At 38.6% G+C, this 72,089-nt stretch overlaps 1 protein-coding gene across 1 annotated transcript; it reads right to left on the bottom strand.

Moving 5' to 3' along the window:
- Positions 1–2,988: 2,988 nt before the first annotated feature.
- Positions 2,989–40,167, bottom strand: GUCA1C (guanylate cyclase activator 1C). Its single transcript, XM_058800167.1, has 4 exons — positions 39,964–40,167; positions 8,933–9,082; positions 6,177–6,264; positions 2,989–3,119 (listed from the first exon to the last, which is right to left on the bottom strand). Exons 1-4 carry the CDS (start codon positions 40,165–40,167, stop codon positions 2,989–2,991), a joined length of 573 nt encoding a protein of 190 aa, XP_058656150.1.
- Positions 40,168–72,089: the final 31,922 nt, after the last annotated feature.

Consider the following 72,089-nt stretch of genomic DNA (forward strand, 5'->3'; position numbering starts at 1 on the left):
CTGTATTCTCTTAAGTAGTGTGGTAAATATAGTTTTAGGTTATAACAAAATGTTAAAATAGAAATTATACTATGTAGGATACTTTTTTTGTAAAGAAAGGACTCACACTGAGACAGCAGTCACAGGACACCTAAATCTTTCAGAGAGAGAGAATTTGTTGCTCCATTATCAGGAGAAAATAACTTTCTCCAGCCTCGCACAGTCAGGACGACGCCATTAGGATTCAGAGGAAGAAGCTGATGATGACCAGACAGAATCCTGTGTTTGAATGGAATTTATGCATCATCTGTGAGATGTATGGATACGCAACAGGCTGTTGTTTTTAAGGGTTAATCCTTTGTTAACAGGTGTCCTTTTTTGGGCTTGTGCTGCCCAGAAAAAGGTACCCTGAGTCCATAATTCTTTGTTTTTATTGTCTCATATTGTCCTAATTCAAATTGCCCAAATTATTATTACTCTAATTGTATTACTATTTTGATAACCATTTTATTACTGTTAAAGTTTTAAAATTTTAAAACCAAGTGATTAGCGTTTTTCACAGTAGCTATTTTGGCAAGTCTATCACTTCATTAGTTTAAAACAAAAAAAATCTCAAATACAGCTGTTTCCATACGCCCAAGCTTCTTAGATCGTACCACTTATTTTAAATATTGTAAAGCCAATTCTGAAAGACCCTCATAGGTTTTAAATACAAAAGCATCAGACTAAAAACAGTGATTTTCTGAAGTCTGGATATGAGAAAGCTGACAGTGACACATGTATGTGTAAAAGACGAATAAATACAAAAACGTAAAATTCAAAACACCAGCAATCTCATAAATTTTTTTTTTTATTAAGGATGTAAAAGATTCAAATGTCAGATATATAATGTCGGAATTGTTTGTAATGTCAAGTGTTTCATGTTGCATATTCTTTCTATATTCCATTGATCAACCAGAACCTGGGATAATAACTGTAGATGATGGAGTAGTACATTTCATGTGCAACTGGACATGGATTTGAAGTGAATTTTGAAGAAAAACTCTTTCATATTGAAGTCTTAATAACTGTTTTGTTCAACTTGCACCAATCCTTCCACAAATTATTTTGCTTAATTCTGATGTTTTTAACAGTAATTAATATTAGTGTAATTCCTGCAGGGCATTGTCACTCAAGGAGAACTTAGTCCTATGATATAATATAGTAATTTGATAAAACTTGTTACAGACTTGAGAACCAGACAGAACCAGAAAGAGCTATAGTTTTCCCTTTGCACACATTTCATGCCATTCCATTACAGTTCATAGAATTAGTCTTGTTATTTACAAAGTAAGGTTGTGCTTTGAGCCTGCTTTCCGAAAAAAATGAAGAATATGTGATCATGCCACCTGCAGACGCCTTCCCTGCAATCCTGGCTACCACCTTCAGAGACAATTGCAAGCCAGTTTGACAGGAGGTAGAAATCTCAGAAAGACTCCATTGCTAAAAGCTTTCACCGAGGTATTTGGAAGGGCAAAGATACCTAAATTAGTCAGGGAAAGGCTGTCTGTTTTGCAGAAGTACAAGTGACCCTATATCTCTTACCTTTTGTTTCATACAGCCCTGGCAAAGAGCCCAGTAAAAACAATTTTTTTGCAAAGGGAGGACATAAAATCAAAGGACACAAATCTCTGGGAGTGCTTACAAAATGATTTGAGTTTTGCTACTCTTTGAACTTCTAATTTTGCTTTACAAAGACAACAAAATTTAATTCCAACATTTTTATAAAAGGTTAATTTAAAAGAACAGTGGCTGAGTCCTGGAAAAGACATCAAAATACCACATTATTTTAATTAACAAATGTAATAAAATCAAGAGTAGTAGAGAGCATGTTAAGGAGGATACACATCTTGGGAATATTAAGCTAGCTGAAGTGTTTACCAGAGAACTTAATCCAATTGTGAGTACTGATTAGAGCAAATGTTAGGTTAATACAAAGCAGGCTTTGTTCTTAATTAATCTGGATAGAACACAGTCCTACCTAAAAGTTTGTGCCCACACTTTAGATAGTAGGTTAAAGAACACATTATTAAAAGAAAAAAATTATTAACTTTGTGTCTCTTAGAAAAGATGCAGTTTACATAATTTCCATTATTTTATCGATTAGTCTGAACAGAAGAGATCGTGCTGTTTTCAGTTCGGATAGTGGTAATTTTCTTCATAGTTCCTGGTAGGAGACAGTGTTTTGGATTTGTGACCAAAACTATATTGATAACACAAAGATGTTTTCATTACTGCTGAGAAGCACTTGCAGAGTGACAAGTCCTTTTCTGCCTCTGAGTGGGCTGTGGGGGTGCCAAGGAGCTGCGAGGGGACACAGCCAGGACCCAAACGGCCACAGGGATGTCCCACACTGTGTGGAGTCATGTTCTGCATGTAAAGCTGGGTGAGAAGAAGGAAGGGAGAGGATGTTCAAAGTGACAGCATTTGTCTTCTCAAGTCACCCTTATGCTTGATGGATCCGTGCTTTCCATGGAGATGTTTGAACATCTTCCTGCCTGCGGGAAATGCTGAATGAATTCCTTGCTTTGCTTTGCCTGCTCGTATTTCCTTTCCATTTTAAACTGTCTTTATCTCAGCCCACAAGTTATCTCACTTCTGCTCTTCCATCCCACTAGAGTGGAGTGAGTGAGCAGCTAGCCAGCCAGGTTTTGACCACAACATGTTCATAGAGATCTATATCACAGAGAATTTTACTGCATCAAATATCTTTTCTATTATATTCAGGCATAAGTTGTTGGGGTTTTTTCAGTTTTTTTTTTTTTTTTTTTCCTGTGGCTGCCACAGTCATTAGCAAGGGAAAGAATAAAGAAAATAAAATGAGATATAGAAAGACTGAAAATTGTTGCTCCTGGAGAAGGCTGCTCAGTATTGCCTGGGCAGGCTTTGACAACATCAGCCTCTCTTAATATAGCAAATATCATCTTCCTTGAAATTATGAGACAGAGACCACCTCCATGACTGGATCCTTCAGACGCTGTTTCTCCTGCCGTTCTGTATGACTTTGAGTACGTTGGAAAGGTCAAAACTTTTCGTAATTAATTCCATTAGGTCCTCGTCTTTTTCCACACCATTGATAAACTCTTCTAAAGTCAGTTCCCCTAAAAGAAAGTCAGATAGTCTTTAGAAGCTGAGAAACCCAGCAATCTCTCTAGTGAACAAAAGACCATTCACGCCCGATTGAATCCCTTATGAAAGCTGCTGATAGGCAAATGCAGGTAGAGTATTTGCTAATGATTTCTCACTTTGCATCAGTCAGATCCTCACTGACTTGTTTTTCTGTTAAAACAGGTCAAACATAGCTTTCACTGAAGTCTGAAATAATTGTAAGTGCACATAAATGTGTGTAAAGGAGCTCTAATGAAGCCTGTATCAGGGCTGAATTTGGATGTACTGGCCACTTCTCACTGAGCTAACTGGAATTTATATTAGAGCTGATTTTAAAAGAGATTAGGGTGTGATTTGCTAAGGATTAGTGGTCATAGTCCCCGTGTTGACTACTAGGATTATTTAGAACCATTGTCAGATGTAGGGAAAAAAAATCAGCAAAGTTGTTTGATATATAAATTCTTTCAAGGAACTGAAATGGCCATTTAGAGTGTGATTTTTTTTGGGGTCATGTCAAAATCAGCTAATAACTTCGAAGCTTCAAGACAACAATAAAATCTCTTTTATTGAAGAGTAGGGATATTGTTTAATATTCCTCCTCTTTTCCTGCTCTTTTCCCTGTCAACAACAGTTCTAGGCATGTGTCTATTTGCATAGTACACAGACATGTCCATAGTTCTCTGTCTAGGGGTTATTCCAGTGATACTGTTTTACCTTAAGAGGAGAAATAAATCTTGGTTTAACAAGAAGAGCCAGATTGTTTCCTCTGAGAATGGTTTAAAGTTTCTTGTTAAATTCACAACAATGAATGATTTCTCTGTAAAATTAGAAATGACAAGGGCCAGGCGAAGAGGAAAATAGCTGGATGAGTTAAGGCCCCAGGGAGCAGCAGTTTCAGTCATGTGTATGTCTGGTGAATGCTTAGTGTGCTGACTTTTGGCTGTTTTCAGGTTTAAGAAGTCCCTGTAGGTTTGGGGGGTTTTTTTGTTTGTTTTTTTTGTTGTTTGTTTGGTTTGGTTTTTTGTTTGTTTTGTTTTGTTTTTTGTGGGTTTGGGTTTTGCTTGTTTGTTTGGTTTTTTATGTCTTTTTTTTTGTCCATGGCATCCTTGGAAACATCATCTGACATGAGAAAGAAAAACTATCAGCATTTAAAAAATGTGAAAAACACTTTCGAGCAATAGTGAGTAAAGTTTGCTTTCTGTTTAGTCACATATGTCCTTGCTACACTGGTGAAAGGCTCATATAAAGAGGAAAGTCCTCATTTGACAGAAGTCCTGGTTGTTAGGCTTCAATGAAAGTACTAAGACCCTCTCCAAGAGCTGGCATGCAGAGCCCTGAGGAAGTTTGTTCTTCTTTTTTCAACCACAGCCTATATAATCATTCCACAAGCAGACTCAGAACAAGCCATCTCTGTGCACTTGCATGCATCATCCTGCTTTGTCACTAATCCACTCGCTTCCTCTGAACTCTCCTCCTATCCCAGATGCTCCTCTTAGTTCCCCTCTCTTCACTCTGTATTGCCTTTGACTCAGGTCTTTGGGTGCATGGGGTTCCTGGACTCATCATGGGGACATGCTGCCCCATTTTTCTGCTTATTCAGGTCAGTTTGTCTTGGATTCCCTCCTCCTGATCCCAAGCTGTGCATTTTGATGTGCCAATAGCAGACATACAGACTGCACTGCAGTTGCCAGATGAGGTTACACTGGCAGGCCCAGACTCACTTCTGCTGTGATGGGCCTCAGATTTCTGTGAGATAATGAAAATAAATTGCAAAACCAACAGGAGATGGGTTTTAAGATTTGTTCCTTACAACCCATGGGATTATTTATTGTATATTAATGTAAGGAAGGACTTTGCAATTTATTTGTCTATTTGCACTTTTTTTAAATAAGCTACAGGAAGTAGCATAGTTGAAGCTAAATTTGGTAAAACTTGGCCTATTCTTCAGGTGGACCTAGTCCTGTTGCTTTCCAGCAATTTAAAAACTAAGAAACTATGGAAAACTGTTTGAAATGGAACCACTATGAAGATAATCCTCAGTATGTTATGGATTTTCCTTGCTAAAATGGATGACACTAATGATGGTCTAGCTCAGATACAACTACTACTTGCCAGTAAACTTATGATCGAAGCAGTGAATAATCATAGAATTTGGGTTAGATTTTGACTGTGTTATTTTCACTCCTTTCATAATTTGTCTTCACCAAAGAGTGGGCCAAGGAGGTGAGTCAAAAAAATCCTCCACTAAGGCATCCTCCACATGCATCACAAGACCACTGTTTATACTCTGATTATGTATTTCAAACAACTCTTTAAAAATTAGTAACTTCAATACACTAAGTAAGACCATAAAAATGCCCCTCTCTGCCAAACTGCCCAAAATTCCTGTCTGTGACCTGACTTTGCTCTTTTTAGCTTTCCTAATGTTCCAAATTTACCAATGATTGCACCAATTGCTGTAAAACATAGTTGCCAGTGGAAGGATTATCTTCATGATTAGAAGTATGAGGGAGGACATTCATTTGTAATAAATTTTCAATTAGAAACAACTCTGAAGAAGTGAAATGAAATCATAGTTTCCAAATGCAAGACCAATTGGCTTAATTTAGTATCTTGAGAAAAAACCAGGAGCATGTATCTTAGCATGCATTGACAGTCAGCCTTCAAGGAACATCCAATATGCTCACCAGTCTTTAGAACATGCTAGAACATGTAAAACTATTCATCCTATTTGTTTTTTTTTAAAGAATTTAAAATAGATTATGCCAACACAAATATATTACTCCCCCACTGCCAATCACATTTTCATTTTGCTATGCACCTGAGAACCGGCGTTTTGGATGAACAGTGCAGGAGCTGTTTTTACTACATGTAATTACTGCATGTAATTCCTTTCTCAGTTGACTTCACTGTGAAACTGAAGTAAAATAAGGGCAAAGAAGAGCAGATTCAGGCTTTCAGTTATCTAAACCAGTCATCCTTCAGCTGCATGTTCAAATCCCTTCTTGCAGAAGAGTCCCTGCCAATGCCAACAAAACCTAGATTCTTACCGTCATTGTTCACATCTATCTTCTGAAATATCATGTTTGTGAACTCTTCAGCACTCATGTTGGTGTAGCCATTAATAGCCTGGATTGCCTGAGGGCAGAAACACAGAAAGTTCTTTCAGAGTTTTTCCCATCAAGTTGTGAAACAATACACTGTCAGAAGCAGTACTTGAAGTGCAACTCTTTAGTTCACAAACCCTTTCAAAAATCACTAAATAAACAGTTACTTCAAGTGAATCGTCAGTAATAAGGACTGGAAATTTAATTAACATAACACAGCCTAGAGATTACACACTGATTTGCATATTTCTGAAGGTCTGAAGAACCCTGTGGCACCTCTGCTCGGTAATTCACTTTCAATTCTACATCAGCATTTTTATCTGGCCCTAGAGAGTTCCATGCCTTCAGAGAGTGCCCTTTGGTCTGTGTGATTTAAATGCAGTATTGTTTTCCCCATCTGAAAGCACATGCAGAGAAAGCCTAAGTAATTTTTCTATTAAGACGTGTTTAATTTAGTAATCACAAATAAAGTCAGACCGGCCATCCTGAAGTTGGCAGTTAACTTGTCCTCCAGAGAAATGAAGAAAACCAAAAGAAACCCCTCTACTTTTTTTACTTTAGTTTGTTTGTTTGGTGGGTTTTTTTGTTTTGTTTTGGTTTGGTTTTTTTGGGGTTTTTTTGTGGCAAAAAGACTCAATATTTGGAGTAAAGGTATAAATGTATGTTTTTGCAAAATTGTGTCCCATTGACTGGGAAAATATGTGCATATATATAAACATGCATATACATTATATAATGGGTACACTATAGAATTTTTTTTTCTGCACTTGAATTATCTTGAGGTGAACTGTGTTGTGTAAGATAAGTCACTGTATATGCCACTTGCTTCTTTTGGTGTCTCTTTCCAAGTATATTAGACCTCATATTTTAAAACAATCTATTAATCTATTCACTGATCTAGAATTCTTGACCAAATAAAATCATTAAAATGCCCCCTCCAAATGTCCCAACTTCCTGTTTGTTTCAAAAAGCAGCAATAATTTTACATACATAGTTACATAAACTTGTTTCTATTACTAATTCGTACTTTAGGTACTTTTGGTGTTTTGTATGTCTGACCCGCAGTCTTAAGTAGAAAGTTATATCCGTTTCACAGTTAAGTTTATTGCAGTGCCAAGAGTAAAGCAGTGGTTCCTGAAGTGTTTTTGTCACTGACTACCACAGAAGCCCCTTAAATAGTAAATACTGGGCACTGAAGGGGTGCATGGTTATCTGGAAGGAGTTTGGTAGTGGTATGTTGGTCCATAGTTTGCATAGCTGTAGAGAGAGATTTCATTTTAATAGCACTTCTGTATTTCTAAATTAATGTCTCAGATATTACACATCTCTTTGGACAAGCCCTTGTTTACTGATGCTTATTATAAGCTGGTCACCCCTTAATGGCTGTGAGCCTGTTTGTTCTTTTTTTCTTTTTGGGCCCTCCATTTTTAATCTAGTCTGGGTCAATGATTTAAGCAGGTTTAAGTTAAAGTTCTTATACTGCAAAAGAGATGGAAACACACAAAAGTATACACTGGTTTTAAAATCAGGTAAGTTAAAAAAAATATTCTTTACATTGGAAGGATTTTATTTTTAATTCTCACTTTGGATAAAGCCCCAGACAAAACACTGTTGGCACACTGGCTGTGGGTGAAAATTATTGGAGAATATTTGTGAAAGAAAGATTTCATTAGTCTCAAAGGAGAAATCTGGAAGATTCAGCCTCTACTTCTATCTTTAGAAAGCTGCCCTTTAGGTGATCAGCTTTATTTGTTTGACCTGGTAGCTCCATCTGGCTCCAGCTCCTTTCAGTTTTGGCAGCAGCTATTTAAAGTCTCTAACAGCGACTGGCTTGGCACCAGCAGTAATGCAGAATCCAGGAAAAGTACATTCCTTGTTTGTTATGGCATTAAAACTCTATTTAGCTTCGATGCTCCCTGCAGCAAAACTTTGATCTGTAGTGAGTCCTGTACATTTAGGGCACAGTATTGAGCCATATATATTTGTAAGGAGCCTTAACATACCTTTTGGATGACAGCAGCTAATGAAGAGGATAATGTTATTTCATCAGAGCAAGTTGAAAACTATGAAGATAATTTTAAAGAAAGAATTGTACTTCTTTGGTTTTATGGGTTTGAAGTGGACCCATTTTCTGGAAAATTTTGGAAGTATTTTTATCCAAATATCACTGCGCGATTTAATAGTAAAATTATATTTCCATTATTTAGTTTTGAAATGGAGGTAATGGTGTTTGTAGTAAACAAATCTAAAAGCCTTTCAAAAAATTAAAATATAGTAATGTTTTATTGACATCTTTTTTTTTCTTTTCTTGCTGCAAGATCAGTTTGAGAAGCCAGTTTTCCACAATAGACTGGCACATATACTTGTAACCATCTGTTTTCTTCATTATGCTGCTACTGTCTTGCCCTGCCTTATAGTACACTTTATCACAGTAATGTCTCTACTGTTTCTACAACATTTCACTTTCAGTAAGTACTTTATCTGTAGAACTATGGTTTAAAGTAAAAAGCTACTTAGATGTGTTCAATAAGGAAGAAACTAATGTTAGGAGTGTCACTAGTAGCCACTGTTAATTCTGGTTTTACAACCATAAAACATTAGATAAAGTACTGACAATCCATTTACAGCACATGATGAACCACTGTTTCAGGGCAACACACTGTATCAAATGCTCTTGCTATTGGTCATAACTCACTTACCCTGAATATGCTTAATAGCTCTTTTTTGTCAATGCATCCATTTCCATCAGCATCATATAGCTTGAAATACCATTTCAATTTTTGGTCAATTTTCCCTCGTATAACCAAATTTATTGCAGCTATGAACTCCAAGAAGTCTATAAATCCGTCCTAAGAGAGAGAGGGAGAGAAAAAACCACATCTATTTAATAACACTGGTTTTCTGTTCTTTCTGGCAATTGTACAGGAACAGATCATCAAAGTCCCTACATATTGATTTATGAAGCATCTTAATATAGAAATTTTCTGTGGTATCAGAAAAGGATAAAAGGATGCGCTCAACTGGAAGAGCTATAGGAAGAGGTATTATAGGAAGGACAGTTTTGTTCTCCCCTGAAATCCGGGTGTTGTGGAGGTGAGGGGCAAATCTCTTCTGAGCAATTGTTATTGACAGTTTGAGCAATTGTTATTGACAGTTTTTAAAAGGAAAAGAAACAGTTTTGTGACAATCTGACATGTGGAAAAGACGAGTTTGGGATATCTGGTTTGGTACTAATGAGATATCTGGAGTGGAGTTGTTTACATCTATACTGCAGAACTATGTATGATTTCCAGTGCTGTTCCAGGTGCTGTTCATCTCAGGGATCACGTAATAAGTGTTTTAAAATTGTAACCAATACTCTGGGATGAACCCTAAGTACTGTGGTTTATCCAAATAAAAATCAAGTCACTCTGATAAATATTTTACAAAGCCTTCAAGGCATAAACCAAACTCTAAATATTGAGGATTGGGGATATTCATAGGGAGACAGCATTTCAGATTGACTTCAGAATCATTTTCTAACTGCTTTGCTCAAGCTTCTGATAGAAGCCTGTCAAGGACAGGCCTCCATAGTCAGGTTCTTCTGTTTCTGTGGACACAGAATGTGTCTAGATGTGGTTAGGATGGAAGAAGCAGTCGCTGAATTTGGATCCTACTTGCTCCAACTGTTTCTCATGTGCATACAAAAAGAATTAACAACTGGTAAATTTAGTCTTGTGATCAAAATCCAATTGGTCAGAATCCAATTGCTCAGAAAACCTTGGAAAGACTTGTCAGTTTCAGATGGCCTTTGAGTGAAAAGAGAAGGTTGGATGAGTATTCAGTAGGTTTAGGATGTTACTTAGTTTTATTGCCATATATCAACAGACATCTTGCCAGTTGAGGTTTACAGGCATTAATCAGTCCAGCATTAATCAGTCCCTCAATATTGTACTGCAGGAAAAGAAAATTGGTAAGGATGCACTGCAACTCATTGCCAAAATCAGAACCCTAAAGTAATTTAGGTTGGAGAAGACCCTCAAGGTCACTAGGTCCAACAGTTAATGCACAGCTACCGAGTACATCACATACTGTGTCCCTAAGTGCCACACCTTACATGTCTTTTGAAGACCTCCTATCAGTATATTTTTGTGACAAAGAACTGAACATGTGAGCGTGCAAAGAATGACAGCAAACAGGAATTTATAAGGGCTAGAATATACTAAAATTGAGAGCTCTTCTGATCAACCTTCCATTGAAAACAAACCAAAATGCCTAAACCATTGAGAGGAATGGCAGATTTGTCTTTACAAACAAGCTGTGGGTCTGCTGGTAGGTAAAACTAGCACTCGGAGGTAAAAGAAACAGTGGGAAGGATTCCACTGATTGAAGAATGAAAAAAGATATTTTCTTTTACAAACAAACTTTAGGGTTGCTGATAAATTAAACTGGACATTGAAAGATGAAAGAAACAATGGGGAAGAAAAACCCCTAAATTCCATAAGAATTAAAAATTAAAAGGGAGGGTTATACATTAGAGAGAAATCTTTGGTATCAGGTGTTTTGGGAAATCTGAGCCTCTCAAGTACCTCAGCCAATGGGAAAGAGAAAAGAGAAATGTGGCTGGATATTAGGATAAAAAGCGAGGCTACATCCTTCAAAAATTTGAGAGACCCCAGGGGAATGCCCCATGGCCTCTCCCTTTATTTGAATAAAGTAAAAGGATTCCTCTGTCTCCTTTTTGGACATAAACCTCTGATGTTTGTGGATTAATTTTCCTAACAGCATCCCCACACATCTACACAATTGATTGTGGAAGTGAATGTAAGTTCTCAAAGATTGGATACATTTTTTGAAATAGGAGTCCATCCTCTTTTTTTTTTCTTTTCTTCATTCTCCTCTTAGATTCCTCACATTTGTGCCCTCATGAAACTGATAAGGGTCAGAGCTCCTGGGAGACCCTTGTAGTGTTTGTTTCGATTTCTGTGCAAGGCTGATCAGCAAAGTGGCACCTAAGAGATAAATTCAATGTATTCAAACACACTGGACTCAGCCTTCATGCAGAAATGGTGAGTGCATAAGCCGTGCAGACTGACCATTGCCTCACAGACCCTCTGCAGGATCTCTAGTAGTTGCTTGTTTTACTGTAATTCCAATCACAAGCAAATGCAGCAAAGACACCATTCAACCACTGTTTAAGATGAAATAAAATTTGACAGTAACTACATATAATTTTCAAACAAAATTAGGCCCAGTGTTAAAAGCAGATGCTTAACCAAGAATGTCACATCATGCACTACAAACTTAATCTTCTTTTTGGCACACTGGCTTTAATTTCTATTTTGCAAGTATTATTTCAAGAAGGATTTCATAAAGTATTTTACTGGAGGTCAAAATGTATTTTGCTGATTGCATTTCCATAATCTGATTTGATATATCTATAAGAATGTGGCTAAATGCATTTTACGTTGCTGCTTTTTTATTGCATTTCATACTGCTTATTGCAACTACAGATTCATTTAAGGATTGCTGGATATCCATGAGCCGATTAATTTTCTTCTTACTCCCTTACATTTCACTTGGGATTTTGGAAAATATAATTTTGTTTGCTTTCTTTCTGCATCTTGGTGTCACTATTGTTGCTCTGACAAAACATCAGGAATCTGGACAGTGTAATAACCAGTCTAATGTGTTTGGGTATGTAATTCTGATCTGGTAGATTATATGGCCTGTCCCAAATAGGAAGGGACTGGAGGCCAGGATGAAAAAACTCCCACCTCTGAAAAACACCTGGGAGAAACTGTAGTTGTCAGGAAAGCCCTTGCCACTTTCTGCAGTCATGGGAACACTACTGGTGACATGGTAGCGAGCAGCCCTTTTCTATTTCTCAGGAATAAAAATAATGAGAAGATTTAGACATGTTTGTCTACTTGATGTGGAACCAGAAGCATTTCATAAAAGCATTTATGAGAAATGTAATGTTTTCCTTTCTACACCAAAAAACATACATTGTAGGTAAAAAAGAAAACATTTATGGGATAAAGAAGGCTACAGTGATCTTGTTGCACATATATACAGAACTTTCTGAGATAAAGAGAAATATTGCACTTTTTACTGTAGCATCTCAAAATACTACATTAAACAGTGAAAAACATCATAACAGTAACCTAAGAAGATCATTCTGTGGTTCTGTGAATACAACAAATAATGCAATAAATGCGTTATGATGTTATTAAAAGAATACTGCTGCGCTGATTTACCCATCTGCTGTTCTATAATCAATCTCAATACAAGTATCTAGGTAGGTCCTTATGTGTCTCTGGGCTCTGTAAAATACCTCTCTGCAGCATGCACAGCAATGTATCTGTTGCCTGTTAGGAAGTCATTAATTTACAAACAAACAGCTACTGTAAGAATAATAAAATAAAATTTTAAATAATGCCCAACATCATAATAAGCAGAGCTGATTACCAGTGGTGGAAGTTACAAATTATTTACTTGTGGTGTTTAACTCTGTAATTGTCAAATATTTGTAATGTTTTTTATTAAATTGAATTAATGCTGGTGAAACCTGCTTATTCATCAGGTTAGGATACAAGACAAATTTGGGTGTGTGAAGGTTTCTTTTCCATGTCTGCATGGTGCTGGCTCTGCCTTCCTTGCCTGCAGCACATTGCCAGGGGCACCTGTAGGGATGGTGCAGTCCTGCACCCTCCCCTGCCCAAATGAACAAATGAACAGGAAGGGGCACGTGGAGTCATTTTACCCTTTTTACCCATTTTTTACCCATTTTACCCTTCTGCGTGTGGCGTGAAATAGAGGAACAGAACTCTCCTCATATAGTTCTGAGGAGTGGGATGGAGACATACTAAAAGAATGGGTTCAGAACTTCTTTTACATGCCTCAAAGTCTCCAGTATTTCTATACATAGTAGGCTTAATAAATATGTAGACCTATTTTTAGTCTTTTAGCAGTTTGACTGGCTGAACTAGAAGTTTAAGGACACTTTCGGGTCATGCATGTGTTTGTGCCCTTTGATACTGTGCTTTTGTAACTTGTTTTGCTTTTGCTGATGAGTGACTTTTTAAGCCTCTTGCAACAGATTGATTCACACAACAAAGAGAGAAAGAGGCTCCAAAAAAGCAAGTAGAATGTATGAAATTGGTCCTCAGGGCACTATCATTTGTGAGTGCCTAAGGCCCAGAGCCCATTTCAGTTTTTCATTAGCTACTGGATCTCCTGAGGAAAAAGGAATTTAATTTCGTCCTTTTATGAGAGATTTTTGCTTCAGGCTGTCAGTTGAACCTTTACTGGAGGCTGCTCACCATTATTTGGTGAGGACACAGATGTGTGTCCCCGGGGGCAAAGCTGGGCAGGGCGGGACTGCCACATTATACAAGGGACATTAATACTCCAGCCCTGGAGCTGTAGGAGGGCATTATTGGCTTCCAGAACAGCACTGCTAATCTTCACAGATCCCTAAAAAACTCTTAGGACTCCAAACTGTAGTAGAGATTAAAAATAATTGACTTGTCAGCTATGAATACACAGCTGACCTGAAACAGCACGGTTATCCAGGGCTGGGCCAGAGTGATCTGGACGTGGTGTTTTGGCTGCCTGGCTCTTCCCTGAGAGTGATTTTCTAGCGGTGACAGGGATCCCCTACAGGGATAGTCAGCCATCTCATACCTCATGCTGTGGCCAGGCTTGTGGAAAGGGACAATTTCTGTCCCTGAAAACCATATGGTGAGTGAGCTTATCATTTTACTTGAACCACCGTGGGCTCCACCAAGAGTTTATACACCATAAGCAGTAACTTGTTTCCAAAATTTGTTCCTTAAAAATCTCTAAACTCAATCTGACAGCAGGAGAATAGCTCAAATGGTTTATCAGGATTAATAAGTGTGCAAACATAAATGGTGCAGGTATTTCAAACCTAGGGCTTAGGTCATTAAGCCACCTTCTTTCCCAACCGCCTGTCTTTTAGAATAGTCCTTAAACCTCTTAAGGGAGAGGGAGGAGGCATGGGTCAAACAGCTCAGAATAACTGTGAAATTTATAGCTAATCCAATGTGCTTCTTTCTTTCTTTCTGGGTCCAATTACAAATGTAGCACTGCTTTCTCTGACCTCAGAAACCTAAAGGAGATTCATTTCACTCCATTTCTTCTTCCCCCGTTTCATGAAATCACAGAATTACAGAATCGTGTTGGTTGGAAAAGACCACAAAGACCATTGAGTCCAACCATCCTCAGTTTGTTTTTGCTTCTGAGTACTTTCATCAGTTCCTAAGAGGTTGCAGCTGCAATTATTGAAGAAATAAAAAGCTACTTGTAACTCTGTTACTTTGATACTTCCCTAGGATCTGATATTGCAGTTTGGGCTTGGCCAGACTCACAAGTTTTGTAAGTAAACAGAGCTGGCATTTGTCATGGGACGGGGGAGACCTCAGCAAGCAAACATTATTAAATAAGGATGAAGAACAAAGCAGGGAATTAGGAGCTGCAGATTGTTAAGCGGTTTTGTAATCAGTGCACTCTCATGATTATGTAAAGGGATGAAGCTGTATTGACCAGGCCATTACACAAGGTTCTGCTTTGCCCAGATGAAGAGCACCTCCAAGGTTTGGGGACTTAAAAATTACCAGGACATTTGCATTGGAGGAATTGGAAATACAGAGCCAGCTATATGTCCTGGCTCTCAGAATTGCAGGCTACCCTGGTAAAGCCTGGTGAAATCCAAAATGTTAAGATGACAAACAATTGCATTTCTTTAAAATTAACAACTACCCCCTAACTCCTTGCCATCACAAACAATTTTCTTTTAAGATTACTGGAGAAGACAAGGAAGTCACCAGGCTGGGGCCTCTGCCCAGGAAGGCTATACTGTAAAGACCTAGCCCTCTGCCATTCTCTCCTGGATGCTGGGGTTTAGCTCTCTGCACTCCTAATTTTGAGCCTTTGCCTGTGCTTTTAGGAACATCTTTTCCAAATTAAAGCAGTAGGCAAGACAGGAAAAAAACTGAAAAATGCAGCTGTGACATCTTAATACATTTTCCAGGAAATTCCTTGCTGATAATCCTAGCAGATCTTTCCTGTTTGACAAATTCAAAAACCTCCAGAAAAAGTTGTCTTGGTTTGAAAGAAAGATGTCTCCCAAGGAAAGTGGGAGGAAATATGATGCCCTTCCCTCCTAATTATTATAACTTTGAAATTAAGGAGCTTTCAGGCAGAGGTGTGGGAAAAGGAATAACAGTTCTTTACTAGTGTGTATAACAAGGCAAACAACAACAAACAGAGCCAGAATCGCAGGCGCAGCCATCTCTCGGCCCCAGGCACTTTCCCCTTCAGTGTAGTGATGCCCACAGCCGGCAGGGGCGCTGCTGGCTCCCAGCTGGGCAGGGCAGGTGCAATGATTCCCCCACAGTTGCAGGGGGCGCTGTGGCGCCAGCACAGTCACATCTTCCTCACGTGGTCTAAAATTAGACCATAACTCAAAACTCATAATGTTAAATCCTACAGTCAAGAATTCAACTGTACTTGCATTAAGCAAGTGATGATTTTATGATAATTAAGGCTTTTAGTTGGTAATGACAAATTATTACAGCAGAAGTTTGTATTATCACAGCAGTGCTGGCTTCAGACCCTCTGTACCTTCGACTCCAAAATCCCAGTGGGCTGAATCTCCCCAGGCACCTTCTGCCAAAGGCTCCAGGACAAGTCACTGTTCCCAGCTGCAGAGTAGAGCACGTTCTTCACCTCTGGTCTCATCCTGATTGGGCCAAGGGCTACCGCATGAGCGATCTCCTGCTTGATCTGGGCAAAAGCCTGTTGCTGCTTGGGGCCCCAGTGGAAAGTGTTCTTCTTGAGGGTGACCAGGTAGAGAGGGCCCACGATCTGACTGTACTCAGGAATGTGCATTCTTCAAAAGCCTATGGCGCCTAGGCAAGCTTGTATTTCCTTTTTGGTGGTCGGCAGAGACATTGGGGTGATCTTATTGATGATATTGGTGAGAATCTGATGCCATCCAGTTCGCCACTTCACTCCCAGAAACTGGATCTCTTGAGCAGGTCATTTAACTTTATTCTTTTTGGTGGCAAAGCTGGCTTCTAGCAGAATCTGGATGATCCTTTCTCCTTTCTCAAGTACGTCCACTGCCGTGTTCCCCCACACAATGATGTCATTGATGTATTGCAGATGTACAAGAGCCTAAGCCTTTTCCAGTGTGCTCTGGATCAGTCCATGGCAGAAGGTAGGACTGTGTTTCTACCCCTGGGGCAGTCGGTTCCAGGTGTACTGCACTCCCCTCCAGGTGAAAGCCAACTGAGGCCTGCATTCTGTTGTCAGAGGAATGGAGAAAAACGTGTCATCAATGTCTATAGTGGCGTACCACTTCGCTGCCTTGGACTCCAGCTCATACTGGAGTACCAGCATGCACAGCAGCACTCAGCGGTGGAGGCACTTCATTAAAGCCACGATAGTCCACAGTCAATCTCCATTCTCTGTCAGACTTGTGCACAGGCCAAGTGGGGCTGTTGAAGGGTGAGTGGGTTTTGCTGACCACCCCTTGGCTCTCCAGCTCACGGATCATTTTGGGGATGGGAATCACAGCATCTCAATTCATCTGGTACTGACAGCAGTGTGCACTGTCAAGGTGGCAGCTGGTACTAATTTTTCCTCCACCTTCAGAAGTCCATCTGCAGGAGGATTCTCTGATAGTCCAGGCAAAGTGTTCAACTGCTTAATGTTCTCTGCCTCTACAGCAGCTATGCCAAAAGCCCATCTGAGTCCCTTTGGGTCTCTGTAATAGCCATTCTGGAGGAAGTCTATGCCCAGAATACACGGGGCCTCTGGGCCAGTCACAATAGGATGTTTCTTCCACTCTTTCCCAGTCAGGTTCACCTTGGCTTCCAACAGGATCAATTGCTGTGATCCCCCCGTCACCCCGGCAATGGAAACAGGTTCTGCCCCCACATGTCCCGATGGTATCAGGGTACAGTGCACACCACTATCAACTAAGGCATTGTAGTTTTGTGGTTCTGATGTGCCAGACCATCAGATCCACACCATCCAGAGGATCCAGTTTTCCCATGCTGCTCCCTGGATAGAGGCAGGGCCCCTCTTACCCTGGTTATTATTTTCTTCCTGGGCATACATGATAGAGGTACTTCCAAGGGGATCCAACAGATCATCCTCCCTTCCCTTATACCTGGAAGCTTGGTCACGGGAGACTGAGGCTGCCTTCACTTTAGTAGAACTCTGTCAGTAAGTGTTTTTCCTCTTCGAATTCACGCACCCCTGCTGCCAGGACAGAAGTGGGTTTCCCATCCCACCTTCCCACGTCTTCCCCGTGGTCACACAGGAAGAACCACAGCTCAGCTCATTGGGAGTACTCCCTCTCGCTAGCTGGGGCACATCAGGCTCTGATATTGGGGACTGTGACTCGCACTGGTACCACGCTGTTCTTCCTCACCTCCCTAATGCCTTTAGGGTCCGAAATCAAAGCAGAGACATGAGCCTGCATTGGGCCATTGACCATACTCTCTAACACCTGAGCCTGTTGGCAGTGGAACCCACTGCCTCTTGGTTGTCCATGGCATTAATTGTTGCAATGAAGATGCTGTGTTGAGATGGGCCTAGCTCTTCCAGGGCCCACGACATTTGCCTTGTGCACCTGACCTTGCCATGCTGTCCATCCCTTCCATGAATTCCTCCACCTTGGCCATTTCTCCTGTCTCTCTGTTAACAGCAGACCTTTCATTAGGGGTAGAAATGAGCCAAGACACAGACTCTCATTTAACAGTGTGAAAAGGGTCCCAGTTTATTCTTCTTTACTGCTTAGCCATCCTGACTCTGACTACAGCAAGTTCCTGCTGTTGGCTTTTCTGGCTGACTGCGGGCTATATCCTGCTGGAACATGACTGCAAGTGTTTCCTTGCTACCTCTGACTACAGGCTTTTACCTAGCTCAGTTATGACTGCAGGCTGCAGCTCTATGAGACCCAGACTAAACTCATAGCAAATATTTTGCAGTAGCAACTCTCTTCCCTATTTCATTCTTCATTGTGTCTCTCTGGATCATTACTACTTCTTCAGAGCACCTCTACCTTCTCAAGGTCTTCTTCCTCTATACTTCGACCTAATCAGAGGAGCCCACCCCTTTTATCACACTTTATTAGTCACAGCTGTGACTGTTCTTCTTCTTTTGGTAATTAGTACAATTGTGAGTTATCAGGGGCAAGGTCACTTGTAATTCCTTCTTCTACACCTACAAGGTACCAGTCGTTAGTCTGTCTCTTACCAACAGATGGGACAAAATTCCATAAGAGAAAGAAACAAAAGGAAAAATCCTAACCCCCAACAAAAGTACATTGAAGACATACATGTTTTCTAGTGGCAAAGATGTTCTATTAGGCAGATTTGGGTGATTCTATATAATGCTCTGTGAATCTCAAGGGATGTATGAAAGCTCCTAAAAGTTACATGCATATACTATCATTGTCTAAACTATTTGTATTATAATAGTAGACTGTTACTATAATAACTGGTTTATTCTTAATTAATGTATAAATAAATAGAAAAAAAAGACAATTATGCCTTAAAAGAAATCTTAAAATTTCTCTGAATAATAGAAGCACTTTCCTGAACAGTTTCCCATTAAAATTAATTTCCCTTTTATCTTCATAATAATTTCTAAAGTAATGCTTAAAAATAATTATGATTAATTGTCCAAAATCAATCTCCATTGCCTATTCACATAACATGACAAAATTACAGTGTTACCTGATGATGGCATGCTCCAAATGCTTCTTAAACTCAATGACAGCTGCAGAATACATGCTAATTTGTTTTCACTTAAATGAATATTTCAAAAAAAACCCTAACCTAATCCAAACCAGTTACAAATCAAGGCTGTATGATGCAAGGAAAAGTCAATGGACTATTAATCTGTAACACTTACCTACTTGAATATTTTAAAATTTAGATTTTAAAGAGAAACATTTATTGGAAACTCAGATTACTCTTTTGGAAATGGAAAAAAACCCCAATAAACCAAGAACAGAACAAAGAAGGCCACTGAATTCTGCAGTGCTGTAGAGAGATCGGAGACAGGCATTTGTTTAATGTCCCATGTAAAGAATTGGTCTCCCATGCTGGATGGTGCTGTGTCACTACTGGGGAGTTACCTCTGGTCTAAAACTTTTAGCTCATAACTTAAAACTCATGATGTTAAATCCTTCAGTCAAGAACTCAACTGTACTTGCATTAAGTAAATGATGATTTAATGATGTAGACTTTTAGCTGGTAATGACAAATTATTCTAGCATAAGTTTGTACTATCACAGCAGTGTGCCCCGCGACAAACCAATAGAAAACAAACTTAAGATTATGAAATTGCACCAATAACTGTGTGAAGTATTTATAATATTACAGAATGCTTTTTTTGGGAACCAATATATAAAATTGAATGTAAAAATTTTGGGAGACAGTTTAGAAGGAGAATACAGGCATTCTTTAGTATAGTCTGTAAATAAATAAAGTAGTATTTGGAAATTGGTGAAATATTCATAGAACGTGGAATTTTTTTATCAGGGCACTGCACCTTTCAAAGGCACTTAAGCTTACTGAGAAAAAATTAGGTAACTATAATGCTTTGAACACAGCAAAGCATAATTTAACTTCCTAATTTTCAGTGATCAAGCTAGTTACTTTACATTTGAGATAATTTTATGCAACGTTACTCCAAATTAAGGAAAAGCAAATTATTTGGCTTAGTTGCTTTTGTTGGATTGTGTCTGAAACTAATGGGAAGAGGATTTTTACATGTCACCTTCAAGAAGTCCAAATATATGAGGAAGTAAAAGCTGTAGATTTTTGTTACTTCTGACAGAAGAATTCTTTCTGTCTAAGACATACCTAGAGTCTTATTTTCTTCTAGCCCTTGGTTTAGCAGCTGATTAAGTTTTTCACATACAGGCTTTTATTGCTGACTACAATGTGATAGCAATGACTGTCATAAAAGAAAAATATGCTTTCTAGGGTTTTCTTGTTGTGGAAACATTTATGACAGTGACATGATCTTCAAAATCAGAAAAAGCAAGAATTAGACTTCTCTGGGCAAAGTGGAAGTGCTGGGCCAATACAAGAACCATGGAAAAGGAATAACATAAAGCACCCTGCCTCAATATAATATCAGTTTATATGGTTATTGGCCCCATAGTGTCATGCAGGTGTTTCTGCTGCAACTTTGTTGATTTACCTAAGCTGGTTGGTTAGAGTAGGATAAGAAAAGGGTCCAAGGAGTAATTTCAGGCTGAAAACATCCCTAAAGATATGTGTGTTGCTGAACTTATGTTTGCTCAATTATTCAGAGACTCATGACACAAAAGAGGAAAGTAGTTCAGGAAAGTTTAGGAAAATGTTTCTTTGATTATCATCCTTACTTTCTGTTAACTATTGCGGCCAATTTTGTTGTGTCAGTTCTGGTAATGCCTGCGAACATGTAAGGATGTAGCAAAGGGGCTAAGATATGACAGTTCATATCACAGCTGCCATTCCACAACAGCCATTGCTGTTCTGAGCACACAGCAGAGCAAGACAGTCTGGGAAGGGAAGCCCAACTGAAAATTGTATTTTCCAGGAAAGGACAGTTAGCAAAGTTATCCTGAGCCATTGTAGTTAATCCCACAAGAAGTGGAAATGCTTAATATTTAGGTTCCTGGTAGTTTTTGAAGCACTGCTCTCTAGCACCCACATTTTTAATCCTTTAAGAGCTCTTCATACTTTCTGTGATCATGTGGAAAGCAGCTGACACATCATGCTCGGTAACAATTGCTCAGTTTGGCCCTGCAGTCTTAAACAAAATATTATCTTCACTAGAATCTCTAGACTAGAGGAAAATAACATTCTTCTCTCTCTCACAATTCTCAAGGTGGAAAAAGTGGAAGGAAAAAAACAGCTGGAAGTCAAATGAAGACTAAATTACAATAAGCAGCAAAAGACCCCTGAAAATTATGACACCTTTCTGTGGACATTTGTATGCTTTTCATGGAATATGAGGTGCAACCACTGCTTTAATAGAGAATTTCATGGCCAAATGACTCTCATTTCCTTCTATTACAATACTAAAGATGTTGTACTTCGCTAACCACATTCATGTCCCTATAACCAAAGGAAGATAACATCTATTTATATCCAGAACACAAAATCAGATGCTGAAAAGTCTACATGATAATTTGAATTATAAAGACACATCAGGACAGTGGGGAAGGAGCTAGGATGAGAAAAAAAGGAAAGGTGGTGTGCCTCCCAACACTTCTTAGCTTTGTTCAAAGTATAAGAAGTGAAGGGAAACAGGTATGATTCAGGAAAAAAAAAAGGAGAAAAGGAAAAAAAGGATTTAACTTGAGATTTAGTTTACATTGCTATGTAGTCATCCCTACACACAACCAAGTTCTATTGAAGTAAGATATTTTTGCATTTCTTATTATCTGTTCTACATCAAACATCCTTCTTCTCTATATTTTAAATGGATTCACTTTAAAATATTTTTTTATAATTCTAATCTGCATAATGATGTCAGATGAACTCTATCAGAGAACTACTTTACATTTTAAATGAAAAACACAAAGTAGAAAAATGATTAAGGATTGACATCAGCTGGTGGTTCCTTATCTAAAGATTTCTAAAACTGCTGTGGAGTGTCCGTTTTTGTCCATATACCAACTTTATCTCTGCATAAGAAGTAGCAGAAAATAGTGTTCTCTGACGTGGTCTGTCCAATGCTTTATAAAGTTTAACAGAAAGTCCTTGAACTTGTATAATTTTACCTTAGTGCCACATATCTATTAATCTTCTTTACTCATCACAGTAATTCTACCTTTTAAAATCCAATTTTCTTACAAAGCAACATACACTTATTCCTGTAGCTAGTTTCAATAATGCCAAAAGAAGCAGTAAGAGAACTACAACAGCAGCATCCCATTTTCAGTCCATTGCTTCACTTGTCAAATGGCTATGCAAATTTTGTCCTTCAGAGGTCATAAGAACTCAATCAATCAATCAATCAATCAATCACCAGTGTTCAATTTTTATTTTTAGCAGTGGCAAAACCTATCTGCAAGCTAATGGGAAATGAATGGCAGTGATCTGGGTTTCTGATTTAAAGAAAGAAGATATTTCAGAATAAGTGTTGCATAGTAGCAGTGCTGACTGTAGAATTTGTCCTTATTTCTGCCTAAGAGCAAATAACACTTGCAATGTATTATGGATACACCACACATTATTTTTCTATATGTTTTCTCCTTTAACATCAGTGAAACATCATTTTGATGGATATAATAGCACTGAAATATATTCTCACTGAAAACCAAATATACATCAGTATACTTGGCAACTACTGAGATATTTTAGGTGAACATTACTGTTTCCTCTCTAAAATTCATCATTATGATTCATGAACTAGGACTGCCAGTTATGAGTGGACAGACACACAAGGGAAGGAAAAAAAGTAGGAAGAATTAAATGTGTTTGTATGTGCTTGCAGATTTATCCTTTTTGTATTACAAATAGCTTAAGGGCAAAGAAGACTGAGATAATTTTTCTCTAAGAAGGGACTCTTCACATCTAAGAAAGGAAATACTTAAAAAAATTAATTTGGTTGCACTTGTATTTTAATAAACAAATTATTTTTTAAAGTTTTCATTGGAAAGCGGTGGCAAAAGATAAACCTAACGCTTATTATCCTGCCAATGTCATTATATAAATAATGCTTACAAGTATTAATGTATGAGTCATCAAACAAAATGTTTGCTGAAATGCTACCATCTGCACTCCTTGTGAGAATCTCAAGGAAAGTGAATTTTGCAATTACAGTTCTGGATGTTCAGCACCTTTATTTTTCAATGCTGTTAAGAATGATGAAGAACAGCTTTCAAACTTCATTAGCATATTTATTTGTTTGCTTGTTTGTATATGTAATTATAAGCAGAGCATTCCACAAAGGGTGATGAAGGCCAGAAAAAACTGTCACATGATATTCCCCGCCTAAAAATCTATAGATATATTTTTTAAAAAATTAAAAAGATACGTGTGTTCCTGGTGCATAGGGTCATTTATTTCTGAAACCACTGGTGGTCTGCACAAGAGACACACTAGTGCTTATTTAATATGTTCTTGAGAAGAAAGGTTTTCAGACACAGCCTTTGCCACTAACCTCGCACAGGGAGAGGCCCCGCCTGGAAATGGCCTTTATGCATTGAGCAGGGGCACTCTGGTGAGCCAGAGTCACAAAGACAGTGCTGATAGCTGTACCTGCACCTCACGCATGTACCTGCATCTCACAGGTGTACCTGCATCTCATGGGTGTGCCTGTACCTCACAGGTGTGCCTGTACCTCACAGATTTACCTGTACCTCATGGGTGTGCCTGCACCTCACAGGTGTGCCTGTACCTCACAGATTTACCTGTACCTCATGGGTGTACTTGCATCTCACAGGTGTACCTGAATCTCACAGGTGTGCCTGTACCTCATGGGTGTGCCTGTACCTCACAGGTGTGCCTGTACCTCACAGATTTACCTGTGCCTCATGGGTGTGCCTGTACCTCACAGGTGTGCCTGAATCTCACAGGTGTGCCTGTACCTCACAGGTGTGCCTGTACCTCACAGGTGTGCCTGTACCTCACAGGTGTGCCTGTAGCTCACAGGTGCACCTGTACACAAATTAGCAGGGGATATAACTGAGCCCAAGAAGCCAAACAGCCACAGCACCATTGCCTCATTGGCATGAAATGATTTGCCTGCTGCTGAGACCAGAGGAGACCACAATCTTCCACGTGGCATTAAATTACTCTGTGAAGATGTCCCCTTCCCTGTCATTTGTCCACTGGCCATTAATTTCTGTGAGTGAGGAGCTGAGCTACTTTTTTATCTCTAACCTAGAGAAAAGCAGAGAATTATAAGATTTGGCTTGCAACTATTCCTGTTGGTATTTATATGGATGACTTGAATGTAATGAGTTTTGAATGGGCTTTCAATCTATCATAAATTGTCAAAAAAATCTTACCATGCTGCTGTTATTCCTTTTAAACTATTTTGAGTTTACTGGAAATGTAGGGTTTTTGCTGGAAATCCTAAGAGAGTGAAGTGTGTCTGTAACAGGCTTCAGCTGGAAGCAGCAAAGCTGATGAGAAGGTGAAATTCACTACTGTAGCTACATCCTACAGTATGCCACACCTTACATGCTAGCAGTTTTAAACTGGCACACATGAAACACAGAGGAGAAAATCTATGCATCTTTCAAGAGTGTTTTTTACCACCTTGATCTATGTTAAATACCTTCAGACATGGATATCCTCAGATTAACTCGAGGCATTAGGCTGCTATAATTGGAATTGTAGATTAATCACAGGACTAACTCTTTAGCAGAGCTTTCTGAGCAGATTCCTATTTTGAGAAAACGGAAGCCTACATGTGAAAAATACATTTTATGCTGAGAAGACTGCAGTAAATGACTCAAGTTTTCCATATTGGGTTTCTCTATATTTAGATCAACTGTAAACTAGTCCCTAAACTATATGATTTTTATAATCTTCAGCAATAGAAGTCATAACAATTTTAAACTGTAAAAGTCCACTATTAAACCATGGTTAGAGCAGGAAAAAAATCAGGTCATATATCTATAAAAAGTCTATAAAAGCTGGGGGAAGCATGGGAGGAGGTTCAAGTTTGCCAACCACCTATTTATAACAGCCCTTTTGTATGAAGAATACTTTTAAGACAAAGGACATAATTTCTATCAAGAAGTTTTGTATACTCCGCCAGTCACTGGGAAAGTGACCCCTTGATTAGGAAGCAAAAACCAGAAAAGAATGTTATTGGGATGTTAGGAGACACAAGACAGATTATGGATTTTGGACCTGGTTAACACAAGAGATTTGATAACGGTGCTTTGGCAAAAGCAAAAAGAACTTTGAAAATTAGACCTAGATCGCAAGAAGATTCAATCTGACAGGTTTACCAGAGAAAGAAAATCTCATTAAACTCTGCAAGCAAGAGATGTTGTTATATGCATACATTTGTGTAATGTGATTTTAAATCAATCACTGTAGTACACATTTCTAGTCTCCCTGAAATGGTATATAAGCTTTTGTATCCCACAATAAAATCGAACTCTGATCACCGTCAGAATTCTGGTCACCAAGTCAGTCTCCCCGTCTCTCTCCATCGCTGACAGAATGTGGCAGAAAAGGAAGGAAAATTTTGATCTTAACACCACAGAAGCCGTTAAAGTACCGAAGGAACTGAATGCAGGCAGAAATGACCAAATTGTTTCTGAATTTGTGCATCATGCACTTACATCCAATAACTTCTGTGTCTTGAAGATGAATGATTCTCATCTGTTTAATATAGCACAGTGCCTAAATGTTCTGACATAATGTCACAGACCCCTTATTTTTGTACAATAATAGCTGCCATTTCAGAGCCCACATTGTGATACCCCCAGTCAGCCACCCATTGACCGCTCTTCACGCATCTATACTTAACTAAAAACTTTTCAGGATGAAATCCTACATTTTTGCCAAAAATCCTGGGGCAGAGAAAAATCTGTAGAAAGCTTATAGGACAAAAAGCAAGTATACGGAATAAAGAGATCCTCTTATTTTACCTCATCAACAACATACAACATTCCTTTCTTCCTGCCCTAAGAAGCTGGCTGTTGCCACATTTTTCTCAGCTTGATCACATAAAAAACCTCACGGCTGTGTATTTGAAAAGCATTTGATCGATGCTTCTTGTTTCTAAAAGTATTCCTTAAACCTAGTGGTGATTCATCACGGTAATAAATAACAAATTTATGAAAACAGAGTGCTTTTAATAATGCTAGAAAAAGAAAAGTAATACAATCATTATACTGAATAGAAATTAAAATACAGCAAATCTGTAAAGCTCTGTAAAAAATTGCCATGAGCACAGGATATAAATCTTGCATCTTAAATTGCTCCTTTTCATTTTTTTCTGAATAAAAATATCTGTTGATCTCAAATATGCCAGTTTTAGTTTCGTTTGCCTGACATCCTTCCCTAGCAAGGTGGATCCTCTCAATATCTAACATACCTTTACAAATACTCACGGGCTATAGATCAGCATAGATTTCTGAGCTTTGTTGCACTTTAGCTTGATTCCCAGCTGCTTTACTGTTTAATACCTATTTCTCTACTCTGTTTTCTGGGGGTTTATTTCCTCATTTTTCTTTTTGCTTGGAGACTGATCTACAGGTTGGGATGTCCTTGCTCTACAACTCCACATTATGTGGAAAGCTGAAATTTTTAGTAAAACTAGTTATGAAACACCTGAAAAGAAAGAATATCTGTAGGGACTGGTAGAGGTGCTACGCTAAGACACCATCTGGACACACATGACCTTCTCTGGTGAAGGGACTGCATTCCAACCTACCCCATTTGTGTAATCAAACAGGACACCCCTCAGTGGTCTGGTATATGTGACCCCAAGAATTACAAAATACAGACAAGGGAGAAGACAACAGGGGGGAATGCTTTCTCCTGTGATGACTATACAGCCATACCCCACAGTCCCCCAGGGATGTGCTCCTGAAGGGTGTGATGGTCAGCAACAGGATGGGTGATGAACTAGTTTTCCTGCGAGACTGAATTCCTGGTCATTACTCTGGTCATTACCCCATTCTTTAGCCCATATTGATCATGGCACATCTGAGGAAGACAAGGATGAAGACAAAAGTTCAGAAAGCTGTAGCAAGAAAGTTGGCAGTAAAAGAGGGAGTTCAGTGACACAGATGAGGCAGCTGAGATCTTTCAGGACAGTGATCCTGCCGTGCTCAAAATGCAGTGTGTTCTCCAGCTGTCAGTCCTGGTGCAGTTTTCATGCCTCTGTTTTTGACACCATACATACCTCCTGTCTACATTTAAAATGCGTGTTACGTCCCCCCAAGCATCTGTCCTCCCTCTACTTCTCATAAAAGCAGTTGTTTTAGTGTCTGGCAGTTTATTTAACAACTTTGTGTACAAAGGATGACAGCCTGTGCAAGAGTGACACAACTGTGTAACACCAAACAGAGTAGCAGCAATTAGCAGATTATTCCTATTTTAGGTGTCTTTGGCCACTGCGACAGCAAAGGGTGAGCAAGTGCTCTTTCTCTAACCTGCTTTGATTCCACTCTCCTCACTTTTACATTAATCTAGACATCTCAACAAATATGAAGGTTTCACAGTACTGCAGAGCATGTGCCCCAGGCCACTCAGCATCACAATGAGTGGAGGGCTCAAGGTGGCCAGCTCCAGGACCTTACAAACATGAGGCAATGCTCAAGACAGACCCAGAAAGGGGTGCTACACAGAAGTACCAGATGACCGTGTCTTCAGCCTTGTCCGTACTACTAAGGAAAATTTACCTTGTCTGTCTGGGAGCCAGCTACATTGCATAGAGCTGATTGCAATCATAAGAAGTTATTGCAGCAGAAAAGAGGGTAAATTAGCAGTATAGCCTGGAGAAACTTCTGAACCTCTTCAGAACCTCTTGTAGTCACAAGACCAAACATTGAGTGTGAACTCCTCATCTGAGTTGTTTTCACCTCTGCCACACATTCAATATAGTACTCTGAGAAAATCCATTTAAATCTATTTATATACACTGCACTTCAGTTATGTGCAGACCATATTTCTCCCTTGTCTAACATTGTTGTAAGAACTTATTAACTTTGAGCACATCAGTGTTTTCATATGCTTATATACAAGCACAGGATAAGCAATAAATACAAAAATAATTTGTATTTGTAATTTCCAGTGATCTGGAAATTACCTCTCTTTTTAAGAATGGTTTCCTGAAATTTTTTAAGCGTCCCCAGAAAGTACTAACGAAGTCCTAATCCAAACCCTCAAAGCACAGTCTCGCTTTTTCTCTTCTAGTGCACCTTAATGGCAAACCTGTCCACAAGAGCAGTTTTGGGAGGATAGCACAAAAAAGAGCCTGCAGACTACAACTCACAAACAAAGCAATAGTATGAGATTAAAAAAAAAAAAAAAAACCCAAAAAAACAAAAAGAAAAGAAGGTTTACCTGGTTCAGATCAAAGATATCAAACACTCGTTTAATGTATAGGTCTCCCTGTGGATCCAGCCCTTGAAGATCCAAAAGTTTCTTGAATTCATGCAGACTAAGCAGCCCAGATGGACATTCTCTCATAAATTTGCTGTAATAATGGTGCATCTGTGCAGGGGGATCTGGTACAGATTCTTGGGCGCCCATGTTGTTACACAGGGAGTATCCCTTTTTGTCTGTTCACATTTGTATCTCCCAGGTTCAAAGTCTTGCTCATGACCACAGCTCAGGTTAATATGGCTTTTAAATGGCTACGTTAAACATCTTACAGCATAAGTTTCTATTTTTATGTAGTGCCTATCTCCACTCATGAGATTACCTTTAATGCCCAAGTCTAAAATAGATGGGATTTCAAATTGTGGCAAAGAGTACCATGGTCAAATTATAGTTCACCATGCTTCCACTGACTACAAACATGCCTGTTATTAAAAAAATAAAGAGGATATTATAAAAGTGATTGATTTTGAATTATGTGCAAACCATTAACAACACAAGAGTCTAATTCTGGAATAGTTGTAAGGAATATCTGTAATTTTAGCTGCAAATAAGGATGGAAAAGTTGAGAGTGCAAACAGCAATACCTGTAATTACATCCTCTTTGCTGTAAGTGGATTAAGCCTTTCTAAAAATTGAGCCCTTTGGATTCCTCCTTGATGTACCTTTTATCATAAATATGCTGTGTGGGATCTTGTATTTGTGTGCAAATCATATCCTATTTCTTCCCTCTCAGCATGGGTTTCCAGACATGGTTTTGGTCAGCAGCCTTGTAACAGAATTTGAGTGGAAGAGGAATGTTTTTCAGTATCTTCCTTAACAGGAATCAACTTAGTCTGGTAAGAAAATTAATAATAGGTTTGCTCTTGCTCAGTGCTGTAGTCCTGCTTTTCATTTTACAGCTTTAAGGAGCTGAATTCCTTCTTCCTCCATAGGCTCAGGGAAGGGGTTAGGTATCAGTAATACTTCTGTACTGATTAGCTTTTACACAAGGAGATGAGCAGCTCAGGGGTGTTACTATAGGACAAAGAAATGAGGAGTATAAATAACGATGTAAATATATAGGATGTTAGTGATACAGAAACAAGACACTGCCACTCATCCTTTTCATTTATAATCAGGGGAGTTTAAGAGCACAGTCCACAGTGAGGTGGTGAATGCCCATGAAAAAGGGCAACCATCCTCCAGTCGGAATTCAGTCAGAGAACAATCAATATTACAGGATCAGGTCAGTTTTTGAGAAGGACTCCCACACTCCTAATGGTCTGTGCTTCAGCTCTCTCCACAAGGACATCAACAAGTTTATTATCATATACTTCAAAATATGGCATTTGAGTGAGAAACCTTGGACACTTCTCAGGCGCCAATGAACCTCTGAAGACCAAACAGAAAGACACAGACATTGCTATCACTTTAGCCCAAACTGGTTCAATAGGCAAAGAACATAGAGCAAAGTGGATAGTCAGTGTGTTGCCTTTCCTGCAGAGACCACATCCCAGCCCCGGACCTGCTGTGTGATCCCAGTGAGTAAGAGAGAATGGGAATACACATCCTGGGTAGGCATTTCATCTGCAGGTGTGTGCTGGATACAACACTGAGAGTGAATGAAGGGGATGCAAGGACAAGGGAGGTGAAAGGAAAGCAGACCAACCTCTTGGGGATGGACAGTCTGATGACAATTCTGAACTTTCTTCTTCAGCCATCCTGCCCTGCTCTTAAAGAAATGACCAGTGATTGTGTCAAACAGCAAAGACAGGTATTGTGTGTTAACCTCAAGTGGCAACTGAGTACTGTAGGAAGCTGTGCTCTCACTCTCACCCCACCCTGCCCCTGGTGGGATGGAGAGAAGAGTAGGAAAAAACCTGGTAGAACTAGTAAGTTTAGATAGGAATAGTTTATTAATTGAAATAAAATAATATAGTAACTAATAATAATAATAATAATGCAGGAGAGGAATAAAACCCAAGACAAACCAGTGGTGTACACTACATTACTCACCAACCTCTAAGAGATGCCCAGTCCATCCCTGAGCAGCAATTGGCCCTTCCCAGCTCCCCTTGGTTTATATATTTAGCATGACATTCCATGGTATGGAGTATCACCCAAACTTTGGCCAGTTTGGGTCAGCTGTCTTGGCTGTGATCCCTCCCAGCTTCTTATGCACCTCCTCAATGGCAGAGCATGAGACACTGAAAAGTCCTTGACTTAGGATAAACACTACACAACAACAACCAAAGCATCAGTGTGTTATCAATATTACTCCTACTAAATCAAAAATACAGTATTGTACCAGATACTAGGAAGAAAATTAACTCTATCCCAGATGAAACCAAGACAACAGAGTGTCAGGAACAAGACAAGCAGGCTGAAAATAAGAAGTATCCATCAATAAGTAACCCAGTGCTAGTCATCCTTCCTCTTTTTCCTCTTTCTCCTGGGCAATAACAGTTCCCTTCCATATCTTCACATGATCTTGTACAGACGCTGGTCACTGGATTTCATTCTAGGCACAGGAAACTTGGGAGTTGCTCACACATACTGATCCCTCTACCCTTCCTCCTCTCTTCTCCTCCTGAAAAAATCATACATTACTTCTGTTTGTTGCTTCCAAATAGCAAGTCTTGGGGAAGTGTGCCCACAGTGATTGAGGCACATGAGAAACTGCTGCACTGCCTTAAAGAAAGGCCTTAGAAGTCCAACTTTGTGTTAGTCTGGCAAAAGACTTACAAGAGAATGCTAAGTCAAGGTTGGAATGCTTTTAAAATAATACCTTTTTACAGAATCCCTTTAGCTTAATAGGAATAACTAAAACACATGTAAAGACAGCAAAAATGCCTGGGTAAAAAATAATCTGATTTACAGTTCAGTCTCACAGCATCCCTCACCTCTAGCAGGGGACTAGAACGGTATAATTTGGTAGATATAACATTTGACATAAAAAGAAAGGTGAGTTTTATGGGGCACAAAAAGATGAAAATTTATAACCCTCTGCATAGTCTGACGGCACTTAATGAGCTACAGACAAAGCATGTGCTGAGACAGTAGAAATTCTATAGAAATCATCTGTTCCAGAAGCCAAGGGCATTGGAGCATTTCTATTTATAAATAAAAATAGAAAACTGATAACAATGTGGAGCCAAACAGAATAAATTAATATAGCAAAGACATATCAAGGAATGCTGAAACAATGGGTGTAGAGACTACTTTGTGTATAGAAAACACAGTGAAACAATTCCTGATGAGCTGTCTGTACCAAACAAAGCTGATTCTTAAAGGTGAAGATCAAATTACAGAATCTATTGAGATGCCTAGAACCTTTCTGAAACCTGCACAATATCCTGGGAATAAAAAAAACATATAAACAGACAAAAGTGGGACTACACACTTACACTGAAAATGCTAGTTCCATAATAAAGATTTTTGGTTCAAGGACAATCAATGCAACAACATGGGCACACAGAAAATGCACAATGGAGGTAAAGCAAAACTGTCTCTGTAGGGAACCATGAGAAAAAAAGATCAGATTCCTTAGTTCTGCTCTGAAAATGGTTTACAAGTTCTTAGTTTTAGAAGGGATCATGTAATTTAGATTTCTTTACAAGTGAGAAAAGGCAGTTTTTTGACAAAGGTTGAAAATAAGAGGTTGAGCCTTTAAAAATAAAAACCCACATCACAATGAGAGAAATGGCAGATTTGTCTTTACAAATAAGCTGTGGGTCTGCTGGTAGGTAAAACTAGCACTGGGAGATAAAAGAAACAGTAGGAAGGATTCCACTGATTGATGAATGGAAAAAGATACTTGCTTTTACAAATAAACTTTAGGGTTGCTGATAAATTAAATTGGACATTGAAAGATGAAAGAAACAATGGGGAAACCCCCTAAATTCCATAAGAATTAAAAATTAAAAGGGAGGGTTATACGTTAGAGAGAAATCTTCGGTATCAGGTCTTTTGGGAAGTCTGAGCCTCTCAAGTACTTCAGCCAATGGGAAAGAGAAAAGGGAAATGTGGCTGAGAAATTAGCATAAAAAGTGAGGCTGCATCCTTCAAAAATTTGAGAGACCCCAGGGGAATGCCCCATGACTTCTGCCTTTATTTGAATAAAGTAAAAGGACTCCTCTGTCTCCTTTTTGGACACAAGCCTCTGATGTTTGTGGATTAATTTTTCCTACCAACAACAAAACAAGACTTCCCATCAGGGTGATCAAGAACTAACTTGAAATATAAAAAAAGCAGAAAACTAAAATAATAAAGATGACCTTCTCTTTCTCTTGGGTATTGTGAAAACAGCGATACCTTGGCAGTAGGCAGGTTTTCTTCCCCCTATCCTGCCATGTCCCTCTAGTACCTTCCAGCTCCCCATAGGCATGTGTCCACTCATCATCTGTAGCCAACTTCAGAGTCCCTTTATGTCTCTTAAGGTAGATGCAACCAACCTGCCAGCTCAAGCAGATCTTGTTGAGGTGTTTTCAGAGACTACCTAGACAGCCCAAATGGACAAGACATAAAATTTTGGAAGAGAAGGCTATCCTCCCAGAAGAGCTGAAATGACCTATCCTAGTCAGAAAATTTACCTCTGAAGGCTTTCACTGTCAAGGGTTTTTTCTTTTTTCATTGTTTGCTTTTTTTGATTTTTAAGACCCAAACTATTAGGACCCAGCCATCACCATCTTCTCCCTATGGAGAAGAAACTCTACAGTTTTCTTACAATTTGAATCAGTGTTTAGCTTCTAAAAGCTTCTTCTGTGTTTCTTCTATGCATGATACAAGGAGGATGACCAAGCTGACCTTTTTTATCTTCATCAGAATGTAGCTTGCTTTTAAGGGCTGTACTTCTCTCCTTTATAAACCAGAAAGATTTTGCCCCAATGAGACAAATTTCTAGTAGGACACAACCCCCTAGCCTGAGGTAAGAGGACTCACAAATTCTTACAGACTTGAGAGTGGGGATGGGGAAAAGAGAGGTCATTGCTGCTTTCTGTGGCGTTTAAACCCTGGCACCATTGTGGGACACACAATTGCTGAATTATTCTCTCATTGAGAACACTGGTCATGCACTGGCCCAACTTTGCTAGTTCATAGCCACATTACTTGTATGCTTCCTACCATAGTTGCACAAACAATTAACTCCTTGAGTTTTTGTATAGCTTTAAAACTGATAAAGAAGGCAGTGACCATTAAAGCAATACATCTGTAAGAGCCTATTAGATCTGATTTCTTTTTGTAGTACTGCTTCATTATTGCTGACATGGAGATTAGGATTATAGCTCAGTGAAACATATCTTGATGATGAGAAAGTCAACTGTGCTTATCTTAGTTGTGCAGAGCCCAGTCTAAGAGGGTTTTTTTGGTCATTAAACCAGTTACAGACATAATTTTGTGGGTGTTGTTAGCCACACATGCTACAGTGTGCCTGTACCTATAAATAACCAGCCAACCGAGTATAATGAAATAACAAGTCTTACTCTTTCCACAGAAGCATTTGTAGTGCCGTTGCTTTGGTTTCAATGATTATGGGAAGTGCTCTGAGATCCCAATTTTACATTTTCCATTTTTTAGTTCATAAGTTACAATGAAGACCCACTGCTGAAGCTGTTATTTTCATCAAAGTTTCTAGCTGCCGAAGAGGTGCATCCTCCTTTGTCAGGAGAATAAGTCAGGAACACTTTCTTTTAATAGCTATTGTGAATTCATTGGTTTTCCTAAACTCACTTGTAAAGAATTCTTTCCAGGGATCTGCAAGTGGGTCTAACAATGCCTGCTATTGCTAACCTGCTGCTTTTCATTGGTCTTATAAGAAATTAAGCGAAGAGTCCTCACATCCAGGGAAAATCTGAGAGGCCAATGAAATGTCCTGGCTCCAGCTGGGACAACTAAGAAGAAAAAAATCATGGAACTTTTCCATGCTGATGAAATAGACGGGAGATCTCCAGAAATCTTCATGTTAATGGTAATAGATTCAAACACACTCTCACCCTCAACAATGTTTTGATGCCACAGGCTGTTGTTGTGAAGGCTTTCAACTTAGACAAATTGGATTTTTCCAGTTAATAATGCTACATATAGATCCTTAAACAACTCTAAATCCTGGTTTCCTGTTTTCCTCTGCCTACACAGCATGGCTATATGCAAGAAATTTGAATTTTATATTTAAATTTTTTCTTTATAGCAATAGAATCCCCTGAGTTAAGCATTTTGGAAAAAGGAAAGCCAAGCCAACAGAGTCATCAGCAAACATCTAATTCAAAGACGAGGCTGTATTCCCTAATTAGGGGCCGTTGTTTTGACTGGGGACGTTTTCCTTCCTGCTGCCTGAAGCTTCTTCCCGCAGTGAGCAGATGCTGAGCCACTGGCATCTCCTAGTGGCCCGGGCTCGCAAGACAAGCGCTCGTGTTCTTGCTGAAGAGCGCCCTGGCATTTCTGGGCTCAGTAATCCCTGTTCCAGCGCTTTTCTGGGACACCGGAGAGGCTCTGTGGAGAGACACCTCCAGGGGCTGGAGCCTGAGGCTGCCACTGCCAGCCCTCTCTCACTGCAGGGAGCTAACAACCACATTTATTCCTGCGTGTTGTTTCCGTCCAGCTATCAGCCTCCTTCTGATGGAGAATGAATCTCTGGTTAAGATTTTAGCAATCTTTTCAACACTTTTTCTCCCTAGCTGGCATTTCAGTTCCACAAGGGTTTCAATTAATGTACAAAGAAGGGGTGAGGCACTATTTCCTCCTTCCACTCCCTGAACATTTATTCCCAATCTCTTTATACTTGCGCCTTGATTTTGTAAATTTTACTTTTTTTTACATTTCACTTGTTTCTTCCCTCCCCTCAAAAGCTGTTATCTACTTATTCCTGTTTATTCCTGGGTTTTTTTTGACTGCACTTATAAATTCTTTCCATTTATCTTCTTGAAGTAAAAAAATCTTTCTGATCTACGCAAAAATTGGAGTCTGCCTTCCTTCCACCACCTAGCTTTAAAAGCTGTTTTTTATAAGAGGTGAATAGGGAAGTAAAACAGCTGCATAAGTCTTTTACAAGCTTTCCAAATAAGAATAAAAATGTAATGATAAAATAAAGAAGAAAACCAGAAAAAGTTCATTGTAACTGTCTGAAAATGCAGCTCTGAACAGAATTTACTTTAGAAATAGTAGGAAAAATAATTTTGAAAAAGGAGCGTGAAGACAAAAATATTCACACAACCTACCAGTAGTGAAAGGGGAAAACCTGAGGGTTTTAAGGCTCTTATCCATCCCCACCTACAAGGAAACAAACTCGTTTAGGAGATTTTTTAAGAGCTTGTCAATAGGTGAGTCCTTATCTTTGTCTGGAGTGACCTTGGCATGTTCTCAGGTGCTTCTGCAGGGACTCTCTTGAAGACAAAACATTTATGCTTATGTTGTATAAGAGCTTGTGTCAGGTTTGCAGTCTTGGTACTCTTGCTAGATTTGAAATAGACAATACACCATCATTAGCATCGGGAAAAAATGTTCAGATCTCACAGAAATGTCTCACAGAAAACATCAGGTTATTTAAATACAAACATAGGTGAAGCTCACATGATAGTACCTGAAGAAAGGGTATAAATCAAAGCTAGTGAAATTTGGGAAGGGAACTTATTACAGAAAACAGATTCTTCATGGCTGTCCAATTAAAAGTACATGCTTTGATTTAACATCCCATCTAAACCAAGCATGGTATAAGTAGTTTTCCTAATATAATCCTAAGGTTAAAAACAACTAGCAACATGTCTTTATGTATATAATTCTGAAACAGCAAGGGCATGGAGAGACACTAAAAAGTAATCATATTACTTCATTTGTATAATCCACTTAACACACATGTTCTGTTCACAGGCTTAGTGATGGGTTTTCAGTTAATTAAGTGATAGAAATTTGAATATTTAAAGCATAGCACTTTTGTTATCATAGAAACTGGAAGCTGACAGAGTCATCTTCAGCAATTTCAGGTTCAGGGAGAAGCTTGCCTGCACATAAGTTTGTTGTTTGCTTGGAATCTCACTTCCTCAAATCTAAATGCATGCATGCTGCAAGAAATTTCATCTCAAATTCTTTTCCTCATCCACTAATGTCACAGATCTGACAGTGATTTTTACCACCATGGCAGCAGAGAAAAATTGATCCTTGATGAGAGAAAATTAATACGCAGAATTCAGGGCAGAGTGTGTTTGTTTGGAGGGGACAGGGTGAAGAAAGCAAAAGAAAACTAATGGTGCAATTTTCAATGTCAAAATAAAATGGCATTATGGCTTTTTACATCTGTACGTGTTATGCCACTTCGGAACCTTGATTTACATGTAGGATTTTTTAATAAAGTAATTAAAAAAATAATCTGTTAAGCAAGACTTAGTTCCCACTGACTCAGGTAAGTTGTTTTCCCCTTGATGTATGAGGCAGGGCAGAGAGACTTGGTTCATCTAACTTGGAAAGAGCTGAGTCATCTTGAAGATTCTTTGTCTGTGCTAAGCATGGAAAGGAGTCTTGAGCTGGACTTCTGCATTAAGACCAGAATCCAGAAGACAAATTCTTTCCATTGTACTCTGCCTGAGCCATGCTCTCTTTAGAAATGTTGATGCAGTCGGAATGACCAAAAATACTGAGGATACTGTTACTGAGAAAGCCATGCCAACCCTTGGAACTCACACATGCATTTCTCTGGGCAAGCTGGTATGAGCAGAGCTCATTCTGCTTGTTATGTGAAGCAGTCCCCTAAGGCAGCCTGAAGCCCCACAGAATGACTTCACAGAAAACATAAATTCCAGCAGATAAATATACACATCATGTCTAACTAAACAGATGCAGTGTAAATGCCAAAGAAGAAACTCATGAAATCCTGGCACGTTGTTTGAGAGATCCTGGTTCTCGTTTGCCACACGGTTTTCAATGAGGCTTTCACAAGACTGTATTCAAGGCAAGAGAAGAATAAAACTGAGCTACAGCTTTTCTAGATACTATGTGTTGTATCTGAATAATGTAGGTATACTCTTGCCATTTAATAAAAAATAGACCTTTTAATTAGTATTTAAAGGAAGAACATAAAACATTCTAATAAAATATTCTGGTTCACTTGATTCATTTTCCTAAGTGTTTAAGCCTTTCCAACTACTAAATTATACAAATAGATTGGGCAGGGATTAAAACTTGCCAGACGTTTTTCTGGGAATGGAAGCCCCATTCTTCATCTTATTTCCATCTCCAAATGGATATAGACTGTACAATCTTATTTAACTGACAATTCTAAATGTGCCATTCCTGTTCTGTCTTCTAAATAACTTTGTCTGGTCCTATTGCTGCAGCTGAGCAACAGCTCAATTAAGAAAGCACACAATAAAATCTATTCCTCAGATCAGTAGTAGCTAGTAGAGGACTGTTACAGCATCTTGCAGAACAGGAAATGAACATCAGATATTTAGTGGGAGCACATTATTAAATAATGAGGTTTTAAGCCTAGCAAAAGGAGTTTTACAGCGGATTTTATGAAGCCCTAAAGGCCAAATCATTGTTAAATTTCATTAAAATGGGGGGAAGAGTTCCAAACTGATAAAAAATGGAAGCATCTTTTTCTGTCTAACATGGTATATTAATTAAAAAAAACCCTTCTGGGAATAGCAAAACAAAAGACTTGACCCATACAAACTATGTTTTTTGTCTCCTAAAACACCAAACGCTGGTACCCCAGGTCCATCCTGTATTTTCTCTAGGCAAAAGAAAACAAGTGCCTGATCATTTTGTCAGCCAACTGTTGCCTTAAACAATGAATAAAAGCTTAATTCTGCACGAATGAGGCATTCATTCTGGGTGTGTCCCTGCTACCCAGCTGCCAAATTTTATGAAAACATTAGGAAATGATTAACTGAAATGCCTACTCTTTGAAATTTGCTGGAAATATACGATTGATTAAAAAATTCTGGGGATATCAGAGAAAGGGATGAGAGATTGATTGGTAGCAGGAGTCTAACTACTCTGTATATAACCTGAGAAGTTTAAGGCATACATCTTAATATTCCTCAGATGACTTGAGCAAACTGCTCCATGGGTAATAAGCTAGTTGTAGTGGGAGAAAGGCATGTGGGAACTTCTAAAATACCAACACCACCAAAAAGATGTTCCCCCATAAAATAAAATAAAACGCCAAATAAAATAAAATAAAACGCCAAAATCCCCAACACCCAAAGTTCCCCACACTTTTCAAGATCACTGAAGTGTCAAGGGGTTTTTGCAGTGCAAAAATGCTTAAACATTAATGCTTAAACAAACTGGAAATGCTCAAACAACCTAAACTGGAAAAGCTCTTAGGTGAGCTCAGACACCGTCCATGTGTGCTGTCCAGGAACGTTAGCATTCATAAAGCTTTTCTGGAAAACTTAATGCATCAAAATTTTATTTTTTTTAATTCAAAAGGGCACAGCAAATTAACAATTTCTGCCAGTCAGGAAAACTGGAAGTTTGCTCATCATCTGTAATTAGCACATTTATTGAGGTAGGTGATACTACTTAATCAAATTTCAGTATGTTTAACCATCTGGTAATTGGCAGTGGGAAGACCCTTCATTTTATAGGAAGAGTCCTTGAGGATTATGGAAGAAAGAATTACATAATTCCAAAAAAGCAAGCTGAATTGCGAGTGGAGATGTGTATGGACACACAAGAAAACCGTGTAATAGAGGCACTGTTGCATGTAAAAACACACGAGGTACCTTATACTCTCAGCATTTTCTGAAACAAGTATAATTAATGACGTAATTCTGTATCTCTGAACTCATTGAGATAAAAAATGTGGGTAGAGAACATTAATGCTTTATTTTTTTTTAATATTTTTTTTATACCAAGATGGGGCGGTATGTTCTATTAGCTGAAAGCTTAGTTTGTATTATTGACAATTCAGCCTAAACCTAATTTCTGTGACTCCTTCAGGGATTACAGATGACTCTTCACTCCTTTTGTCACATTTGGTAGAAAGTGTTACTGTGGCTTAAGGGGAAAATAACTCTGGGTGAGTCTCGTGGCCAGGAGGAACCTGTATGAAGGCTGCCATGGAATAACATAAGACAGCAATGCATCTGACAGCTGCTGGACAGATCCTTAGCAGGACCTACGATGTCAAGCATTAAAACTGGGATGATGGATCAAAACTAAACAGATGTGCCTTTGGAAAAGGGGGATTGACTGATACCGAATTAGGCCACAGAAGGTGTTCAGAATGAATCCCGCGACAGAAGGAATCTTGTTGTGTCTGTGTTGCATAAACTGAAAACATTAATACCTATGGATCCAGCTGAACACTCACTGCCTTAGAAAGATTTTTCAAGCAGCTATATAAATAAAAGATTCAATTATTAATGCACACCGAAAATAACGATAAAAATCTGGTTTTCAAAGATGAGAAACCATTAGCATGTATTAGAATGACTGTATGAAACTTTCAAATTAGCTAAATGTACTGGGAACAAAGCATTCAACATTGTCTGCCAGCCATTCTTGGTTGTCTGCTTGGAGTTTTCTATCGAATTGCTTCTATTACCTATGAGCAGGGAGTGTGCAGCTCCCTGAGACACGTCTCTGAGTGCATCAAATGATACAGCCACAATAAAGCCCAGAAGTCAAGAATGAATTCTTACCTTATTCATGTCAAATGTGTGAAATACTTGTTCAACATAGTTGTTAGCTTCAGGAGTAAGTCCATGTAGATCTAGGACATGTTTAAATTCATGCAGGCAAAGCTGTCCAGATGGGCATTCCTTCATAAACTTTGTGTACCAGTGATGAATTTCCATAGCATTAATGTCATCTGCTGATCCAGCAGCACCCATTGCATCAAACATACCAGGTAATCTTTTTCAGTATTAATTCATCCAAATGTTGATTCTTCCTTCCCAACAATGATCATTCAAACACCAACTCTGCCTTTGAGAGCTACTTTAAACCTCTTACAGATCACTACCAAGATAGACTAAGTAAATATAGCACCCTAGAAAGATTACTGGCACCCGGTTTTAGTACCCTGTGGTTTTAGCAGCTAATTAGAGTCTTTGTGCACAGTCAGTCTGCAGAGCCTCAGATGAACTGATTATACCAGTTCTCATCTTGTACTGGCATCTGTGGTGCTAAAGGTGTTTATACTGGATGAATATTGAAAAAGCAACATGCAGGAACTTTGAGGGTAGTTTCTAAACCTTCATTTTTACAATTTATAAAGTTTTAACAAAAACTTAGAACCATTTTAATACTTGTATGCATTTTGTGCAGCTGCCTTGGAGCTTGTATACATTTTGTGCAGCTGACTTTTCATTTTTATTATTTCTGTACATATGGTGATCCAAATCTTACCTTACAGGTCAAAACTGCAACACAATTTGACTTGGATAACCTGAAAAAACTGAAAGTAGCTGTACACTAAGCACAAAAAACTTGTTGTCTTTAGACAGGAGTTTTACTAGCAGCTGAGTCTCCTGTAAGCCAATGTTGTCTTGAAAATTGCTTCCCCACTGCCATTGGTCTTTCAGTCCCATCCTTTCCCTTCCCTTAGGCCAGCACAAGAGTTTGTGGTTGCACTTGGGGACAAGTCTTAGAACAGATCCATGGAAAAGCTTGCAATAAGATTGAATACCAATAAATATAGTTAGCTTTAGAAAACATTCCCTACATTTTTGCATTGCCTGGTGTCACAATAGTGGGTTTTACAAGAGAACAGAAAAAGTGAAGGTGGAAAAGGGTGGCCAGCAGTATGGGGGGTGCAGGACTGCTGCTTCTGCTGCTTCAAAATTGTTTGTGGAAACCTGTAGTGTCATAACGGCTGTGCTGTATTGCAGTACATAGCAATGTACAGGTTTACAGCATTTAAGCCCTACAGCAGATACTATGGCATACAGTAGTTTTAAACTAAACTGGTGGAATGTAAAAATACAGCTGTTACACCTAAGGCTGCTGCCCAGGTGGTGGTCTCACCAGTGGCCCTGCAGTGATGTCTCACCTGAGCACTGAGCACACTCGAGCAGCTTTGCTCTGGAGAGCAGGGCACAGTCCCATGGCCCTCAAGCGCTGTGCAGCTGCATGAGATCAATCTTCCTCTGGCCAAGGCTCCTGCCTGCTCAGCTGCAAAAGCAGCGTCACCAGTCAGGAGAGACAAATTTGGTCTCAAGACAGCGAAGGAGCAGAATGCTACTGCTGGACATATCCTGAGTGCTGGTTTTCAGGTGCCAGGAGTGATGAGCATTGTGGGGGTGCCTCCATGGGGTGTGCACTGGTGGCAGAGCCAGCTGGGCAGGCTGCCTCTGATACATAAGGAACTGGGCCACGGCATGCAGGTTCGTGTGGTCTTCCAGTATTTTTAGGCAAATAAAGAGCTGTGATGTTCTACTCATGTAAGACCAGAACTGCAAAATATTTTTCAGAAACAGGTACCAGCCTTCAGTGTAAAAGGGCAACAAGCTGGGCTGTTGCTGGAACAGACTTTCAGCACAAATTTGCTCCTACGTTGCATAAGCCAGAGTCTGCAGCTAGTCAGGGCAATGCTGCTGAGGAGGGAGAAAAAAGTGCACATGGATGCCTGGAAGACTTCAACAGAGACATATACTGTAGTTATTATTAAAATGTGATTTTTTTCCTAATCTCTGCTCATTCCTTGCATCACTTTTAATAGTCTCCCCAGAGCAAAAATAGCTGCCCACTAACATCCTGTCAGTTATAAGATCAAGACCTTCAATACTGAGAAGCAGCAGGGATTTTCTTTATGAAATACTGAATAAAACCGGAATCTGAAACACGTGAAGTGGTATTTAGAAATATGTCACTTCAAAATATCCCTAGCAGGCAAAGAATGCCGTATTATAACAATAATCTAAATTAATAATCTAAATATTAATACTTTATAATCTAAATAACAAAGAACAGCAAGTAAAACAAAGGTAGCTTAAAATAGCAATCTTCAGTCTTTTATTGTTTTTCATAAAATTTAAATTTTCAATAGTTAGGAACTGGAAATGCCAAAACAGAATTTTCCAAGTATATATCTACCAAATTTCTTGTTCAATGAAAAAGGAAGTTTTAAAACACTCAAATGTTACTCAATATTCTTTTGCCCTGCTCCCCTGCCCTCCTAAAATAACAGCAGTGTTCAAAGGAAAAAAAAAATCAAAGCTTTGAACCACAGGTTTCAGAAGCCATAGACAATTATTTTGTACATATTCATTTTCAAACTTTCTTCTGAAAAAAGCAACAGCATAAATGGGAATATTAAAAAATAAGCTACCTCAGTCCTTGAAAATGTGCAAAAAATATTTCCTTCAGATGGCATGGAAGACTCTCTGAACTCTGTTGTTATTAACCTTCTGGATGACAAGGTAAAAATGTCAGAAAAATCTACATTTTATTTAAAAAACTCTTTATGATAATCATCAAGATATATTAAATTATCTATTTGATGAATCTGAAAAAACCCATAAAATTTTAATGTGGAATGTTTGAAAAAATAAGCATATGAACAAGTGTTACATGCTTATCAGCAAAGCTCATTATTTAAAATAATTAAAAGAAAACATGAGAAGACTTCAAGAAGCAGTGCAATGAACCAGACTAAAATGGAAACATGGAAGCCAGAATTAAGTGCAAGTAGGAGAAGAAGCTGCTTTTCAAGGAGTTCTTGGCCACGTTCCTGCTAGAATAGCTTTACTGAGGGATTATAGTGATGAAGTGCACACAGATTAGAAGGGCTATGCTGGCAACACTGTTCTTTTTAGCCATTTAATATCCTCACTTTCACTCTGAGGAAAAGTTACTTCTCTATTTAAAGCCCAATTTTCTCAGACCTATTGCATGTCCACATCCATGTTAGCTGGGGAGTACATTTTTTCATGTGTACTATCCTCCAACAAAAGCCCAGAAGTGGAACGAGGGAGAATGTAGAGGTAGGGAATCTCTTTGTAGATCTGCAAGCAATGCAATACAAAAGGGAGGAAAAGCAGATGGAAAAGAAAAGCAACACCTATCAAAGGGCTGAATGCAAGGCACTTCAAGAAAGAATGAAAAAAAAAAAATATTAAATTCTGACAGAAATGTGAGGCCTGAAAAGAAAAAACTGAACTTATGATTACAGTAAAAAACAAAATTTAGTTCCAATTACTTAAATCCAGTATTAATGGTTACACACATGGAAAACCATTGCCTATTGAGCAGCGTCTCTTTCAAATAGGCATGTGCTCATTTGCCTCTGAATATGATTGTCAAGAACCACCTGGAAATGTCACCTGGAACCTCCTAGCCCTGTTCCAGACGGCACTTAGACCTTCATATGTGATGATGAGGACTCAAGGCTACTAACACAGGTTGTGAAGTAAAAAGCCTTAAGGGTGTGATAGGCTGTATCTAGGAAATTTCAAGTTTCTATGAACGATGCTATAAAATATAGGGGAAAGTTAAATGAAGCATTTGACACTTAAGAATTGCAGATGATGAGAACAACAATATCAGTACACAGAAATCCAGGTCTATTATAGGGAGAAGCTTCAAGAGACTAAACTCTGACCCCAGCTTTTCCCCAAAGCAAAATTCACACTAAGTCTCTCTCATTGCTATATATTAGCACCATCAGTCTCTGCAAGCCACAGGAATAAAACATTTGGACTTAAAGATATATAGGAAGGATACATATGTAGGAAGACAGCACCATTTAAAAGTTTTATCTGATCCCCTTACTACAGTGACAGGCAATGATCTCATCTGTAGACATAAAACCCACAGGTCCCTGAAATGAAAATCTTATTTTCCTTTAACCTCAAGGCAGCCTTTCTGGAATTCTTTCAAACATTCCTGCAAAACAATTTGAGAAAGAATTCTATTTCTTAAAAAAAAAAAAAAGAAAAAAAAAAGAAAGAAGAATGTTAGTGCAATTATAATTTAGAACTGATTAGCACAAGGTGGTATGGGGGCTAAAAGGAAATACAAGTTTAAAAAACCCAGCTAATTTCAGGCAGGAAAAGCCCATTTAACTCATTTGTTGAATCTCTTCATTGAATGAGTGGCCATAGGCTGCTGGAAGCAGAGAGGGTGACTGAGGGTGCCTTTCCCCTTGGCATGTCTCCGGGCTTTTGCCAGAGACAGGAGAGCAGACACAGGAGAGCTGACCTGAGTATCTTAGACCTGTCTAGGGAAGTGTGGCTATTTTTGTACCAGACATGACCCAGAGAGTGTTTAATTGGCTTACCTTTATCCAGCTGGTGGTCAGACTGACTGACTGACTAAAGATCAATCATTTTGGAAAAATTATGGTGTTCTGAAATATGTCTTAGATGGGTATCTGGGTACAATCCAGGCAAACCTGCATTGTACCCAGGTTTATTTGTAAATAAACAGGTTTATTTGCAAATTGCATATTTACCATAAAAGCATTAATGTAAATTATATTTTCTCTACAGCTTCTCTTTGCATCTTCCTATAATTTTTTCACACAGGTTTAATGCTTCTTTATTAGGACATTTTCTGATTTAATTTGCTTGTAAGCTTCATAGTGTGCTTGTATGTGAAAATACACAAGTCTGAATACACAATAATAAAGCTGTATGCCTTGTTACTGTTTCAGGTCCTGTATGTATTTTCTTACATGACAAAACTACTTATGCAGAAATCTGTCTGCTATCAAAGTCATGAAGCATAAAGGGACAGCAAGGTTCTACGGATATCAACTAGTAAGAGAACAAATTGTTGTGATAGCCTACTCTGAGATGACTAGATGGCAATTAAACTTTAATTCTTCCTCTTCTCTTTTTATAATTAATAATAATTTCTTGTGGTTCTCAAACTTCATCAGATGCCTTTTAAAATTGGTTTTGTAAGTTGGTTCTGAATTATTGTTAAGGTTACTTAAGTAATATTCTAATGCTACTAAAGCCCTTTACAAAGTATTAAGGTGACAGCATAATCTTTCTGAGACTCTTACACAACACACACCACTCTGTATTAAAAAAAAAAAGAAAAAAAAAAAGGCAACCATCCCCTTTCCTCTACCTAAGTAGAAAAAAAGAGATAGGATACAAAAACTTTTCTTCTTCAGAAGGAAATAAATATCTTAAAATTCACCAAAAGGAATTAATTAAACAATTTAACAAATAGTATTTGGTAAGTGATTATATAAACTCAATTTGAAGAACATATATAACATGCCTGTACCACCTTTAAATGAATTCTGACATTTAATACATTACAATTTGACTTAATAGCAATTTGCGTATAATCTGTCAGTCCCTCCCTGGGATAGAGTCTGGGATTATCTAAGTGGCAAAATTAGTGCAAGGTGAAGAGGCAGAGGAATTCATGGCACACAAAGCACCAGATTCTCTCATAAACCTCATGGACTCAGTGGGAAACACGAGCATGTTCAAATCCAGTGCAGCAGGAGATGCCTCCCTATGAAAAACCCAGAGATGGATATCTGTGTGCATCTGTGCTTATAATCAAACATGCTACTAACTCTGGAAGTCCAGAATCAGCCACATTTTGCTTCTTTTGTTAAATAACAAGAAATATTTGAAAATTAGATGTAATTTAATGTAATTTACCCTGTGAAGGGACCTCAGTAATTCTGCCATCTTTCCCCTCAGACTATTAAGTTTTCCTTGAAAAGCTATGTTGGCAGTTCACAGCTTTGCTGCAGTTTGCAAGCAGAGTCTGCTTTGTGGATGTGGTGATGGATAGAATTTTTCTCTTTCATTTTTAAACAGTATGAGATCTTTTAAATCTAAACAGAGCATTTTGTTTTATATCTGGAATATAGGCAACCCAAAAGTCCCTTTAAAATATATGTCTAGTGAGAACTACTGAGAACTCCTATAAATATTCTTCAGCATGTAGAGAATGACAAGCAGGTAACTCAGCATGGTTAACAATCCCCAACAGAGCACATGCAAGGAGTGGCCTGTAAGGTCCTTCCGTGGTTCATGCCTGCTCAGCAGCAACTGATGTAGAATGGACTTGTGTGATTCCAGTAACTTATTTTGCACCATACCCAAAACATTTTGCCAGTCATGATGCCAATTTTTTACATTAGTGAGTTCAGACTGAAAGAACCTGGTAACTTTTGTTAGTCCTGTATTTTTCTGTCAGAAGGACCCCGAAGAGTTGAGAGCGAAGTATAATAATGGGATAGGACAAAAAGAACAAAAAGGAAAATAATATATTTTTATCTTACTATTAGCATTTGATATTACATCCTGAGAGGAAATGCACAAAAAATAAAATCAGCATGGAATTGAATTTAAAAAAAGAGATGCATGAAGGTCTGTCAATCTTTTATAGCTTATGTTCCTCAAGAGGAATTTCACCACTACTGTGCTATGCAGCTCTGACTGTGCTCTAAAGTTGTCTCATGCTGCCACAGCAATCTCAAGGTAGTTCCTGGCTGCTGCAATTCTTGACAAGCTTTAAGATATGAAAAAATACCAGCAGGCAAAACATTTATTCGAGTGTTCTTTTAACTGAGTATTGACAAAGAGTATTGCTTTGTGTTTTAGTCTGAGAAACTGATAAAAACACACATTAGAGAATTTTCACTGAGAAGCTGGGCTCCATGAGTAAGAAGGCACAACTCCAGTGTATTCAGAGGAGGACTGCATGTGCCTAATGTGCTTAATCAGCACGTGCAATTAAAATAAAGGCAAGGAAATCTGTTAGCATTTAGAACACAAAGATCATTGTTTCCAGACATTTTTGCTGATCTATTACAGACTTATTTTTTTCATTTTTAAAGTGTTTTTATCATCATGGAACAGGTAATAATATCAGCATTCACTATTAAGAGCAAATCACTTGAACTCTAAGCTGTGAAAAATTTGGCTCAAACTTGCAATCACAATTTGAAAAGAAACTAAGGGGCGGGGAGAAAACCAGATTGGGGTTCTGAAGCTGTCTGAAAGTTTAATTTCATGGAAAGAAATGTACTTTTTAACTTAAGAAGTGGGCATTTCATATTCTGTTTATGAAACTAGGTAGGTTCCCCTCAACTGTTAAACTAAGACCCTTTAACAGACCCTTTAATAGACCCTTTAATAGACCCTTTAGTTTTTCTTCTATCACAGTTCTTAAAAACCACCATGTTGATATGATTTGTCTAAAACAGAAGATACACCTCTTAGAGCAATTCCTCTCAGTGTGAAGAGTTACTGAAAATTAGTCCTTGCTTTGCATTAATGAGTTTGAAACCAATTTTCCAGGCTGTTAGCAAAGAAATTAATGTATTCACCCTCCCCCCAAATAAGAAAAAAAGAATCACAAAAACCAGTTAAGTGAAATAAATTCTGTCTTCATTACTCTTTTGCTAGTTTTGACTGCCAAAGTATTTTGCAACAATAACTGAAAGCTAAAGCCATGCTCAGGTTTTCTGAATTAGGCTTGACCTGTTTGTCTACTTCACATAATTCAAGAAACCTCCCTGAAGTATTAAACATAGTTTTGTTAATAAATTCAAGACTACAAATAAAATCATGCTCTTTTTCTTGGAAAGAGCATCCACAAAGCATTGTAACATCCATTCAGTAGCATGTCTCTAAAGAATTTTTTTTTACCTGGACATAGCATGATTTTAATTGTTTGGGAGGAACCTTATTTAGAAAGAAAAATAATTAGAATTTACATTCACAAGGTATTATGTATGTATAAAAGGAATAAAAAAAATTTGTAAAGAAGAAACAACTGAACTAATAGAGGGAGAACAGTAATTAGATTCAGGAGGGTTTAGAAACCCTAGCTGAGCAAATTAACTCTTTATCATCAGCAGGTGAATAACGATAGTTGATTTGTCCTCTTATGCCTTAAAGATGACCTTGGAGAAGTTAAAAATAGTGAGTCTGCAGTACTGGAATAAAGGTCTCTGAAAAAAAATTCCTGGGTCCTTGATGGGGAAGCAGTTCAAACTTTGCATGCAAATATCTGATCTTTACTTTTCACCTTAAAGGTATTTGAAAGCTTTTAATTCTAAATTGAATTAGCAGTTTGCAGAAGTTGCAGGAAAGCGATTTATTAATGGGAACAGAGTGAGCTGCAGCTTCTCTGAATGGTGTTGCAGTGCTGTCTTCTGAGTTCATTGTCCATCTGCACAGTTGAATAAACAACTGGGTGGCAATTTGTCCACAGAGGCAAAACATGACAACTAAGCACATGTAACTTGGAGTGGTAAAAATAATCCAGCTGAGTAGCTGTACTTAGCCAGAGTGACTCCTCAAGTGCAACAATTTCTGCTGTGATTGTGGTGGGCTGTCTGTGGCCAGATGACAGATGCCACCCAACTGCTCTCACTCCACCTACTCAGCAGGACAAGGGAGAAAAGAAAATGAAAAAGCTCAAGGGTCAAGTTAAAGAGAGGGAGTTTGCTTACCAATTACTCTCATGAGGAAAACAGACCTGACTTGGAGAAAATTAATTTAGTTTCTGCTCCATTAAAATAAAGTACCAAACAGAGAAAGAAAGACAAAACTAAACCTTCCCCAAAGTCCCTCTTTTTGACATGCTCAACTTCACTCTCTCATTCCTGACGCCTCTACTCCCTCCTTCCAAGTAGTGCAGGGAATGGGGACTGTGGTAAGTCCATAACAGCTCCTCTTTGCCTTTCCTTCCTCTGCATTCTTTTCCTTTCCTGCAGGGTGGCTCCTTCCCACAGGCTACAGCTCTTCAGGATCAACCTGTTCCAGCATGGGTTTTCCATGGACCATGGCTCCTTCAGGGCATGTCCACCTGCCACCATGCGGTTCTTTCCATGGGCTGCAGTGTGGATGCCTGCAGGAAGAATCTCTGCTTGGACCCCTAGAACATCTCCTCTTCTGACTTTGGTGTGTGCAGGACTGTTTTTCACACCCTCCCCTCTCTCCTCACTCCCTGTGCAGCATTTGGCCCTTTCTCACATGGCACTGCCATTGTGGCTGCAGGGTTCAGCTGTGCCTTGTGGTCAGCCTGCAAGGAATGAGCTGCAACAGGCTATGCTCAGCAAGGGGCATCCCCAGCCCTCCTCACCAAGGCCACTCTGCAGGCCCCCAGCACCCTGTACATTGCCTCAGCCACAATGTCAGTGCAGCTGAGGATGGGGACAAAAACAGACCCTGTCTGCATGGAAAGACAGGAGAAACCACTCGCTTCCCTTACAGAACTCTCTGGAAAAATTGTGACAATGCCACAGTCAGGGTCACCATGGTTTCCCATGAAAGAGGAGCTCTGCATTCTCAGTGAATACAATCAAGTAGCTGTTGGTTCCCAGACTGTAAACATATATGTAAGATCCTCTCCAGGTGTACAGGAAAACTGTTCTGTTAACAGTTCTCTCTCTCTCTATGTTTGGAAAAAACCAACAGCAGATCTCTGAAAAGTTCAATGACAATAAAAGCAAATACACATCAGTGATGACAATTTCCAAAGCACCAAGGCCAGGAAAGCCATGTCATGGTCACTCAGTCAGAGCATCTTACCAAGAACTTTATAATGCAGCTATGCTCTCATACAGTGGAGGGAAACAAACTGTGCAACAAATGAAACCAATGCTTTTAATTCCACAAGGCTTTAACTTCTTTTAACTTGGTCAGGGCTTTTATGGAGAAAGATTAAAATCATGCATACAAAGTGCTTACAAGACTTCAGTGCACACCATTTCACCAGAAGATGTAGCAGAAAATGTTCTTAATGGGCAGTTTCTAATTTAGTACACTTTTAAGTAGCTGAAAACTTCTCAATTTTATGATAATTAATTCTGGGTTTTTTTCAACCAGCTGTATAAAGTGAAACCAAACCATCTGGGCACTATAGTGTATAATTTGCTGTGATTAAAATTAAAGAAATGGACAGCAGGCCAACTCTTTTTGCTATGCCATGTGTCTTCACACTGGATCTGTACTATCCGACACCATCAATGTGTCTTCCATACAGTGCCGGTAGTGCAAAAAGCTTTTTTACTTTAATTTTACTTCAATGATGGAAAGAGCCCATGTTTTAAAAAACAATCCCTTTATTTCAGATAAGAAGCTGCAGCACAGAAAGAGATTTGAGCTGCAGTAAAACCGTGCTGGTGCCAGAGTGTGTGCAGATCTGACATGTGACTTAGTCACTTGTCATCTTGGGGACGAGGTCCCCTCCCACAGCTCTGTCTCCATCTTTGGAAGGGGTGCTGAAGAGCTGCCTTCTGCTGCAGGGCTGCAGCAGCTCCCTCTGGACATTTTAGGGTGTATTTATGCAAGGCTCTGCTTGCAGAGTAGTTGTGAATTCAGCAAGGAGAGCAGGAGTAACAGCAGAGAAAAGGGGTGAAGGAGGAACTTCCTTCAGACAGAATACTCATGTTGGCTAATCTGCATTGCCTAATAACTCTGATTGAATTACTGAATGCCTTAAGAGGGATGCAAAGCAGTCGATGTCATTTCAATAAATGAAGTACAACCAAAATGACAGATAGAGGCTAAACACACCTAGAAACCGTACTGCAAGCTTGTGTGAGACCTTGCCTTACACACTGAATTAATATGCCACTGCACTCCGAGAGCAGGGGAAATCAGCTTTGTGCAAACCTAGTGTTACCTGCAACGAGTCTGACACTGGTAGCCCTTCAGATGCCTTTGCTTCTGGCCTAAAGGTTGTTGTTTCTTCCCACAGAATTGTGTTGAAAGGCTTGGTTTAGTACATTTTCCCCTATTGGCAGAAAAGTCACCTTAGGGAACCACTGCTGTTTCTGGCAATTTTATTGGGCATCTTCTCAGTTTCAGGCACGTAATAATGATAAGGCTGCTGTATCATGCTTGTAACACACATTTGAAGAATCTGCTTAATACATGACAGAGAATCTGACAGTTCAATTGCAGCGTGCGTTCACTTTTCTATAAACTGCATTTACTGAATAACAAAACAAAACACAGCAGTTTTTCCTCTGTCAAAATTACTAAGATGTTTTTGAGTGACTTCAACATTTTTTCTAATTAAGAAACTGTTTTTCTTCCTCAGAAAATAACTTAAGAGTCATTATATTAACAATCTTAATGAAATAGCTGGCCACAGCAGCTATATTCACTGGAACAGAAATGTGACTATTTTACTGATTACTACATTTAAAACTTTTTCATGTCTCCACTTTTTTATTTCACAAGCTGATAATCTTTAAATAAGAAATTAGTATACTGCTCCTTTTTTTCAAAGAGTAAATGGGCTGAATATATCTAAAACTCTTACTGCTTCTGTCCTCAGAACCTAACTTAACACTTGGCTTTTTACTACAGACCAGACCGTCTTATGAGACAAATCTGCCAAGCGAGTCAATTTGGTATTTATGCCTATGTAAAACATGTAGTGCATCACAAGCCAAATTAAAAATGCAGTAAAAACTGAAAGAGAGTGACAAAGACAATTTAAATAGCACTGCTGCCACAATGCACCCATTTTAAATTGTAAGTGCAATGTTTCAAAGCTATACTATCAAATCCTCATTCCTCCACCAAATCTGGTAGAAATGCAACATATGCCAAAAACTTACATATTAAATTTACACAATTTCCCGAGCGCTGAGTTCAGCACTAAACCAAATATTTCCTCCCTCATCCAAGGACAAACTACTTGTAGCTTATTCAACTCACTGTCCAGAAGAAGGAACAGTCTTTCGTCCCTTCAACACCAGTCCTGAACTGAATACCCACAGGAGGGATGACTATTACTGGCTTCACAGACATACGTAAGAGGCAGTAAGAGATGAAAATCCTCACTTCACCCTGCTAAATCCACCATTACACTATAGAGATAGTGACAGGAGAAGTGCCAAATACCTGCCACTTTCATCCTGCTGAAGCGCTGAAACAGGGATTAGAGTTATATAATGTTGTAAAATAGGAATTCAGCGTGCGAAGGGAGGAATCTTTCAGCTCCCTTCCTTATTAAAATCACTGCTCACACGGATGAACAGCACTGCTCCTTTAGAAACAAACAACAGCCAAGCCCTCAAAACTAACTCTGACCCAAGCATAGCATTACAAAATCAGAGAGTGATCACTGAGTGCCTGAGAATTTCTGGTTAGAGTAAAATTGGAGGGCACATGTCCTAGACCGGTAGAAACTTGGTCAGAGGTTTAGTATGTTCTGGGTATTTTTCACAGTGCTCAAATTTGCCCACAAGGCCCTCAGACAGACTGGAAAATTATTGAAAACAATCTGTACACAGGGTGAGCACAACAGGATTTCTAAAACATTTGCATAGGCAAGCAAGCTTGTCTTGGATGAGAGACTGGCGTTCCCAGTGTCCTCCTAGACATGCACAAGGAGGACCCCAACATCCCATGAATGCTGTCATGGCACCAGCTTCTGTATGGTGCAGACTTCCTGAGTACACTAAATAAGCAAAGAGAAGAAGAACTTGAAGTTAGATGCAGCAGTTCGGTTTTAGAGAATCACCCAGGCTAGCCGGCCAGCAACCGCTGGCAGCACTAGCCCGATAGCCGGGCTTCGGGGCAGCGCCTCAGGCGAACACCCAGCGCTATGGCGGATGCAGACGAGGCCCAAAGCAGGCCGCAGAAGACAGGAATATAAGAGCACTCTCCCTTTGGGGCAAGTCCAGGCCCCGGCCGCTGAACCAATCGCTCCGAGCTCCAGAAAGAAGCTTCTGGAGAAAAAGGCAGTGGCAGGGAGTGACTGGCAGGGCACCGGGGCGGGGTAGAAGGAGGGATACACTGGGGTACCGGGGAAATCGGGGAGGGGTTTAAAATGGATACAATGGTTGTGATAACAACTGGGGTGACTGGCAGTAACTGGGAGGGGAGGGAGAACCAGGGCAGAACCATTTTAACACAGAGGGGGAACGGAACAAACCAACACAACACAACAGTTAGAGGTTCTCTTCCTCAGCAGCTCTTATGGCTTAGCTGTTGACACGCTACAGCTACCACAGTTGGTGTCAAATAAAACTTGAAATCAGGGAGACCATGCTGTCCTTATTTTTGAGTCAGGGCTCTGGATTTGGGTGAAACCTCCATTGGGCTGAGAATACTCTTCCCAGGGCTCTGTGTTGGGGAACTCTGGTTTTCTCTGACCCTGCAGCACGATCCTAAAGCACGCTTGGTCCAGAAAGCAGGGAGCAAGGGAAGACTATCCCAGCCACTTCAGCCAGGCAGAACAAAATTAGGCATAACAACCAAGTGAAAGTAAAGAGCTGACAGAAAACTTGCTAAGTTCAAGTAGGTTTGAGCCATTCCAAACGATGGTGGTACTAATACTTCTCTGGAAGACAAAGGGTTGGAAGAGTTTGGAAGAAGTGGGGTGAAAATAGCTCAGGTATTAAATGTTTGCTTGTGTTTTGGGAACAAGAGTATATATTCCTTGGAAAAGCATGGAATCCTTGACAGCCTAGCTGTGCAGGGTAGAGTGTAAAACGCACAGTGCAAGCTGGATAAATGTAGATTAAATAGTTTGTTTTGCTCAAAGGAGTTCAGTATCAGTCAGGGATGAGCAGAAGTCATCCTTCAACGTATTCTTTCATCCAGCAGGAGATAGGTGCTTTTCTAGCACGGAGACAAGTGAATTAGAGTTGTAAATTTTACTAAAGGGCAAATAAGAAGTGGAGTGAAACTTTAGAAATGAATTAACTTAAACATGCAAAATCAAACAATTAACAAAATTCATCATTGCCTATTCATGAATAGGCACTTTGCACAAAAATAAAGTTAAACAGACAAAAACTTTTAAAAAACACCTAGTGTTCTGTATTTTGGATTTTTAAAAAGTGCTGGATATTTTATACTAAAACATCTAGTATTTCAGTACCACCCTAATATTCTGACTGTTGCCATCTTCAGAAATATTACATTATTTGAGAAATAAGCTTAATTGAAAATGTTGGTGGGCTTCCTTTCACTGATCTTTAAAAGAAGTGCATGAAAAAATTCAAAGCAACAATTCCCAGTTTTGATATGTACTGTAAAGTGAAGAAATTGATGCTGCACACTGCAGCAGTTCAAAATACCATAAAGATAAATAATTGAGGTACTACAGGAAAATTATTTGTCCAGATACTACCTCATTGTGATATAATACTATTTTAGTACCTACATTAGTGTTACTGAAGTGCCTTTTCCATTTATCTTACCTCTGCACAGCCACAGTCTGCATGTCTTTACACTCGGATGATGGATTTTCAAAAAAGTACAAGATAGTTGGCTGAATGCTACATTGCATTTAACAACTGTGACAAGAGTAGGGTCAGACATCTAACAGTCTGGCCTAGGGAGACTTATTATAGGAAATTTATGAGAGCAGATGTTGCTCCAAGCCTTGAAAGACTGCGTGTTGCGTTTGTTACACTGGAGTTAAGCAGCTACATCTTCTTGCAGCTGCATAAAGTAGCAATTATATTGTTCTAACTATGTGCTAAAAATGTACCACTGAAACTAAGCATGATTAAGGGATCTGAGGCCTTGGACAAGTCCTAGATTTTAATACACTAGGTGCATAGCAGGGTCTTAGAAATAACCTTTTTTTTTTTTTTTTTTTTTTGCAAAAAAAGTTTAGAAAATAGGTGTTTAATCACTGCTTTTAAACTCTTCTTTCTGAAAATAGTTGAGGCTGTTTTCCATCAACAATGTCAGATTTATTGTCTTAACCCAATACTTATAAAATAAATTACCAGCAAATGAAGAAGAATAAGAATAAACAAGAATTCTATAGATATGATTTATATCAAAAGACATTTATTTACAGAAAAAATGTGGCTTGTAGAATTATTATTAGTTTTTCAAAATTGACTGCACTTGTGATTTAAATTTTTAAAAAAATAAAATAATAATTTCAGTGGGTACAGAAGGCAAAGTCCCATGCATAAGACTTAATTAAAATAACACTCAAATCTAGGAAAAGCCTCATTCCAAAATAAGTCTTCAGACTCCTCTTGAAGCAAGTTTATAAAATGCTATGTACATTAAATTCATGTTTTCTTTGTGTAAACCTACCTTACTTTTTGATTAAAAACAAGGTGGTAGCTAACAAAAGTCAGATGCTACTGGTTCATCAAGTGCAACTGCATTCTACTTCACCTTTGCTTCCATTTTCATCAGAAGCAGGTCCACTGATGTTAATGGGTTTAAAATGGTGGAGCTGAGCTATAAATACTTGTGTATTCATTATTTCCCATTTCAATCAGTACCATTTCAAACATCAGCTCATTGTTATCATAAATCAGACTATGACACTGTCTTTATCTTGAACCACAAATTTTTCTCACTTTTTCTCTTCCTAGTCTTTCCTCGAGCTCCTGGAGGATGGACATAGTGAGGATATGAGAGAGAGGCAGGTGGATACCCAGTTGCTGGCCACAATATAGAACAAAGAAATACATATATATAAGTACACACAAAGCATTTTACTAGATCTGGTGAAAAAGATTAAACATTTTGCAAGTGCTTTGACTGACTTATCTTAAATATATCTGTCTGCTGATGGTTACTAAATAACATCATAAGCAGATATAGAGACGTCTAAGAGATGTGGTTGAACTAATGAGGGTGTTCACAGCTGCTGTGGAAATCTGACAGAAGCAGCTTGAACCTCCCAGTGCCAGGTCAGTCTCTTTGCTCACTCTGCCCTTGGACATGCAAAGTCCAAAAGGAAGAAGTAGAAACATGACTGGTTTTGCAGGGAAAGCAGTCAGTGGAGTGCAGGCTGTCTATTGGAGACAGAAACTGAAAACCCTGTTTGATCTGAGATACCTATGGCGTGCAATTTCCCAACATTTCTGTAGAGCGCAGAACTGCTTCAACTGCCCTGTTTAATTCCCTACCCAAAAGTGAGTGGGTAATTTCACACTTGCTCTTGGATATTAGGTTTATTATACAAAACTTTATTTTAGAGAACCGTTAGAAATTTCAGAAGAAAAGGGATTTGTAACAGGGCTAGTAGCAGGCCTTTATTATGAAGGTGATAGGAGTTACCATCTGAGAACAGCAGATTCTTTTTCTCAGCGTAATTGGCATTGATTATTTTCTGTCCATGTGCACTGCTGCTTATCAGTAGAGATGCCCCAGAAAGTTGGTTTTATGTGGTGTCTTTGTACAGTACTGAAACTTCTTTTGCCCTAAGAGAAAGTTGATTATCAACACAATGAAATCAGACTGGTTACAAAAGTTAATCATGGAGCTAGATGTCCGGTGTAGAAGTCAAGGAAAGTCAAGAATTATTAGTTCACAAAACAAGACAGGCAAACTTCTAGCTTAAAGAAAAAAACAAAACAAAACAAACGAACAAACAAAAACCCCCACCAAACAAACAAACAAAAAAAAAACCCCAAAAACCCAACCAAAAAAACACTCCGCCCCCCACCAAAAAACCCCAAACACAACAACAGAGAACCAAATCCAACACCAAAACTCACCTCAAATCCCCCAGAATTAAAGAAAAGAAAACTGGGAGCTCCTGAAGAGCAGGGTGCTGTCAGGGGATGAAAAGGGCCCAGCATGAGGAAGAGCAATTACTGCTCTTGTTTCTCTCTGGTGGCCACAGTGAGTTTTCAATCCAGTTTTGAGAAGGCTTAGCTGTGCCACTGAGTGTGTTGATGCAGCTACTGCCAACCAGGCCCAACAGATGATTAAAGGGATGAGGAAAGGAAGCAATGTCATGCTTTCCAAGGAAGGAAAGGATCAGGACAGATGTAACTTACTCCAGTTCTTAACAACACATTCCTACAAATAGAAAGCAGTGCTGAAGCTATTACTGTCACCACTCAGGCATGCTGAGAAGTGTTAAAAGTAATAAGTTACCTATCTGAACACATAAAAATGAGGTAAAGCATGGTATAATGATTATCAGGCATTTCAGCTAGTTCTGAAACAGGAATAATACATATTCTGCAAACTATCCATCAAAGGTATCCTACATTATTCAATGTGACAGATTAAATGGCTGATCTCAGTGCATGTGAAATTGCCAGATATCCACGAACTTAAGAAAACCCAGGCCAGTTTTCACAAAGAGTCTGGGCTTAATAGTAGTAAAAATTACTACCTTATTTTATTATGCCAAAATGCCAGAGTTTGCGTGGCTTAAAACATAAAAATGAGAGAAAGACTCTGTACAGAGAACCAGGCAAGGAATGGCAGATGACAGTGCAAGAGGTGTAACAAACTGAGGCAGTGATAAAGGGCTAAAAGAAACTCCCATGGCATCACAAAATATAAGCACTGTGGGGATGGCATACCTGGGGAGAATGATGCAGTAATTTTGAGAAGTTAATGTTTAAAGCATAGCCATTTGGGGTGAGTTTATAGCTATTCATCATTTATAGGACAACCAGAATAGTATTGAAGCAGGAATTAAAGACAGATTAGGATTGAATGATGCAGGGTGGGTAAAACTTGTGTTATGGTGAATGCTTGCTCAATTAAAAAAACCAATTAGTCTAATACAAAAAAGTGTCCTCAAGATGTCTTTGTGCTCTCCACAGCACCAAGTGCTGTATATAGACTCCACTTTTGTTTCCACATCGGGAGAAGAGGCCATCTATTGCAGAAAGGATACAGCTGGTGGGAAATTTAATTGGTAACATTTGGTATGATCTGCAAGAATTGGGCCAGATGATACTAATTTATGCTGCAATTCTATCATGCATGCTCCCTCTTAAAAATGAGTTTGTTTGCATACAGTCAAGTATTCAATTGAAGGAAAAACATAGAACAAAATGTAAATAAAAGTAACACAACAATGGTTCATCTTGACCAAAAGGACTGCAACCTAAACAGCTTCCTGTGATATCACCCCAAAACGGATTAATTCCAGGGTCTGATAATAGGTATAACACAGCCTTGGAGCCTTGCTCAGTGCCAAACTTTGTATCCCTTATGAGAAACAGTTGTGTGCTATAAGCACTCAGAGCTTTACTGACATTTAGCTTAATGGATTTATTTTGCTTTCAATCAACTCAGGAATGTTCTGCTCTTAAATTAACTGCTAATTCCTAATGCAAACCTGCTATCCATATATACTGCTATTACTCCTAGATTTGCAAGTTCTTCTTTTTCTCTACCAAAATTGCTGGAAATTGGTGCAGATTTCTTTTGTTCAATTAAAAAATGACATTAGGGTTTTTTTATACTCCTTGTGCTCTAAAAATCCCAATGCTACAACAAATCAATGAATATAACCTGCTAATACCATCTAAGCTTCACCTGATTTAACTTCTTATGCTTTGCCCTCTTGATTCTGGAAAATTCAATTCTAAGTATTTTCAAAAAATTACTTTTGTGGTATTTCTTCATAATTTTGGATATTGGCCTTTGGCTACCAAAATTTCCATTTCTGAAAGTTAATATGTATTAAATATACATATTAATACATATGTTATTAATACATATGTTAATATGTATTAAATGTCTTTCGCTCTCATATACTATATCAATACTTTTTTCTTTTTTTTTTACCTTTTTTTTTTAATTTGGAAAGGAGGGTAAAGAGAGAGATGAAAAGATAAACCTGCTATTTAAAGGGTTTTACATTTTTCTAAGTTGTTTATATTTGTGTAACTACTCGTAAGAAAATATTAATTGAAGTTATATATCAGATTTGTCAGTTGACTTTCACTGCATCACCAACCTTATGTTTTCAAGAACAAGTCAGCACTTTAAGACAGATGATCCACAAGTAATTAAGGCAAATGATATCCCAAGCCAGGGATTTAGAGTGCTCGGTCACCATATTAAGAGTATTATGGCTTTAAGACATTGAAAGTCCATCCATGTTACTTTTCCTGCCACAGCACAGCCTTTTGTCATGGTTTACAAGAACCATGATAAATTAATATTTTTGCACAAATGCTTTCAACCTGCAGTGGTAGTACAGCACAATAAAACACCAGTTTAAAAGATGTTTCTTTAAGCAGCAGGAGGTTTAGCATCAACCCTGTGTTCAATTTTGTAGCAATTTGTTACCACAGAACTGCTCTGGCATTTTAAAGAAATTCCTCACACAGATAATTTCTGGACCACTGTTTTTCACATCAATTTTAGCTGCATCCGTGGTTCACAAAATGGGTGATTTCCTTGAGATTGGGAAGAGGTACCTGCAAAATTGCATAGCAGCTAAGCTAGGCTGGAGGTATTTTTACCTTAAAAACATGCATGTTGAATGCCTTCACAATCTGAAATCAATCTCTGAGATATCTCCTTCTCCGTGTCACATTGCAGAATAAGTTTCCTTTTGAAAAAGCTCTGAAATTGTTAGAAGACATTCCACATGTGACTTGCACTTCTCTGCCTGGGGTGCATGGAGGAGATCTTAAATCACATTTCTGAAAAATGAATGAACATAACTCCATGCTAAAAAATCCCAGTTCACAGTTCTGGTTTAAGGGGATAGCTTTCAGGAGAGAGGCATCTCTTTAAAGCACCATTTTCAGGAGCAACATCCTGCTTGCAGTTTTTGTAGAAAAATGTGAGTGAAACTGGATGCTTTCACTGATTAACTGCTATAGGAAAAAAATAGTTTTCTATTAACAGCTTATTGGCTGGCAAGCCATTATCATTTTCCTAGCACTTGGGTTAATGATAGGTTAATCTTGTTAAGACAAATCTGACACACCTCTTTTTCAGGAAATCAGAAAACCTAATCAGTTCACATGTGGCCACAAAATGCCTCTCTACTACTTGCTGCTCATATGACCAGGCATTATTTTATCAGGTTAAACCAATATTTCATGTAATCTTCAGCTGGAGTCAACAATGAGGAAAAGCAAACAAACAAACAAACCAGAATGCAAACAGTCATGCTCATACTCAATAAAGTTACACTGAAAGGAGGAAGAATGGGCTGGGAGGGGATAAATTTTTGTGTGATCAATGTGCATCCTAAAGCATGAAGACCGACAGCACCAAGACATTTTTATCCCAGCCAGTTTAACTAAAAGCATTACTCATGCTGTTCCTTATAATTTAGATTTGTATTAACATACAGCTTTATTTACTACTCTCTGACATTCTATTTGTTCTAGCACAACACGGAAATGTGGGGCAAGGTGAATTATAGAAGCTGTAACACCACGTTTTTTTCCAATTGTATATACATTACCATTCTTATCCCTTTCCTTCAAGAATGAAATCTGTAGTAAGAGAGGCCTGGTCTCTATTCAAGGCAAAGATATTTTCTTAGTTCACACATATACCCTTCCCCTGTCTTTAATCTTTCAAGATGTGTGTGTGGGTGGAGTTTTCAGCCATGTGAAATAAAAGTGGTTCTATCTTTTTGATGCTTGGGGGAATGTGAGAACAATCTAATTGAAGAAAAGTTAATTTTTTGTTCTGAATAAAAAAAGGTAACAAAGTACAATGAGTAACAATCTCTAAAATGGAGCTATTCTAATATAAAATAGCTATAAAATTAGTTAAAAACTAATTAGTTAAAATTAGTTAAAAACAAATAGAATCAAACCTTCCCATAAACAATGTAACTGGTACCCTTGTCAAAAGCATGACCTGCAGAGGTTACTGACAAATCTAAGAAGCTTTAATCCTGAGTTGATCCAATCATTGTAATAAAATTACCATTACAGAAGATGAGCTCCATCATCATTTGTGAACTAAAAGATGAGTGGAAATATTTGTGGTTTAGCAAATGAATGCCCTTTTCCAAAGCACTTGCTAACACACCAAACATGTATTTCTGAATTTGGAATTTCACACAGCCTCTGTCAATGGGAGAAAAAAAAAAAAAATCCATATCTTGCTCTGAACTACCAACAGGTTTCAAAATGAAGATGTTAAAACATATAGCCAGTATCTATAATTACAAGAAAACTTTTCACTGAGAAATGAGATACGGTAAAATTTAATCACCATGTTTACAATTTTAAGATCAGTATACAGGGTAAAGGTCCTAGGAGAGAAAATTTTAAATAGACACCCAATTCTGTATGCTTGAGCATTAACATATTACCATGTTAATGCTTACCTGAACAACCACTATGATAAAAACAGCTAGAGCTAACCTTACGTTTGTGTTTAGACGTGCAGCAAATGTGAAACAATAGAAAGTTACATGAAAATAGGCATGTAACAACAGCAAAAGCAGCACACACCTATTTCTGGGGGACTTGGAGATTGTTCCAGGGAAGTTAGTATCCATTGAAGTGCTAAGGAATGTCATAATTTATGCATTAAAACCTAACCAAACCAGCTCAACATTAAATGTATTAATTCTTCCTATAAAGTCAAATACCACTTAACGAGTACAGAAGTTCCTGCAACTGTGCCATAGGCTGCCCTTTGTTTGATCTGATTGTTTGGTCTTCCCTATGTGGTATTTAACAGAACAGATTTTTTTTTAAATTTTTATTTTTATTTGACTGTGCTTTCTCTTCCATGTACCTCTGTCTGTCAAATGATAAAAGGAAAAACTTGTGTTTCAGTGACACTCTAGCCTGTGCACACAAATGATCCCTTGGGAAAAATCAGTGGTTCTTTAATTATTAAAACTACCTCAGAATTTGAAATGAGGTTTCTCATGTTCTTGGAAAAGAAAGCACAAAAGCAATTACTGTACACACTCCAAAAGCATTTTCAACCCAGGGTTTGTTTTAGTTGTTTTTATTTTATTTTAAAAGAATCCTTAAAAAAATACTGAGAAAAATTCCTTCTTCAAGAAACTCACTGTTCAATGAAACTAAAACAGGCAAGAACCAGTACGTGGGGCCATCTTACATCATCCCTGCTTTGTGACAAATGCCTTTTGGAGGCTTGTCTTGCTGTGATCTCCCGGTGTTTAGTGCACAGAGCTTTAGTGACTGCTACCACGGTGGCCCAGCAGCTCAAGAGCTGCACAAACCCAGCTCAGCAGAGCCCAGGAGGCAGCCCTGGGGGGACACCTGTGTGGCTCTCACCTGCACACCTCTCTCACAAGGTGTGTGCCAGCCACCAAGCAGGGCTCACAAACAAAGAACAAATATTTTCCTTCAAGGTAGGTCTGGCAAATCACTTTTGACAGTATTTGCACAATCTTCAGTGTTTCTGAAAGCACATTTGAACCTGCTTGGTTACAAAAGAAACACTTTGCAGAGCTAAAGGTAAGGTGGAGAATGAGAGACTGCAATACTGCATCTCAGGAGTGTGGGATGATCCTCATGGTTCCAGAAGGAAAGACAATATGCTTATCATCCAGGTGATCTCGTTTTCTTTGAAGATGCAAAGTCTTTATCCTGACTACTGCACCTTTTAGAACCCACTTTTTGCACGTGGCCCTTTTCCCCCTACAATTCTCTGGGCAGAGAAATGACAGAACAGATCCCTCAAGTAAAATTAGTTTTGTGCCTGCTTTTGTGAGCATTCACATGCCCCTCAGAGAAGGGAAGAGGCCAGCTATGCTGAGACCTCCACCACTGCTGCTTGGTTAGACTGCTTAAGAATTATCCTTGTTTGATTTTACAGACTAATTCGTGAATAAGTGTAAAATTTGACCTTTTCTAGTTCCCTGCTAACACTAAATTGGTTTCCAATGAGGTACACTATCCCTGTGAGACACAGCATGACTTTTCTGGGGACAAGTTTCTATTTTGCACTATGTTAAGCCAAAAGCTGACTGTGTTCATGGAGTATTTTCATTTTTATTCTAGCACTGTTTCATAAGTACTTGTTAGAAAGCATGAAACCAAACAAAGAAACACATTTGTTCCTGGAGCTCTGCTGCCTGCAGAACGAAGAGCAAGCTGTTTGTGGTCCTAATGAAAAGCCCGCTAGGAAAAAGGTGCGTGAAATTTTGGCACTTCATTAGATATGCCTGTCATTAAATGGTAAAGGCTTACTGAATGACTGTTCAAAAGGTTAGCTACTGACATTTTAAGTTAATGCTCAGATTCAGCATGCCCCCTGATGTAGCAGCACAAAGAAACAACTACAGAAATAAGCTGCAAAGCCCCCTTTCCAAATGCATAACTACCCTTACAAGCAGGTGGAAAAAAAAGGTCACTTCAGCTGTGAACACCTAAGGAGGTCTCAGAGATCATTCAGCCTGCTCTGGTAATATCAAATCACCTCTCCCTACTCTATGCAGGGCAAACACACAAACTGCAGGTGTACAATTTCCTGGGTGTTACCACCTGAACTGTGTATTTTCTGTTTTTAGGAAACTTACAAAATGAAAATATGAAATGTCCCTTCATTTTTTCTTCTTAAAGGTCTTGAGGTGAGGTGTTAAGTAGATTCTCCAGAAGACTGCAGGATGAACAGAATGAAAATTTATCAAATAAAACTACTTTGAAAAACAGGAATAGAAATATGTTTTAATATGAGCAGTTTGCATGCTAAATTTTCATAGATCATGGTAGTTTAACACTAAATTATATCTCACTTTGGGATTCCTAAGAGCTATTTTGCATACATTTTCAACACATAAAAACCACGTTATGTGCAGAAATTTTTTCCATAATATTCTTTGCACAAAGAATACTGGCTTTGTAAGAGTGGTCACTCAGCATAAAATTATATTTGGAGTTTCTTGATGGAATAAATGCATATATAAATTTTGTAAGTGTGAGGCCAAAATCCTACAGGTAAATTTGTGATCTGGTTCAGCCCAAGGGCCCTTCTCACCATCTAGTCTGCTCCCAGAAATGCTAAAAAAAATTCTAAAAGGAGAAGAGGAACAAGGCAAGCCATATGTAATACTGCTGGAACAGCTTTCAGCTACTTTCAGCTGAAATTTTTTACATAAAATTTCTGTTCCTTTTTTAGAAAATAGCTAAACTATGTTTATACATAAAAACCCCACCAATTCTCAAATATATGAATGCATTTATACTTCCTTTCTGGGAAAAAAATTAGTACCACTTAAAGCACCTGTAACAATGCCTATTTTTTATTTTCTTTTGTCTTTCCTAAAAATAAAGGTTAGCATTGCCTTTTGGAAAGTATATATTATGCATTACTTTTCTGCATTGTGCTATCACTACATTTTTGGAATTAATTTACTATTCTTTGGTAAGTGACCTAATTTCAAGAAGCATGCAATAAAGAGCTTAACCCCTCTTCATTTGGAAATCCTCAAAAGATTTTGTAGTTTGAGAGAGAATTTGGAAAAAGGAACTCTGGTGAAAGCAATGGTGTTTTACTTGAAAAGACTATGGTATAAAGAGGTAGTATAAAGCCACCTTGATAAAATGCACACATTTGTCAAAATTCCTTTGGATCCATGCACAACTGAAGTGCTATTCGTTTGTACAGTGAAAAAAACATTTATCTTAACTGCAAGGTATTACCACTAAGATAAAGGCAAATTCAGACGATGGAGTTATATTTAGATTTTTCAAGAGCAATTGGCAAGGGATTTCAATCAAAGAAGGTACAATAGAATATGGAATAAAAAAGCTGTCCTAAAGGAATAAAAGAAAACCTTCATAGCAGGAAGCTTTCAGTTCAGCAGAGGTGGCTCCAATGCCTCTACCCTTTCTACCCTCTGGAGAGGGAGTTCTGGGAGCTAGAGACTGCCCTCAGACTGAAAAGCCAATAGTTTATATAGTTTAGATAAATGTGAGATGTTCTAAGGGAAAAAAAAGTCAGTAAGGCAGTAACACAAGTGAATCAAATTGAATTTTAAAGTAAAGTTTCAGCATTTCTGTGGTAGCTAATGCATGGTGACTCATGAAACCTTTATTTGCCTCATTTATGGACCATCAGTGCATTCCTATATTCTACATTCTCTAAACTCTTAAGTTTACCAAATCCTTGTCTCATAATTCTTCTGGGAGAGAAAACAACTTGGCATAAATGAATCAGGATTAACTAAGAACTGAAAACATTGAGCTAAATAGAACATAGAGATTATACTACCAGGAAATTCAATACCAAGATATAGAAGATATGCACAACAAAAGAAAAGATACTCAATGCTGGAATAGAGAAGCTTCAGGAAAAAAAAAAAAAGAAAACTAGATGAAGACAAGAGTAATCCCATTGGTTAACTTGGTGAGAAGCAACATTCCTAAAGGAAATTTTAGGGAAATAATGCTAAGAAGACATGTGCATTTGGCCAACTAAAGGAGAAATTCTGAAATCATTTTACTTGTAACTTAATTTATTGGTAATTTCTGATCTCTGTATCAACTATATAGGAAGATGTAATTTGTTCTAGAGAAGAAAGAAATATAAGTAGGAACTGTGGTGTTTGATAATGAGGAACTTGTTTGTAAATCCCTTAAGTAGAGCAGAAAAATTATGAAATATACAGATGAGCTGAAGGAATAAAAGAGAAGAGTATGACCATCCTTGCAAAGAGCAACATGAGAGTTGGAGTCAATGTGCTTTCCTGTAGCTGGAGTGATTTCAGCTTTTCTATTAAAAACAGATTCGAAGATAATCCACACAACTACTGACCATCCTTATGTGAGCATGTTTCTGGCTGGCAACTTTTGCAAGACTTGAGATGTGACCAAGCATCTGATTCTTATATAAACTGTGGTCAGAAATCCTTAATCAACCAAACAGATATTGCCCAGAGTGCAGTGGTGAAATCCTAAACAGAACTAACTTCCCTGAACGAAGTGACTTTAATGGAAAATCTGATGAAGCAACAGCAACTGCATATCTAATCCATAAGGAAAATTTCAACTGTTAAGACAGCAATTAGACATCAAATATATTTAAGGAAAGTCTTATGATCTCTTTTTCTCTCAAGAAAAGACAGATTCAGAAATCAGGATTAAAAGAATGCTATTATGCATCACAAAATGATAATTTGACCAAGCAGTAATTTTCTGTTCCCTAAATATGGCAGAAACAAGCAGATGTCCTAGCTCACACTATCAGAAGTTTGTTTCTGAGAACAAGAACATTGTCATCTGAAGAAGCACTAAACTGTACGGTTTTGTGACACAAATTCCTGTGAATAGCAAACATTTGCCCCTTGATCTAATGCAACAGTTCTTAATGCAAGATTTCTCCTTGGAAACCATATGCTGGGCTTAGGTTCAACATCCTAAATGACATACTTGAGTTTGAGCTACTTTTGACCACTCCTTCCAGGGACTAAGGAAAACAATTCCTTAACAGCATTTAGGAGACAACTTGGCTGTAAACTACTAATATATCCTCTTCCTTAAACAACCTGAATTCCTTAAACGTTGTGCTACTTTAAAGCAAACACTGATTTCTGTATTTCAGGTTTAGGAAAAAGAAGATCTATATCCTTCAAACTTGTCAACATCTGTTTCATTCCCAGCAAACTTGGTGTTTGGCAATAATGTATAATTATTTCACAAGTTATAAGCATCTGCACTGTAGTTAGGTAAGAGGTTACAGGAGCTGATTGCAGATTCCTAATGCCCATGTGAAAAACACTGAGTTAAGGCAAACTTAAAAAAATTAATATATTAAATGTAGCATCATTGTTTTAATGTTTGTACAGTGAGAACATTTTTTGTGGAAAACAGATGGATTTAGAGATTTTTTGCATTTTTTTTTTTACAAAACATGTGTTCAAACAAATAATCTTTAACTAGATGATGGCACCCCATAGCTGCCATAGGACAAGCACCTGTGGCCCGCAATCTCTTTAACCACTCTGTTTTTTAGTCTTTTCTTCCCAGGAGATAGGGAGGGAAGGGAGCCCAGAAAACAAACAAAAAATATCCACTGCTCAGTTCTCAAATCCAGACTGAGTTCAGCAGAACTTTTCAAAGACAAAAGCTGGATAATCTTCAAGTAACAGCTCACCTGTGACTGCAGATTTTCCAGTTGCTTTTGACGTCTCTCAATTGATTCTTTTAAGATGCCTTTTTTTTTGGTCATTTGTCAAATGTAGTAGTTTCTTCAAAGTCCTGAGAGGAAACAGGGTAAGCACCCTGGTCTGTCACACCTACAGGAGAGAGCCAATCAATACATGAGAAAGAAGCAGCAAGAGAAGAGTATCATGTGCTATCAACATCTTGCAACACCTGGCAAGAAGTTACCTTTAATGATTTAAACCACAGCACTGTTCTCACACCGTGTTCTCCAGAGTGACTGGAAGAAAGGCTTTGTTTTGTACAATAGATCCTTCTCTGAATGCACTTTGTATCATTCCTGTTAACATCAAATGATAAAATAGGCATTTTTAATTTTAGCTGTCAGCTCTAGGAAACATACACTTCTCAGATGCATGCACAGTACCACTGCTTACTGTATCTGCAAGAAAGGCTAGGTGTTAATTGCAATGCAGGCAGGTAAAAGCCACTTTTTTTGTAAAGACAGTGCTAAAATTATACAACCAGAATAGAGTACTGATGTGAAGAGACTGGCTGAGCATCACAGAGACAACAGCTTTCTCTTGTCACTTAGCTTCTTTTAGTAGAGCTACCAGAAGCAAGGTTTCCTTTGAAATTTTGTTTGCAAAGTTAATTTTCAGACTAGAACTACACCATACATTCAGGTCTCCAACATGACCTGGTTTTCAGTCACATATCCATTTATCCTCACCAGGATGAGGCCCTGAGATCTGAAACTATGAACATGAGAGAAAAAACTGGGTGACTCAAATGGTTAAGGTCACTGTTAGGCTGGATCCAACAGGAACCATAAATACTTATTATATATTTGCAGAGATGGAACAGAACCACTCCCAATTATTAGGTCATGAGAATGAACTTATCTGAGGGAATTTGCCATCAGCTGTTCCTAGTCAAAAGATGCTATGTATTTTATTCCCAATAGCTACATTTAGACATGTATATGCAATAACAGAGCAAATCATAAACACAAAAGGCCATTCAACATTTAGTTTCTACACATACTTTACTGAATCTAATTTATTATTGCGGCAATATGGAAGGTAGATAGTAGAGAAACAACAACATCAAAAGGACTCAAGTGATGAATTGAAAGATTAGTTTCCTCCAAAACCATGGGGATTTTTTGCACAAGTCCTTAGAACCTCTACCTTCTACACTAAAGGAGTATGTTTGAACTCTCCATGGAAGACACAAATCAGGAGAGAACCAGAGAGAGAAAATTAAAGCAGTTACAAATTGTTGCAATGGTGTAAAGCCGTTGTAAATTATTGTAATACAAAATAATCTAATGTCTAACCGTGTGCCCCATTTTTTCCTTTCTTCTGAATAATATGCTTAACTGCATTCTTCACGACTAACCATTTATTGGCCCTTGTATTAATTTAACACATCAAGATGAATGTAAGCAAACAGCTCTTCTTAAAAACAAAAGCAAACCTTCAGTGTAGCCCATCACAGAGGAGCCTGCTTTTCATATTCCCTGACCTACTGCCACATCCCAGAATGGGTAACACTCGGGGTAGATGAAGTGCCGTGACTTGAAGGGTGAGAGATGATGGCCCATCCTGGAGTAGGAATGACTGAAACGTGCTGTCAGCTTCTCATTAAAAAGTCAGGAACTAGGACCATAAACCCTTCAAGGAGAGAAAATATGGCACCATAGAAATGACATGACGCATAAAAAACCAACTGAAGTAGTTCCAAAGTGTTTCCAAGAGTAATATCCCAAACGGGAATCACAATACTAATGAAGACGACATATGTAGGGGAAGGGGACAAAGATTATGAGATTGGGACACCCTGGGACGAAGCAGTCAATCATATGTAACTGACACCCTCTGTTCCAGAAAGTTCCCTGTTCCCCACCTTTCCATTGGCTCTCTCCCTAAAGAACACCCTCTCCCTGTTTCCTTATTGGGTTCGGGGCTCCGCACCCCGGCTTCGGTACCTTTCAGCTGCGGTGTGCCCCGCTCTCCTTTCCCGCCTGCGCCCTCAGACTCCCCGACATGAAGCGTGTTGGAACAACGCGGGAGTCTCCGCGCCCTGCCTTGTACCCGGTCGCGCCGACATTTCGTCATCCGGGGCCGTGTGTGATGGCGGCGGGACGCGGCGAGGAGGGGTCCGCCCGTACCCCCCCAGGTTCGGGGCTCCCGGCAGCAGCCAGGACCCCGAAAACCCGCAGACATACATGATTTTGTAGCTGGTGCAGGGTAGCCCTGGTACCCAGCACATAGTGTATTGCCGTGCTAGCAGCAGTATTGAGTTTGCAAGGCCTCAGGACAGCAGCTTTCCAAGTTTACTTTGTCTAAGCCTTACTTGAGCTGCCTGCAATTTCTCAGCTTAACTAGAATAGAAATTTTTGAAACCATGTGGTTATGCTTAATTTCCTTTATCTTTTCTTACCTTTTTATGGTCCAATAGTTTTATCCAGATACTGTCTGTAAAAGACATGGCATGAGAGCACCTTGGAAAGTGGAGCACAGGAGATGGTGTAGAGAAGTGCATGCGTGGGATGGACAGAGGCGGGTTGGTTTCGCACCTGCACTATCTACAAGTCACCAATGGTCAGCTGGAGAAATGCAGACTGGGAGCTAAGCAACACCTGCAGAGGTACAAAGAGAATGGAGAAAAAACTTGCAGTTTGTGTGAAATAGACCGTGGAAGGGAAATGCAGCGGCACCATGAACTCAGTAAAGAGCAAGCAGGGTGCATGACACGTTAGAACGCAGAAATATTACTCAAAAGACTCCCAACATGAGACAGGAGGAATGAAAAAGATCATACTCTTCATGGCCAAATATCTGAGCTGCATGATCCCCTCATTTCTGAAAGCTTCGTCACCCAAGGGGCACAGGAAGGCTGTGCATAATACCAGAAGTAGCAGATACTAAGAAGCATGAAATATAGCAGCTCTGTGGTAGTATACTTTTACTTTCAAAGTACTTATTTTTTCCATGATGACTTCAGTGGGCTAATAAACACTATTTACTTATATAGTTTATTTTCCCATTTGGATTTAATTTAAATTCTTGGCATTACACATAGCATGCTTTTTCTTCTGCCGTTAATAAAAATTTGAGCATAATGATATGTAGGTATGATTTTGCTTACAGAGGCCATTGTATGCCAGGATTTTGCATAATTAATATGTGTTATTCAAAATAATAATAATTTTTTTCTATCACCCACCCAAATTTAAAGCCAAAATTGCTCAACCATGTGATTTATTTTTCCTGGTAGAATTTTTTAAGGTTCATTGGTATCTAGCAGTAGTTTAAATGCTTACATTCTTTTTGTTCTTACTTGGTCAAAACTGAATTAAATCTGTTGTTGTATAGAGTGGTTTTGCGTGATTTAAATAGTAATAAAGAAAGAAAAATATTTTCTAAATGTTGCTTCCTATGTGAGAGAAATCAATATTTTTCTAATTAGCAGTCCAACATCTTAAAGCTATTTGACAAATGCCGTACCAGTAAGTCTGCTGTCATATTGCAATTCACACTGCTGGCTTTCATTTCCACTCCGCTGAATTCCCACACTCTCAGTGTCACAGAAGTCACAGAAATGCACAAAGGATTGTGCTACTGTTGTGGAAGCAGCAGCTTGATGGCTTCAGCTCCAGCTAACTTCCTGTTCCACTGGTTTTGCTTCAGAAGGTGATCAATTGCATTTGAATTCAAGTACCCTGGCAAAATCAGACAGATACTAAATTTTAGGACTTGTAGTTCATTATTCAAGTCATTGTGTTTTTCTGAATCTGAAAATGAGGACTTTGCATGCTAGTTTGAGATTGAGCAGTGTGAGGTTCTGATCTAAGGCAAATTTTGGTGAGTCCTGTTCATTTAATGTTTATCAATAGCTTTTCTGTGTTACAGCAGAGACTTTCTGCTACTGACACAGGCTGAGCATTTAAGTGCAAGTACAAGTCAAATATTCAGTTCTTCTGCAACAATTTTTCAATCTTTGGTGTATGAAAATACATGTATTTCACGGACAAAGAACATAATTTTATGTTTTTGACTCTACACTGAACAGAGGAACATATATAATATAGAGACATTTAAAATTTCATATGCTGTCGCAGACATCTTTTGTGAAAAATCCTTTCTTGGGATTTTTCTCTCTTCTAAGAAGCTGTGGCCTCAGCAACAAGATGTAAACAATGGTTATCTGCTGCTGTGGAATGCAAAAGGGGTACCTGTGATTGGCGCATCTTGGATGTTTACAATTAATGGCCAATCAAGGACTGAGCTCTCTCGGACAGAGTTGGAGAGAGCTCCTTTGTTATCATTCTTCTCTATTCTATTCTTAGCTAGCCATCTGAGAACTTTTCCTTCTATTTCTTTTTAGTATAGTTATAATGTTATATATATATCATAAAATAATAAATCAAGCCTTCTGATCATGGAATCAACATTCTCATCTCTCTCTCATCCTGAAAACCCCTGTGACCACGGTCACAATACACCATCTTTGTCTTTTTCCTTCTTAACTGTAAAGACCATTTAAATGTCATGTTCTTCACTCTTACTTTTATTACAGTAGTCTTCTTCATGAGAACAAACAAGAAAATACTGTATTTCAGAAGCATTGAGGGGAAAGAATACCCACCCTATTACAGAAGGTTCTCCTTGAAGACACCTCTTATTAAACTTTTGACTTGAAACATTTGTCTCCTCACTTTTTCAGAATGATTTGTGCTGTACTTGTTTAACCGTGTTATGATAAACTGAGACATAGGAATAGTTCTCTATTATAAAGTTAGTAGGTCAAGCTGACTATCTGTAAAATAAACACTTCCATGGGAAGGCTGGAAGCTGTGAGAAAAGAAATTAAACCTGAACTAAGCTGGCAAGGCCTCTGCTCACAGTGTGTTGCTGATATGAAGAGCCCTGCCTTGCATGCCTCTGGTACACAAGGAAAAGTGAGACGACTTTAAAGGGAGCACACTTCTGTAAGATGATTCTCGTAAGAAGAGTTTAGAATGAGGATTAATGTTAGATTTAGATGGGTAGACTTAGATTA

The sequence above is a fragment of the Ammospiza caudacuta genome, chromosome 2 (genome assembly GCF_027887145.1).
Source record: "Ammospiza caudacuta isolate bAmmCau1 chromosome 2, bAmmCau1.pri, whole genome shotgun sequence".
In the NCBI taxonomy this organism is placed as follows: Eukaryota; Metazoa; Chordata; class Aves; order Passeriformes; family Passerellidae; genus Ammospiza; species Ammospiza caudacuta.

Bases quoted from the DNA above. Each gene is read 5' to 3' on its own strand.
- GUCA1C (XM_058800167.1), bottom strand. From the start codon at position 40,167: ATGTTTGATGCAATGGGTGCTGCTGGATCAGCAGATGACATTAATGCT. The intron at 9,083-39,963 runs GTAAGAATTCAT...TCTCTCTCTTAG, and splicing joins ACACATTTGACATGAATAAG to GACGGATTTATAGACTTCTT. The intron at 6,265-8,932 runs GTAAGTGAGTTA...TTCTGCCCTCAG, and splicing joins AGCTATTAAGCATATTCAGG to GCAATCCAGGCTATTAATGG.